This window comes from Protomyctophum bolini (genome assembly GCF_963924005.1).
Source record: "Protomyctophum bolini genome assembly, chromosome: 10".
NCBI lineage: Eukaryota > Metazoa > Chordata > Actinopteri > Myctophiformes > Myctophidae > Protomyctophum > Protomyctophum bolini.
The window spans coordinates 7,289,235-7,361,323 of NC_137871.1; the positions used below are offsets into that span (position 1 = coordinate 7,289,235).

The 72,089-nt window shown below is 43.2% G+C and overlaps 3 protein-coding genes across 4 annotated transcripts in view; all 3 read right to left on the reverse strand.

Moving 5' to 3' along the window:
• LOC308322131 (uncharacterized protein) overlaps positions 1–3,320 on the reverse strand; it is a gene marked incomplete at its 3' end in the record, with an annotated part of 567,861 nt that extends 564,541 nt beyond the window's left edge. Inside the window, exons 1-3 of the mRNA XM_080773325.1 lie at positions 3,257–3,320; positions 406–767; positions 99–212 (exon numbers count right to left, since the gene is read on the reverse strand). Coding sequence (XP_080629451.1) covers positions 99–212; positions 406–749 — 458 coding nt within the window. The 5' untranslated portion in view covers positions 750–767; positions 3,257–3,320. The remainder of the gene's footprint in view (positions 1–98; positions 213–405; positions 768–3,256) is intronic.
• Positions 3,321–9,991: 6,671 nt separating this feature from the next.
• On the reverse strand, positions 9,992–42,911 carry LOC308322027 (nitric oxide-associated protein 1-like). Of its 2 annotated transcripts, none has more exons than XM_080773207.1 (14): positions 42,247–42,911; positions 37,835–38,033; positions 36,717–36,874; positions 26,453–26,716; positions 25,188–25,426; positions 21,763–21,842; positions 21,290–21,425; positions 19,136–19,300; positions 18,251–18,358; positions 15,324–15,415; positions 14,986–15,117; positions 14,661–14,780; positions 12,866–12,983; positions 9,992–10,550 (listed from the first exon to the last, which is right to left on the reverse strand). In XM_080773207.1, the coding sequence occupies exons 1-14, from the start codon at positions 42,663–42,665 to the stop codon at positions 10,297–10,299; spliced, it is 2,484 nt and encodes an 827-aa protein (XP_080629333.1). In that variant the 5' UTR covers positions 42,666–42,911; the 3' UTR covers positions 9,992–10,296. The 2 variants fall into 2 exon arrangements, with proteins under 2 accessions (XP_080629333.1, XP_080629332.1); XM_080773206.1 differs by having other exon boundaries at positions 26,453–26,719.
• A 10,795-nt stretch (positions 42,912–53,706) lies between these two features.
• On the reverse strand, positions 53,707–65,384 carry LOC308322132 (kinesin-like protein KIF2C; the record flags this gene model as incomplete). The annotated part of the gene is made up of 22 exons (XM_080773326.1): positions 65,331–65,384; positions 64,615–64,709; positions 64,398–64,487; positions 63,757–63,805; positions 63,617–63,652; positions 62,678–62,782; positions 62,480–62,584; positions 62,228–62,325; positions 61,542–61,661; positions 61,145–61,199; positions 60,859–61,021; positions 60,360–60,450; positions 60,158–60,221; positions 59,495–59,586; positions 58,490–58,632; positions 57,842–58,055; positions 56,831–56,941; positions 56,090–56,157; positions 55,203–55,278; positions 55,051–55,119; positions 54,655–54,787; positions 53,707–53,789 (listed from the first exon to the last, which is right to left on the reverse strand). Exons 2-22 carry the CDS (start codon positions 64,654–64,656, stop codon positions 53,707–53,709), a joined length of 2,007 nt encoding a protein of 668 aa, XP_080629452.1. The 5' UTR covers positions 64,657–64,709; positions 65,331–65,384.
• Between the last annotated feature and the right edge of the window lie 6,705 nt (positions 65,385–72,089).

Sequence of the window (72,089 nt, forward strand, 5' to 3'; positions counted from 1 at the left end):
TTGAGGACCAAAGTGCTGGCCTGTGTCACATATATGTTGCATACTGTACACAAATACTGTACACGTATTATAGTGTATTTATAGGTGCATTCACATACTTAGCATCAGGAGGTCCAGGTTCATTACTGAAGTCAGGAGGTCGTCCTTTAGACCAGTCACTCTTCACAGACAGAAGGCTGGGAGTTGGAGACTCTGCTCTGAGGTACAGACGTCTGGAATAACATAAATGTTTGTGTGAATGAGGACCATAGTGTATATATTGTACAGTGTTATAGTGTATATTGTATAGTGTTATAGTGTATATTGTACAGTGTTATAGTGTATATTGTATAGTGTATATTGTACAGTGTTATAGTGTATATTGTATAGTGTTAGTGTATATATTGTACAGGAGGATTGACATACTTAGCATCAGGAGGTCCAGATCCATCACTGAAGTCAGGAGGTAGAGGTATAGACGAGTCACTCTTCATAGACATGTAGCTGGTTGTTGGAGACACTGGTCTGTGGACGAGATGTTTGTCAGCTCCCTCCTCCTCTCTCTCCTCACGGAGACTCATCTCTGCTCTGTGGACGAGATGTTTGTCAGCTCCCTCCTCCTCTCTCTCCTCACGGAGACTCTTCTCTGCTCTGTGGACGAGATGTTTGTCAGCTCCCTCCTCCTCTCTCTCCTCACGGAGACTCATCTCTGCTCTGTGGACGAGATGTTTGTCAGCTCCCTCCTCCTCTCTCTCCTCACGGAGACTCATCTCTGCTCTTCAGGAAACCTGCCATGACATTACAGACACAATACACCAGGACAAAACTGAGTCATTTAATGTGATCCCCCTGGAGAGTCTTATCCGTCATCTACCTCAGTGATTCTCATTTTTTTTCAGGCCGTGACTCCCCAAAAAAACATTCACATGTGAACTGGGGGGACCACCCAAAACATTCACATGTGAACTGGGGGGACCACACAAAACATTCACATGTGAACTGGGGGGACCACCCAAAACATTCACATGTGAACTGGGGGGACCACCCAAAACATTCACATGTGAACTGGGGGGACCACACAAAACATTCACATGTGAACTGGGGGGACCACCCAAAACATTCACATGTGAACTGTGGGGACCCCCACAAAGTACTTGGAATGTAAGAGTTCCAAGTGCTGTGAAAATAGCAGATCTACAAGCTCACAGATTTTTGCCCCTTTCTCATATTTAAGCCCATGTTTAAAACCCATTTTGGGCGGGAACCCCTTTTGGTGTTCGCATCATGTTATGCTTTAGCTATTGAAAAATAGCAGATCTACAAGCTCACAGCGCGCCACCGAGAGAACCACACCTTACAGGTGACTCATAACAATCATGCCACACAGCAACATGGAAGAGGAGAGATGATTGGTTAACATTCTTAGCCAAAGTCTCGGCCACTCCCTGACTCACGCCAGCATGGTGGTGTTACGGTGTAATCGGTGACCTGCTGGAATATGTGACAATCGTGTAGTAAGTAGACAATCACACAACACAATGTCAGTGTCCGAATGTAAATCGTTGCGGTTTGTTCATCGTCAGAGTTCAACCTATAGCTGGTGTTCTGGCCAACGTATTTAAAGACCTCCATGTATGTTAATGTTGTGTGAGGTCCACAAGATGGTCACGTGTTTCAGTAGGTCACCAATTTCACCGTAACACCATGCCGGAGTGATGGAGTGTGAGTGAACAAGTGGCTGAGATTTGGTGTATTGTAATTTGGTCGCGGAAATCTCCTTGGAATTGATTTGACATCAGTTAGGGCGGGTCTTGCCGCCACACACACACACACACACACACACACACACTGTCGCCTTCTGTCACTGAGGCATGTATCAGTGGTGAGGTGAACACAAAGCTGTCATGTGACAACATTTAACATGTCAACTGGTTGTAACATAACACCACCTCTCTCTCTCTCTCTGTGTGTGTGTGAATTAAGCCCCAAGAAGTGAACAGAGTTTTAGTCAAAACTAACTTAACTCTGTCTTTCTCTTTGGCCCTGGGCTAAGGAGTGGTCACTGTGTGTGTGTGTGTGTGTGTGTGTGTGTGTGCGCGCGCGCACGTGTACACATACTTAAGTGAGAGAGAGAGGGAGGGGAGAGAGAGGGAGGGAGGGAAAGAGAGAGAAGGGGGAGGAGGAGAGAGAGAGGGAGGGAGGGGAGAGGGAGGAGAGAGGGAGGGAGGGAAAGAGAGAGAAGGGGGAGGAGGAGAGAGAGAGGGAGGGAGGGGAGAGGGAGGAGAGAGGGAGGGAGGGAAAGAGAGAGAAGGGGGAGGAGGAGAGAGAGAGGGAGGGAGGGAAAGAGAGAGAAGGGGGAGGAGGAGAGAGAGAGGGAGGGAGGGGAGAGGGAGGAGAGAGGGAGGGAGGGAAAGAGAGAGAAGGGGGAGGAGAGAGAGAGGGAGGGAGGGGAGAGGGAGGAGAGAGGGAGGGAGGGAAAGAGAGAGAAGGGGGAGGAGGAGAGAGAGAGGGAGGGAGGGGAGAGGGAGGAGAGAGGGAGGGAGGGAAAGAGAGAGAAGGGGGAGGAGGAGAGAGAGAGGGAGGGAGGGGAGAGGGAGGAGAGAGGGAGGGAGGGAAAGAGAGAGAAGGGGGAGGAGGAGAGAGAGAGAGGAGGAGAGAGAGGAGAGAGAGAGGGAGGGGAGAGAGAGGGAGGGGAGAGAGAGGAGAGAGAGAGGGAGGGGAGAGAGAGGGAGGGAAAGAGAGAGAGGGAGGGAGGGACCCAATTAGGGTCCAGTTAGGTGTTAAAAAATGCATGCACAGCAAAATGGACACCAAAAAAAACATTTTGGTGTCAGCATCATGTTATGCTTTAGCTATTGAAAAATAGCAGATCTACAAGCTCGTGGCGCGCTACGAGCTTGTAGGTCTGCTATTTTTGAAAAAAATCGAAGAACGACATTTTTAGAATCTGATCTCAGGTCAAGAATGGGTTAATCAGACCAGTGTGTGTCCAGTGGAAACCTCGTATGAATCTGATCTCAGGTCAGAATGGGTTTTAATGACTCTTTAAAGTCAGTTCGACTCCCGATCCCCACGGCCTTTACTGCATGTCACACCCTACCCCCCCCCCCCCCCCCCCCCATCTCTCTCTCCTTTTCCTGTCAGCCTACTGACTGTCCCTCCATAAAAAAATAAAAAACAAAGGCAAAAGCCACAACAAAACATACAAAATATGTAAAAAGAACTGTATAATACCAGACTAGACATTAGTTCCAGTAAAGTGATTAAAAACACTTACCCGATATTAACCTTTAATCCAACATGGCAAAATGGAGTCCATGCAGTGTTCAGCTCTCTGTGTTGTCGATGGTTGTTGTGTCAAAATGGTCGACTGTGTTTTTAACACACACAAAGTAGGAAGTGTCTAGAGAGGAAACAGGTTTTTCCAGTTGTGGGGTGTCTCGCTATAGGCCAGTGTTTCCCAAACCTTTTTTGTCCCAGGGAACACTTTTCATAGCCTAAAAATCTCGGGGAACACCTAGGGGTGTGTATATATATATATATATATATATATATATATATATATATATATATATATATATATATAAAATATACATATATATTAACTATATATATATATATATATATTAAATATATAGTAAAACGTAAAAGTAAATATACTTTGAAAAACACACATGACAGCACTCATCAAATAACTTTAAAGAGAAAGAAAAGGACAGAGACAGAGCCTCAGTTTCAAATAAATTGCTCATAATGCAATGTGAAATGCCACCTAATCCTTTTCCTTGTCTTTATCATGGGCCAACTTGTGAACGCTGCATGCTTTTATTGTGAAGGGTCTCAGTTCTCACGCCTGCTTATTTCTACGTGCTGAAAATAGCTGATCGACAAGCTCACCGTCCGCAACGCGTTGTGAGCTTGTAGATCAGCCATTTTCAAGCATAACGCGTGTACGACGAAGAATAAATCAGGCATCACTGCGCTTCTGTGAAGGGAGGGAGATATATTTTTTTGGCCGAACGAGGCGATCATGTTTGGACATTCTATGGACAGCTATTTTTCGTGGCACATTATGTTTAATCACAACAACGTCACGTTTACTTTAGCTCCTCAGTGTTTGGGTCGGGACATGTAGGACTGTATGGGCCGTTTGCACCAAGAAGCATTAAGCCTTAATATGGTTTAAATCAAGGTTTATCTATTAATCCTGTTGCACCAAACTTTAAACCTAGTTTTCACTAATCCGGTTTAGTTTTAAACCAGTCTTTTAATCTTGGTTTTAATTTTCACAGTAAACCTGGATTAATGTCAATCCTGTTGCACCACAACTTTAAACTTTGATTTAAGTATCAATAAGGGATTCATTCTAAACCAGCAGGAGAGGAGGTTTAAATTAAAACAACCACCCTGGTGCCCAGAGGGCCATGCCAACCACCCTGGTGCCCAGAGGGCCATGCCAACCACCCTGGTGCCCAGAGGGCCATGCCAACCACCCTGGTGCCCAGAGGGCCATGCCAACCACCCTGGTGCCCAGAGGGCCATGCTAACCACCCTGTACTCACATCCCCATTCAAAAACCCTGGTGGAGCAAATGGAGAGCTGTTTCGCAACAGGAAGGGACACTTTTCTATTAATGTTCAGACTGCGTGTGACACAAATCAGCAACATTGTAGCTCGATGGCCAGGATCAACACATGACAGCCACCTCTGTGCTCTGCTTGAGAGTCAGGCCTTTCAAGGCCACCTCGTTGGTGACCTTGGATATATGCCTGCCGTGCCTAACCTGATGACCCCCATTTTGCACCCTCAAACACCAGCAGAGAGACGGCACAATACCAGCCACATTAAAGGAGAATTCCACACTAAAAGGCTTTCTTACCTTTCTTTGTAGTTGTTACGTCCCCACCAAAGAGGTCCAGGTGTTATTTTGTGCAAAAGCTCCTTATTGGCTGTTTCCCCTACCATAAGCCCTCAATGAATTGCATTGAATTGAATGGGAATTAAAGGGGGCTATGGGGTGTTGTGCTAATTCGCATATTTCCATCGCTCAAAATTATAATTTCTTTGTATATATCCTCTCTTCATAATGTAAATAATATCCCAAGCGGCACACTTTACTACTTCTTTCGATGGAAATAAGTGAACTAGCCCATTGCCCCATTCAATTCCCATTCAATGCAATGCAATTCATTGAGGGCTTATGGTAGGGGAAATAGCCAATAAGGAGTTTTTGCACAAAAAAACACCTGGACCTCTTTGGTGGGGACGTAACAACTACAAAGAAATGTAAGAAAGATAAGAAAGCATTCTAGCATGGAATTCTCCTTTAAAGCAAGAGGTCTTGTGGAGAGAGTGTTTGGAAAAGGAGGTTTCCTTGCTTGAAGGATGGGCTTCAAATGAAGCTAAAGACAACATTGACAGTCATTGTTGTGCAGTGGCAGTGTTGTACAACTTTGGGAAGAGATTATGGAGACGAGCTGCCAGAAGATGCTGAAGAGGGTTCTCATGACGACAGAGAAGATGACCAGGAGGAACACGCTGCTGAAGAGGGTCTCCATGACGACAGAGAAGATGACCAGGAGGAGGAACACGCTGCTGAAGAGGGTCTCCATGACGACAGAGAAGATGACCAGGAGGAACACGCTGCTGAAGAGGGTTCCCATGACGACAGAGAAGATGACCAGGAGGAGGAACACGCTGCTGAAGAGGGTTCCCATGACGACAGAGAAGATGACCAGGAGGAGGAACACGCTGCTGAAGAGGGTCTCCATGACGACAGAGAAGATGACCAGGAGGAGGAACACGCTGCTGAAGAGGGTCTCCATGACGACAGAGAAGATGACCAGGAGGAGGAACACGCTGCTGAAGAGGGTCTCCATGACGACGGAGAAGATGACCAGGAGGAGGAACACGATGCTGAAGAGGGTCTCCATGACGACAGAGAAGATGACCAGGAGGAGGAACACGCTGCTGAAGAGGGTTCCCATGACGACAGAGAAGATGACCAGGAGGAGGAACACGCTGCTGAAGAGGGTTCCCATGACGACAGAGAAGATGACCAGGAGGAGGAACACGCTGCTGAAGAGGGTCTCCATGACGACAGAGAAGATGACCAGGAGGAGGAACACGCTGCTGAAGAGGGTTCCCATGACGACAGAGAAGATGACCAGGAGGAACACGCTGCTGAAGAGGGTTCCCATGACGACAGAGAAGATGACCAGGAGGAGGAACACGCTGCTGAAGAGGGTCCCCATGACGACGGAGAAGATGACCAGGAGGAGGAACACGCTGCTGAAGAGGGTTCCCATGACGACAGAGAAGCTGACCAGGAGGAACACGCTGCTGAAGAGGGTTCCCATGACGACAGAGAAGATGACCAGGAGGAACACGCTGCTGAAGAGGGTCTCCATGACGACGGAGAAGATGACCAGGAGGAGGAACACGCTGCTGAAGAGGGTTCCCATGACGACAGAGAAGATGACAACCTAACACACACACACAAACACATGCCCATATTAACTGTATATGATGATTTCGTGTGTGCTAGTACAGTACAGTAGAGGGTACAGTAGAGGGACCGGCACACAGTAACTCTGTCATTTCTCAACCGTTTCGGACACGGGGCGGCAGTTCGGAACCGGCCCGGCACCCTGGGCGCGTTCCTGCCCGCCCCCCCCCCCCCCCCCCGGAAACCCCCACACAGAGTTGCACTCACTTTACACAGGTGTGATTTTTTTTTTTACTGTACCGAAACCGAACCGAAACCGTGGTCCCCATACCGAAGTACGAACCGAACCGAGGTGTAACTGAACCGTTGCACCCCTAGTGCCCAGAGTGCCATGCCAACCACCCTGGTGCCCAGAGGGCCATGCCAACCACCCTGGTGCCCAGAGGGCCATGCCAACCACCCTGGTGCCCAGAGGGCCATGCCAACCACACTGGTGCCCAGAGGGCCATGCCAACCACACTGGTGCCCAGAGGGCCATGCTAACCACACTGGTGCCCAGAGGGCCATGCCAACCACCCTGGTGCCCAGAGGGCCATGCCAACCACCCTGGTGCCCAGAGGGCCATGCCAACCACCCTGGTGCCCAGAGGGCCATGCTAACCACCCTGGTGCCCAGAGGGCCATGCTAACCACCCTGTACTCACATCCCCATTCAAAAACCCTGGTGGAGCAAAATGGAGAGCTGTTTCGCAACAGGAAGGGACACTTTTCTATTAATGTTCAGGCTGCGTGTGACACAAATCAGCAACATTGTAGCTCGATGGCCAGGATCAACACATGACAGCCACCTCTGTGCTCTGCTTGAGAGTCAGGCGTTTCAAGGCCACCTCGTTGGTGACCTTGGATATATGCCTGCCGTGCCTAACCTGATGACCCCCATTTTGCACCCTCAAACACCAACAGAGAGACGGCACAATACCAGCCACATTAAAGGAGAATTCCAGACTAAAAGGCTTTCTTACCTTTCTTTGTAGTTGTTACGTCCCCATCAAAGAGATCCAGGTGTTATTTTGTGCAAAAGCTCCTTATTGGCTGTTTCCCCTACCGTAAGCCCTCAATGAATTGCATTGAATTGAATGGGAATTAAAGGGGGCTATGGGGTGTTGTGCTAATTCGCATATTTCCATCGCTCAAAATTATAATTTCTTTGTATATATCCTCTCTTCATAATGTAAATAATATCCCAAGCGGCACACTTTACTACTTCTTTCGATGGAAATAAGCGAACTAGCCCATAGCCCCATTCAATTCCCATTCAATGCAATGCAATTCATTGAGGGCTTATGGTAGGGGAAATAGCCAATAAGGAGTTTTTGCACAAAAAAACACATGGACCTCTTTGGTGGGGACGTAACAACTACAAAGAAATGCAAGAAAGATAAGAAAGCATTCTAGCATGGAATTCTCCTTTAAAGCAAGAGGTCTTGTGGAGAGAGTGTTTGGAAAAGGAGGTTTCCTTGCTTGAAGGATGGGCTTCAAATGAAGCTAAAGACAACATTGACAGTCATTGTTGTGCAGTGGCAGTGTTGTGCAACTTTGGGAAGAGATTATGGAGACGAGCTGCCAGAAGATGCTGAAGAGGGTCCCCATGACGACAGAGAAGATGACCAGGAGGAGAAACACGCTGCTGAAGAGGGTCCCCATGACGACAGAGAAGATGACCAGGAGGAGGAACACGCTGCTGAAGAGGGTTCCCATGACGACAGAGAAGATGACCAGGAGGAACACGATGCTGAAGAGGGTCTCCATGACGACAGAGAAGATGACCAGGAGGAGGAACACGCTGCTGAAGAGGGTTCCCATGACGACAGAGAAGATGACCAGGAGGAGGAACACGCTGCTGAAGAGGGTCTCCATGACGACAGAGAAGATGACCAGGAGGAGGAACACGCTGCTGAAGAGGGTCTCCATGACGACAGAGAAGATGACCAGGAGGAGGAACACGCTGCTGAAGAGGGTTCCCATGACGACAGAGAAGATGACCAGAAGGAGGAACACGCTGCTGAAGAGGGTTCCCATGACGACAGAGAAGATGACCAGGAGGAGGAACACGCTGCTGAAGAGGGTTCCCATGACGACAGAGAAGATGACCAGGAGGAGGAACACGCTGCTGAAGAGGGTCTCCATGACGACAGAGAAGATGACCAGGAGGAACACGCTGCTGAAGAGGGTTCCCATGACGACAGAGAAGATGACCAGGAGGAGGAACACGCTGCTGAAGAGGGTTCCCATGACGACAGAGAAGATGACCAGGAGGAGGAACACGCTGCTGAAGAGGGTCTCCATGACGACAGAGAAGATGACCAGGAGGAGGAACACGCTGCTGAAGAGGGTCCCCATGACGACAGAGAAGATGACCAGGAGGAGGAACACGCTGCTGAAGAGGGTCCCCATGACGACAGAGAAGATGACCAGGAGGAACACGCTGCTGAAGAGGGTCTCCATGACGACAGAGAAGATGACCAGGAGGAGGAACACGCTGCTGAAGAGGGTTCCCATGACGACAGAGAAGATGACCAGGAGGAGGAACACGATGCTGAAGAGGGTCTCCATGACGACAGAGAAGATGACCAGGAGGAGGAACACGCTGCTGAAGAGGGTCTCCATGACGACAGAGAAGATGACCAGGAGGAGGAACACGCTGCTGAAGAGGGTTCCCATGACGACAGAGAAGATGACCAGGAGGAGAAGTTTTTATGTATTTATCGCAATTCAATTACATAATGTTAGGTATTTACATATTTTTTTCATGGCAGGAATCAATGAATATTAATAAAACATATGTTCGGACACAATTAATTAATGAATTATGTGCCTCACATGCATCATGTATTTAGCCGACGTTTGTGATAAAGAATCTCGCGAATATGTTCTACAGCAAGCAACTGATTCCTCTCCTAACGTCATGCACGGGGCCTGGGTGATGCAATGACTCAGATTAGTAATACTATTGCAAATGAGTAGATTTATTATAAATAAAATAAAACAATTTCAAATAAATGCACAGATCATTCATTTCGTCTCGAGAGATCTGTAGCTTCGAGATCCGCCAGGGAAGAAGAGAGAGGGGAAACAAACGGTTAATAAGTACATTTTGTGTAGATTTCTTTCCAAAAAGAGACACTGAAAGTACCGCCGCATTCTTCACTTGCTGTCGCCATTGTAGTTCTGTGGTTTATTGTAGTTCTGTGGTTTATTGTAGTTCTGTGGTTTATTGAAGTTCTGTGGTTTATTGTAGTTCTGTGGTTTGGTTTGGATTCATGGTATGCACAGCGCCACCTAGCTTCAGACCGGAGAGGGGAGTGTCCGCTCAGATTCTGAGCGCGACGTACTTCCCTCACAGCCTAGGGATACAGTCGTTTTTCTCGCCCCCCCCTAGTGGCGAGAAATAAAACTTCTGGGAACTCAGATTAGGGATAGATTCTTAGAGTATATGTACAATAGAGAAGGCACCCGGAGGAAACCCTGAGGCCAAATGGACATAGTGGCCCAATTTGTCATTGCAGCTCTAGCCAGCGCTGCTCCGTTGACTAGCATTGCGCAACGTTCATGTGTTTGAGGCCATGACACGTGAACGAATGTTTCATACGTGAACGCAGCACAAACGGCACAATGATAGTCAACAGCACAGCGCGTTCATGTGTTTGAGGCAAATCCATCCCAGAATGCACTCTGTTCCTATACCAGGAAGGAGGAGTGAAATCGCCTCATGCGCTTTTGAGCAACTTAATGCAAAGTGGATGGGAGGAGAACTCGGGTGCCTTCTCTATTCATATATAACTCTATGGATAGATTGGGTTGAGAACTGGCTCATTTCTTCTTCTCCTTCCTCTTCTTCTTCTTCCGGACGGTGAGCGTCGTCGCCCCCTTGTGGGACAGCGTGGTGTCCACCAGCGCGGGGGGTTTGGCGGTCTTGTAGGCCGCGGACCTCCTGAGGCGCTCGCCCTTCACGCCGACCACGTGGGGCAGCAGAGGAGGGGTCCTCAGGCCCAGGCCGGTCCCCCGGGGCGCGTGGGCCCTGAGCACCATCTGGGCCCCCTCCACCCCGGTCACCGCTACCCAGCCTGTCACACAGAGAACACACGGCACGTCACAAAGGACCAATACGGCAATATGGAAGTATTGTGTGGCAGTTAAAGCACCAATACGGTAATATGGAAGTATTGTGTGGCAGTTAAAGCACCAATACGGTAATATGGAAGTATTGTGTGGCAGTTAAAGCACCAATACGGTAATATGGAAGTATTGTGTGGCAGTCAAAGCACCAATACGGTAATATGGAAGTATTGTGTGACAGTCAAAGCACCAATACGGTAATATGGAAGTATTGTGTGGCAGTTAAAGCACCAATACGGTAATATGGAAGTATTGTGTGGCAGTTAAAGCACCAATACGGTAATATGGAAGTATTGTGTGGCAGTCAAAGCACCAATACGGTAATATGGAAGTATTGTGTGACAGTCAAAGCACCAATACGGTAATATGGAAGTATTGTGTGGCAGTTAAAGCACCAATACGGTAATATGGAAGTATTGTGTGGCAGTCAAAGCACCAATACGGTAATATGGAAGTATTGTGTGACAGTCAAAGCACCAATACGGTAATATGGAAGTATTGTGTGACAGTCAAAGCACCAATACGGTAATATGGAAGTATTGTGTGACAGTCAAAGCACCAATACGGCAATATGGAAGTATTGTGTGACAGTCAAAGCACCAATACAGTAATATGGAAGTATTGTGTGACAGTCAAAGCACAAATACGGTAATATGGAAGTATTGTGTGACAGTCAAAGCACTAATACGGTAATATGGAAGTATTGTGTGGCAGTTAAAGCACCAATACGGTAATATGGAAGTATTGTGTGGCAGTTAAAGCACAAATACAGTAATATGGAAGTATTGTGTGACAGTCAAAGCACAAATACAGTAATATGGAAGTATTGTGTGACAGTCAAAGCACTAATACGGTAATATGGAAGTATTGTGTGACAGTCAAAGCACAAATACAGTAATATGGAAGTATTGTGTGACAGTCAAAGCACCAATACGGTAATATGGAAGTATTGTGTGACAGTCAAAGCACTAATACGGTAATATGGAAGTATTGTGTGACAGTCAAAGCACAAATACAGTAATATGGAAGTATTGTGTGACAGTCAAAGCACAAATACGGTAATATGGAAGTATTGTGTGACAGTCAAAGCACAAATACAGTAATATGGAAGTATTGTGTGACAGTCAAAGCACAAATACAGTAATATGGAAGTATTGTGTGACAGTCAAAGCACAAATACAGTAATATGGAAGTATTGTGTGACAGTTAAAGCACCAATACGGTAATATGGAAGTATTGTGTGACAGTTAAAGCACCAATACGGTAATATGGAAGTATTGTGTGACAGTTAAAGCACCAATACGGTAATATGGAAGTATTGTGTGACAGTCAAAGCACAAATACGGTAATATGGAAGTATTGTGTGACAGTTAAAGCACCAATACGGTAATATGGAAGTATTGTGTGGCAGTTAAAGCACCAATACGGTAATATGGAAGTATTGTGTGACAGTCAAAGCACCAATACGGTAATATGGAAGTATTGTGTGACAGTCAAAGCACCAATACGGTAATATGGAAGTATTGTGTGACAGTCAAAGCACCAATACGGTAATATGGAAGTATTGTGTGACAGTCAAAGCACAAATACAGTAATATGGAAGTATTGTGTGACAGTCAAAGCACCAATACGGTAATATGGAAGTATTGTGTGACAGTCAAAGCACCAATACGGTAATATGGAAGTATTGTGTGGCAGTCAAAGCACCAATACGGTAATATGGAAGTATTGTGTGGCAGTCAAAGCACCAATACGGTAATATGGAAGTATTGTGTGACAGTCAAAGCACCAATACGGTAATATGGAAGTATTGTGTGGCAGTTAAAGCACCAATACGGTAATATGGAAGTATTGTGTGACAGTCAAAGCACAAATACAGTAATATGGAAGTATTGTGTGACAGTCAAAGCACCAATACGGTAATATGGAAGTATTGTGTGACAGTTAAAGCACCAATACGGTAATATGGAAGTATTGTGTGACAGTTAAAGCACCAATACGGTAATATGGAAGTATTGTGTGACAGTCAAAGCACCAATACGGTAATATGGAAGTATGAGTCAAACATCGACGGTGAATTTGTGTGTGTCGGTGAATGTGTGTGTGTGTGTGTGTGTGTGTGTGTGTCGGTGAATGTGTGTGTGTGTGTGTGTGTGTGTCGGTGAATGTTTGTGTGTGTGTGTCGGTGAATGTGTGTGTGTGTGTGTGTGTGTGTGTGTGTCGGTGAATGTGTGTGTGTGTGTGTGTGTGGCCTCTGACTGACCTGCGGAGGACATGGTGAGGTCAGCGCTGGCGGTCATGTGACCCTGTCCCTCCAGGGTAAACTCCTCCCACACCAGAGGAGGAAACGTCCTCATTCGCTGCTCGCCTCCCATCGGCACCTGACGACAACAACAACAACAACATAACTAAACAAAAAACAATAATTACAATTTCACAATGTAAAGGTCTGGCTGCGATTAACCCATTCTGACCTGAGATCAGATTCATACGAGGTTTCCACTGGACACACACACTGGTCTGATTATAACCCATTCTGACCTGAGATCAGATTCTAAAAATGTCAGTCGTTCTTCGATTTTTCAAAAAAAGCAGACCTACAAGCTCGTAGCGCGCGTGGAAGGAACACATTATTCCAACCAGTTCCTTTCCCCTCCATCAGGCGCCCCGGCTGGCCAGGGGGAGGCAGTTTAGAGACCAGGATTACTGCATGTTTTTGTGAGGGTACCTACCCTTGGGGACACGGGGAGAATATGTGAGGGTACCTACCCTAGGGGACACGGGGAGAACATGTGAGGGTACCTACCCTAGGGGACACGGGGAGAACATGTGAGGGTACCTACCCTAGGGGACACGGGGAGAACATGTGAGGGTACCTACCCTAGGGGACACGGGGAGAACATGTGAGGGTACCTACCCTATAGGGGACACGGGGAGAACATGTGAGGGTACCTACCCTAGGGGACAGGGGGAGAACATGTGAGGGTACCTACCCTAGGGGACACGGGGAGAACATGTGAGGGTACCTACCCTAGGGGACACGGGGAGAACATGTGAGGGTACCTACCCTAGGGGACACGGGGAGAACATGTGAGGGTACCTACCCTATAGGGGACACGGGGAGAACATGTGAGGGTACCTACCCTAGGGGACATGGGGAGAACATGTGAGGATACCTACCCTATAGGGGACACGGGGAGAACATGTGAGGGTACCTACCCTATAGGGGACACGGGGAGAACATGTGAGGGTACCTACCCTAGAGGACATGGGGAGAACATGTGAGGGTACCTACCCTATAGGGGACACGGGGAGAACATGTGAGGGTACCTACCCTAGGGGACACAGGGAGAACATGTGAGGGTACCTACCCTATAGGGGACACGGGGAGAACATGTGAGGGTACCTACCCTAGGGGACACAGGAAGAACATGTGAGGGTACCTACCCTAGGGGACATGGGGAGAACATGTGAGGGTACCTACCCTAGGGGACACAGGGAGAACATGTGAGGGTATCTACCCTAGGGGACACGGGGAGAACATGTGAGGGTACCTACCCTAGGGGACACGGGGAGAACATGTGAGGGTACCTACCCTAGGGGACACGGGGAGAACATGTGAGGGTACCTACCCTAGGGGACACGGGGAGAACATGTGAGGGTACCTACCCTAGGGGACACGGGGAGAACATGCAAACTCCACACAGAAAGACCCTTTCGCCATCAGTGCCCAACCCCGCCTCGGGTATGGGCACTGATGACGCGGAGGAGGGAACACGCCCCCAGCGGGAATCGAACCCAGGACCCTCTAGCTGTGAGGCGACGGCACTACCCACTGTAGTAGATTCACGTTTGAGCAAGAATCGTGCAGCACAATAATTAATAATTAATATTATTAATGGTGTCGGACAGGCTGTGTGTTCGTTCTCACGCCCAGCATAATAATAATATTGAATACTAATTATTCATATTAATAATGTGTGGTGGTTCTCACCCCCAGCATAATAATAATAATGAATACTAATTATTCATATTAATAAATGTGTGGTGGTTCTCACCCCCAGCAGGGCAGAGCGTCCTCCGTGCTTGGCGTAAACCTCGTCGGCGCGCTCCAGGGTGGTGACGTGAAGAGGGAGCAGGTTGGAGGCAACCACGCTCAGCCAGCAGGGATGTTCTCCCTGTTAGAGGAACAATGGGTCAGACAGGCAGGCAGACAGACAGACAGGCAGGCAGACAGACAGGCAGACAGACAGACAGACAGACAGACAGACAGACAGGCAGGCAGACAGACAGGCAGACAGACAGACAGGCAGGCAGACAGACAGACAGGCAGGCAGACAGACAGGCAGACAGACAGACAGACAGACAGGCAGGCAGACAGACCTGTATATAGTCCACCCGTCCCACTCCTCCCAGGAACAGCGTCATTCCAGGCTTCAGGACGAATGTTCTGGGAACGATGGCTCTGGTGGGAACGACCATCTTGACCTCCTCCTCCGTCAGCAGGCTGAGCAGCTGAGAGAGACAGACAGACAGACAGACAGACAGACAGACAGACAGACAGACAGACAGACAGACAGACAGACAGACAGACAGACAGACAGACAGACAGACTACAAATCAGAACTCACATCCTTCATTATTCAAATTAAATGAATTAATTATATGCATGATTCCGGGCGTGTCGTATTAAATTACATTAATGAATAGATTAAACTCACGTCGTTATCCTTCATGATTCCAGGTGTGTCGTACAGCCAGTGAGCGCCTTTCAGCTCGTTGTGAGTGAACTCAACCGCTGGCGCACTGGAACCTAGAACAATACATAGAACAATGAACACTGGAACCTAGAACAATACATAGAACAATACATAGAACAATAAACACTGGAACCTAGAACAATACATAGAACAATACATAGAACAATAAACACTGGAACCTAGAACAATACATAGAACAATACATAGAACAATAAACACTGGAACCTAGAACAATACATAGAACAATACATAGAACAATAAACACTGGAACCTAGAACAATACATAGAACAATAAACACTGGAACCTAGAACAATACATAGAACAATAAACACTGGAACCTAGAACAATACATAGAACAATGAACACTGGAACCTAGAACAATACATAGAACAATACATAGAACAATAAACACTGGAACCTAGAACAATACATAGAACAATACATAGAACAATAAACACTGGAACCTAGAACAATACATAGAACAATAAACACTGGAACCTAGAACAATACATAGAACAATAAACACTGGAACCTAGAACAATACATAGAACAATGAACACTGGAACCTAGAACAATACATAGAACAATACATAGAACAATAAACACTGGAACCTAGAACAATACATAGAACAATACATAGAACAATACATAGAACAATAAACACTGGAACCTAGAACAATACATAGAACAATAAACACTGGAACCTAGAACAATACATAGAACAATAAACACTGGAACCTAGAACAATACATAGAACAATAAACACTGGAACCTAGAACAATACATAGAACAATAAACACTGGAACCTAGAACAATACATAGAACAATAAACACTGGAACCTAGAACAATACATAGAACAATACATAGAACAATAAACACTGGAACCTAGAACAATACATAGAACAATAAACACTGGAACCTAGAACAATACATAGAACAATACATAGAACAATAAACACTGGAACCTAGAACAATACATAGAACAATAAACACTGGAACCTAGAACAATGCATAGAACAATAAACACTGGAACCTAGAACAATACATAGAACAATACATAGAACAATACATAGAACAATAAACACTGGAACCTAGAACAATACATAGAACAATAAACACTGGAACCTAGAACAATACATAGAACAATAAACACTGGAACCTAGCGCAAGTTTTCTTTTTTTTCCTATTTTTTCCATTTTTTTTCCTTTTTGTCGCGCTTTCTTAAAGTTTTTTCTTATTTTGTTTTTCTATTTTTTTTGGTTGTTGAGAAACGGCTCCTAAAACATTATTTGACACTTTTAGCTGTTGAAAAACAGCTTCTAACCATTATTTGACACTTTTGGCTGTTGAAATAAAGCATTTCTATCATAAATACAATACTAAACTACTGATACACGAGAACCTGACAATAGCAAAACGCTTAGTCCCAATACTTGACTCCGATTGGCTGGTTCCAGATCAGACCGCGTAGTAAATCTCGCGATAATCTACACACCATGAATCAGTTCATATCAATCCCAGGTTGCGTGACAGTGATCCTGCATCACTGAGGCTGAACTAGGGAAGGAGAGCGCTCGGTTTCCTTAAATGATGGAGTGCCACAATTTTTGTATTTTTCCAGTTTTTCATGTGTCTATGAGGTGACAGTACTTCATTAGACACCCTGGAGTTGTTTTTATGTGCAATGGTGTATTAACTTTGTATTTAGGGTTTCTTCCTGGAGGCTGAACCCTTGACAGTCAAACGGGGCCAATGAAGTAAACAGTAATATAGTGACACCACACTATCAGCCCCTCCCCTAACCCCTCCCCCTTTATCATACAACTACAGCTGTGGGTGCGGCTTCAGTTCAGGTGGATCACCACCCATCACCACCCACCAGGCAAACCAGGCATACTTAATGAACTGGTGGGCGTGTCCACATAAAAGCATGATTTTAACAAATACTGTACACTTTTTGTAAAAAGTTCTTCCGCCTTATATTGTAATAATACCTGATGATCAAGTTTTAGGGTGTAAGAAAATGGTGGCACTCCATCTTTAACCCATTCTGAACGGGAACCCATTTTGGTGTTAGCGTCATGTTATGCTTTAGCTATTGAAAAATAGCAGATCTACAAGCTCGTAGCGCTCCACTCGGTGGCGCGCTATGAGCTTGTAGATCTGCTATTTTTTGAAAAATCGATCTCAGGTCAGAATGGGTTAATCAGACCAGTGTGTGTGTCCAGTGGAAACCTCGTATGAATCTGATCTCAGGTCAGAATGGGTTAACAAACCCTGGCCACTGTGCTTTCTACCAAGCTTCTACAAAAATTGTGGAAATGTGCTAATCTTTGAATATATTGTATATTCTACCGGCACGGGTCGTTTCGAGGAAGCAATATGATTGGTTGAAACAGCCTTCTAGCCGGTGGTCAAACCAGCACCGTTCACCACCTATAATCAAAACAAAGAATTCAGCCGCTCTGTTCTCCCAGAGCGCTATAGCAAACTCGGTGGCTAGGCTAGCTAGTTTCTTGGGACATTTGTGGTCGTAGTGACTACACATCTGTCATTAAAAAATATATATTCTTTCAGCGATTGTCTTAGTTTTAAGGGTAACTGTGGTAGAACTGCAACTTCGTCTCGTTCCTGACCGCATCACTGTCGTGGCAATAAATCACGTTAACCCACACCCTCCTCGTGTGATATTGCTTAATTCTTCCACAGCGAACGTTTTAACTCAGATGGGGTGTAGGCAGGCCGAATACACAACATGATATTTGGGGTCCGTGACATGAACTGGTTTGAGCACCACTGACACAGAAACCTAGGTTTTAATCAGAAAGCCGTCAGCATTTAGATGACATTTGTATAATCTTGTCTTAATGCTTCAAGGTGACTGACCTGGTCTTCTGTGGTCTCCACTGTCCTCTTCACTGTAGGCCAGACTGTCTGGATCAAAGTCTATGACCTGTCTGCTGGGAGGGGCCACAAATGTCCTGCCTACACGACCTGCACACACACACACACACACACACACACACACACACACACACACACACACACACACACACACACACACACACAGTCTATGAGGTGACAGTACTTCATTAGAGCCCTTGGTGTGGTTATGTCATGTGTTTATGAGGTGACAGTACTTCATTAGAGCCCTTGTTATGTCATGTGTTTATGAGGTGACAGTACTTCATTAGAGCCCTTGGCGTGGTTGTTATGTCATGTACCCTGTTCCCTTTGATCTTACCCACTAGGTACCCTGTTCCCTTTGATCTTACACACTAGGTACCCTGTTCCCTTTGATCTTACCCACTAGGTACCCTGTTCCCTTTGATCTTACCCACTAGGTACCCTGTTCCCTTTGATCTTACACACTAGGTACCCTGTTCCCTTTGATCTTATCCACTAGGTACCCTGTTCCCTTTGATCTTACCCACTAGGTACCCTGTTCCCTTTGATCTTACACACTAGGTACCCTGTTCCCTTTGATCTTACCCACTAGGTACCCTGTTCCCTTTGATCTTACCCACTAGGTACCCTGTTCCCTTTGATCTTACACACTAGGTACCCTGTTCCCTTTGATCTTACCCACTAGGTACCCTGTTCCCTTTGATCTTACCCACTAGGTACCCTGTTCCCTTTGATCTTACCCACTAGGTACCCTGTTCCCTTTGATCTTACACACTAGGTACCCTGTTCCCTTTGATCTTATCCACTAGGTACCCTGTTCCCTTTGATCTTACCCACTAGGTACCCTGTTCCCTTTGATCTTACCCACTAGGTACCCCTGCTTGCTGAAGTGCTGCAGCCTCTTCAGCTCCTCGGGGGAGAGGTCGCCCTCTGTCTGCGTGGAGGCCGTCTGCAGCCTCTCGCGTCTCCTGAACATCCTGGCGGAAGTCGGGTTGATGATGGGGAACTTCAGCAGGTCCAGAGTGGTCCCTGAAGGGTTAACACAATGTTAAACTAACTTCAGCAGGTCCAGAGTGGTCCCTGAAGGGTTAACACAATGTTAAACTAACTTCAGCAGGTCCAGAGTGGTCCCTGAAGGGTTAACACAATGTTAAACTAACTTCAGCAGGTCCAGAGTGGTCCCTGAAGGGTTAACACAATGTTAAACTAACTTCAGCAGGTCCAGAGTGGTCCCTGAAGGGTTAGCACAATGTTAAACTAACTTCAGCAGGTCCAGAGTGGTCCCTGAAGGGTTAACACAATGTTAAATGGTGCATTTATATAGCGCCTATATGCAAGGTGTTTTACATTCACTACATTCACACACCGATGGCGGCGGAAACCATGCAAGGCACCAACCATGACCTTAGCCTTAACCCTTAACCTCCCACGGGGCAGCACACAATTTACAATTTTACAATGTAGGCGTTTAGCAGACGCTCTTGATCCAGAGCGACTTACATTTAAGCAAAAACAAAAGCATGTCATACATCACATATATATAAAAAGTTTAGTTATCATGAATCATGTATAAGCTAAGAACGTAACAGTGGAGTATCTATGTCAACTATACATACTATACTATATTATATATTATACAATAATACATGTGTACTATAAAGTGCTATATGACTACATAAAAAGCAATTATAGTGCCGTCTACGTAACGAGCTATAAGTCGGTCAAAAATACTATCTAAGTCGACATAAAATGCTATCTAAGGGGCTAGGCTAGGGAAAGTGCTACGGGCCATGGTGGAGTCTGAAGAGGTGGGTTTTCAGACTACGGCGGAAGATTGGGAGTGAGGCTGCAGTTCTGACTGTGATGGGAAGTGCATTCCATAGTTTTGGAGCCAGAAGGGAGAAGACTTTGGGACGTGTGGAGCGTTGTTGTCCTGGCGTTTTTAGTGAGGGTACCTCCAGCTTCCCTGCGTTGGCTGATCTGAGTGCGTGGGAGGGTTTGTAGGGTTCGATCATACTTGTGAGATGTGGGGGAGCCATGCCTTTGGTTGCTTTGAATGCCAGCATCAGAGTTTTGTATTCTGTGCGGGCAGCGACCGGGAGCCAGTGGAGGGAGCGGAGCAGGGGGGAGACGTGTGAGAATTTTGGCTGGTTGAAGACCAAGCGAGCTGCGGCATTTTTGGATCAGTTGGAGAGGCTTAAGTGCACATACCGGTAGGCCAGTAAGGAGGGAGTTAGCGTTGTCTACGGAGATAGTTAGCTCGGGCATGACTTAGCTGGGAAGAGGAGAAGCTCAGTCTTGTCTGGGTTCACCTAAACCTAACCTTAAAGGGTAAAACCACTTTTTTTGAGGTTTGGGTTGTGTAGTTACTTTGCCATGATGCAACTCCAAATGTGGACAAGAAATAAAAAATAACTGCTCCAGTGATTAGAAATTGATAATTCAAAATATGCTCCTCATTGACTTACGTTGTAGCTAAAACAGCTCTCAAAGTCACTCTTTTAGTACGTAAACAAACACAAACAATGTTGATTCAGACAATATAGAGCATCACCAAAACTCATGTGGTTTTATTTTTTCATAAAAATGTTAGATTCCTGTTGATTTTACTATTTGAAGATCTGGATCCGGATCCACGGATCCAGTCCGGGTTTTCTTCCCAATAAAATGGACAAATCAACAGGAAGATTTTTATGAAAAAATAAAACTACATGAGTTTTGGTGATGCTCTATATTGTCTGAATCAACATTGTTTGTGTTTGTTTATGTACTAAAAGAGTGACTTTGAGAGCTGTTTTAGCTACAATGTAAGTCAATGAGGAGCATATTTTGAATTATCAATCAAAAATCAATCACTGGAGCAGTTATTTTTTATTTCTTGTCCACATTTGGAGTTGCATCATGGCAAAGTAACTACACAACCCAAACCTCAAAAAACCCTTTAACCCTCTCCCAACTAGAAATACAGTAATGACATTTCACTCATAAGGTTAGGGTTAGGGTGCGTGCGTCTCTCACCAGGCCACGGGGAGATGGTGGCTTTATGGTGGGCTTGTAGATCTGGTCCTTTAGACTTGCAGTAGTCGGAGTCCAGCAGCATGTTGAACAACGTGGACTTCCCTGCGTTGGCCGTCCCCACCAGATACACGTCCCCCTGAAACCATGTATTAATTACTACAGTTCCGCCTGGAACCATTTACAATTTACTCATTATTATTTACCGTTTACACAATTTGCAATGTATAGACACTCTATACCAGACAGTGGCCATTGTGGTTAGAGTGTCCGCCCTGAGACTGGGAGGTTGGGAGTGTCACACGTGAGTCACTTGTGTTTGATTGCTTTGAGTGCTACGTCTACATAACATGCTGGTGATAAACTGTGAGTATACACTGCATAGTGATAGTATGTTTTCTCATGCCAATAAAGCCCTTTGAATTGAATTGAATTGAATTGACACGTCTACATAACATGCTGGTGATCTGAATTACCTTGTACTTCCAGGAGCGCTGCAGACTGGAGATCAGCTCCTCCACCCCGTAGCCTGTCTTGGCACTGATCAGATGGACGTCTTTATGGAAGACAGAGACAGAGATCATTACATTATTACATACAGACATGATCAGGTCTTTATGGAAGAGAGACAGACAATATTACATGATTACATACAGACATGATCAGGTCTTTATGGAAGAGAGACAGACAATATTACATTATTACATACAGACATGATCAGGTCTTTATGGAAGACAGAGACAGACAATATTACATTATTACATACAGTACATGATCAGATGGACGACTTTATGGAAAGAGATGGAATAATGATCAGGTCTTAATGTTAGAGGAGCAGACAGGACAAATAATGGAATATTAATAAGGTCTTTATGTTAGAGAGGAGCAGACAGGACAAATAATGGAATATTAATAAGGTCTTTATGTTAGAGAGGGGCAGACAGGACAAATAATGGAATATTAATAAGGTCTTTATGTTAGAGAGGAGCAGACAGGGCAAATAATGGAATATTAATAAGGTCTTTATGTTAGAGAGGGGCAGACAGGACAAATAATGGAATATTAATAAGGTCTTTATGTCAGAGAGGGGCAGACAGGGCAAATAATGGAATATTAATAAGGTCTTTATGTCAGAGAGGGGCAGACAGGGCAAATAATGGAATATTAATAAGGTCTTTATGTCAGAGAGGAGCAGACAGGGCAAATAATGGAATAATATGAATAAGGTCTTTATGTTAGAGAGGAGCAGACAGGGCAAATAATTGAATAATATTAATAAGGCTTTATGTTAGAGAGGAGCAGACAGGGCAAATAATGGAATATTAATAAGGTCTTTATGTCAGAGAGGGGCAGACAGGGCAAATAATGGAATATTAATAAGGTCTTTATGTCAGAGAGGGGCAGACAGGGCAAATAATGGAATATTAATAAGGTCTTTATGTTAGAGAGGAGCAGACAGGGCAAATAATGGAATATTAATAAGGTCTTTATGTTAGAGAGGAGCAGACAGGACAAATAATGGAATAATATTAATAAGGTCTTTATGTTAGAGAGGGGGAGACAGGGCAAATAATGGAATAATATTAATAAGGTCTTTATGTTAGAGAGGGGCAGACAGGGCAAATAATGGAATAATATTAATAAGGTCTTTATGTTAGAGAGGAGCAGACAGGACAAATAATGGAATATTAATAAGGTCTTTATGTTAGAGAGGAGCAGACAGGGCAAATAATGGAATAATATTAATAAGGTCTTTATGTTAGAGAGGAGCAGACAGGGCAAATAATGGAATATTAATAAGGTCTTTATGTTAGAGAGGGGCAGACAGGGCAAATAATGGAATATTAATAAGGTCTTTATGTTAGAGAGGAGCAGACAGGACAAATAATTGAATAATAATAATATGGTCTTTATGTTAGAGAGGAGCAGACAGGACAAATAATTGAATAATATTAACATGGTCTTTATGTTAGAGAGGAGCAGACAGGACAAATAATGGAATATTAATAAGGTCTTTATGTCAGAGAGGGGCAGACAGGGCAAATAATGGAATATTAATAAGGTCTTTATGTTAGAGAGGAGCAGACAGGACAAATAATGGAATATTAATAAGGTCTTTATGTTAGAGAGGGGCAGACAGGACAAATAATGGAATATTAATAAGGTCTTTATGTCAGAGAGGGGCAGACAGGGCAAATAATGGAATATTAATAAGGTCTTTATGTCAGAGAGGGGCAGACAGGGCAAATAATGGAATATTAATAAGGTCTTTATGTCAGAGAGGAGCAGACAGGGCAAATAATGGAATAATATGAATAAGGTCTTTATGTTAGAGAGGAGCAGACAGGGCAAATAATTGAATAATATTAATAAGGCTTTATGTTAGAGAGGAGCAGACAGGGCAAATAATGGAATATTAATAAGGTCTTTATGTCAGAGAGGGGCAGACAGGGCAAATAATGGAATATTAATAAGGTCTTTATGTCAGAGAGGGGCAGACAGGGCAAATAATGGAATATTAATAAGGTCTTTATGTTAGAGAGGAGCAGACAGGGCAAATAATGGAATATTAATAAGGTCTTTATGTTAGAGAGGAGCAGACAGGACAAATAATGGAATAATATTAATAAGGTCTTTATGTTAGAGAGGGGGAGACAGGGCAAATAATGGAATAATATTAATAAGGTCTTTATGTTAGAGAGGGGCAGACAGGGCAAATAATGGAATAATATTAATAAGGTCTTTGTGTTAGAGAGGAGCAGACAGGACAAATAATGGAATATTAATAAGGTCTTTATGTTAGAGAGGAGCAGACAGGGCAAATAATGGAATAATATTAATAAGGTCTTTATGTTAGAGAGGAGCAGACAGGGCAAATAATGGAATATTAATAAGGTCTTTATGTTAGAGAGGGGCAGACAGGGCAAATAATGGAATATTAATAAGGTCTTTATGTTAGAGAGGAGCAGACAGGACAAATAATTGAATAATAATAATATGGTCTTTATGTTAGAGAGGAGCAGACAGGACAAATAATTGAATAATATTAACATGGTCTTTATGTTAGAGAGGAGCAGACAGGGCAAATAATTGGAATATTAATAAGGTCTTTATGTCAGAGAGGGGCAGACAGGGCAAATAATGGAATATTAATAAGGTCTTTATGTCAGAGAGGGGCAGACAGGGCAAATAATGGAATAATATTAATAAGGTCTTTATGTCAGAGAGGGGCAGACAGGGCAAATAATGGAATATTAATAAGGTCTTTATGTTAGAGAGGAGCAGACAGGGCAAATAATGGAATATTAATAAGGTCTTTATGTCAGAGAGGGGGAGACAGGGCAAATAATGGAATATTAATAAGGTCTTAATGTTAGAGAGGAGCAGACAGGGCAAATAATGGAATATTAATAAGGTCTTAATGTTAGAGAGGAGCAGACAGGGCAAATAATGGAATATTAATAAGGTCTTTATGTTAGAGAGGGGCAGACAGGGCAAATAATCTAATCTAATCTAATAATGTCTCCCAGCCCCGCCTGGCTGCAGTATAGTGGCTGACCTAGGGTCAGATCTTACCTTTAACGTTGTCTCCCAGCCCCGCCAGGCTGCAGTATAGTGGCTGACCTGGGGTCAGATCTTACCTTTAACGTTGTCTCCCAGCCCCACCAGGCTGCAGTATAGTGGCTGACCTGGGGTCAGATCTTACCTTTAACGTTGTCTCCCAGCCCCGCCAGGCTGCAGTATAGTGGCTGACCTGGGGTCAGATCTTACCTTTAACGTTGTCTCCCAGCCCCGCCAAGCTGCAGTATAGTGGCTGACCTGGGGTCAGATCTTACCTTTAACGTTGTCTCCCAGCCCCGCCTGGCTGCAGTATAGTGGCTGACCTGGGGTCAGATCTTACCTTTAACGTTGTCTCCCAGCCCCGCCAGGCTGCAGTAGTGGCTGAGCTGTCGTCGGACGCGGGCCAGGTAGTTGGGGGCGTCGCCCGGCAGCAGGTCCACCTTGTTGCCCAGAACCACCACGCGTTTGTTCCGGCCCACCAGGCCCGGCAGGTCAGGGACCACGGAGTCCGGCAGGTCCAGCAGGTCCACGATCAGCAGGACCAGAGCCGTGTGGGCCTTGATGCCACTGACCACCTTCCTGTATTAACAGACGTTACAGTGTGTTGACCACCTTCCTACATTAACAGACGTTACAGTGTGTTGACCACCTTCCTGTATTAACAGACGTTACAGTGTGTTGACCACCTTCCTGTATTAACAGACGTTACAGTGTGTTGACCACCTTCCTGTATTAACAGACGTTACAGTGTGTTGACCACCTTCCTGTATTAACAGACGTTACAGTGTGTTGACCACCTTCCTGCATTAACAGATGTTACAGTGTTGACCAGCAGGAACAGAGCTGTATGAAGGTGGTCAGTGGCCTTGGTGCCACTGACCACCTTCATACAGTCGGGGTTTCCACACATTCTTCTCCAATGAAGTTACAAAAACGTTTCCAGAATATTTAACCCAATTCCAATGCCTACCGTATAGAACAATCACGCAGCTCAATAATTGAGTCTCTTACTCCAACACAACGACAGACCAATAATTGAGTCTCTTACTCCAACACAACGACAGACCAATAATTGAGTCTCTTACTCCAACACAACGACAGACAGTCTAAGCAACAACAAAGCATAGACTATAGAATGCTCTCATTCAATTTCCAAATCTCGTGCCAAATCTTTGCTGCTACACCACCTGTCGTAGGGCAAAGGATCAGTCACGCTTGCAGCACGCCGTGAGCTTATAGATCTGTTTTTTTTCGTCACGTCCTGTACACAATAAGCTAAAATCACACAGGCCGTTCGGCAAAAATCGACTCATTAACAAAATAAATAGCCAAAAACAATGCATAGCCACATATGTTTCCAGGACTCTTGAACAATTCCAAACCTTTTTCAAGGTTTGGGGAATTTCGTTTCTTTTTTTTTTTTCTTTCAAAAATAAAATATATATTTCCCAGGAATTGGACCGGGTCCGTGGGAACCACGACTTTAGGCGGAATATCGCCTAAAGCCTTTCCCGATACAAGCCGGCAACACAAGCCCACCACACACCGGTTGCGTCCGCCGCGCCGCCCCGCGCGGCGCCGCAGACGGTGTGCGATGGGCTTTACCTGTAGTCCTCCGCAGACATCTTGACGGAGAGCGCCCTCTGGTGGTGGGTGAGGAGGTAGCAGCGCTGGCACACGGCCTCCCGGAGGCCGTTCTGGCGGACCAAGGGCTTGAACTTCTCCGAGGGCATGAAGCCGGCCGTGTGGGCCTCGGTGCAGTGGAGCACAGCGCCGCAGCCCGAGCAGCAGGTGGCGCTGGCGGGCTCCGACACGTCAGCAGAGCCGAAGATCTTCTGCTCTCCTTTCAGGGCTTCGGGGTCCTTCCTCCTCCTGTTGACAACCAGCAGAGGTGCATTTTTAGCCCATTCTTCTGACCTGAGATCAGATTCATACGAGGTTTCCACTGGACACACACTGGTCTGATTAACCCATTCTGACCTGAGATCAGATTCATACGAGGTTTCCACTGGACACACACAACTGGGTCTGATTAACCCATTCTGACCTGAGATCAGATTCTCTAAAAAATGTCAGTCGTTCTTCGATTTTTCAAAGAAAAAAGCAGACCTACAAGCTCGTAGCGCGCCACTCGGTGGCGCGCTATGAGAATTTACAATTTACAATTTAGGCATTTAGCAGACGCTCTTAATCCAGAGCGACTTACATTAAGTAAGAACAAAAAAGCATGGGGAATACATCACATAAAAACATTTATCATGAAACATGCGTAAGCTAAGAACGTAACAGTGGAATATCTATAATGAAATAAGCTATACATCTATACTACTATGATATACATTATGTACTATGACGTGCTATGACTACATACAATGCACTTATGCTGTTTACATAACATGCTATAAGTCTGTATCAAATGCTATCTAAGTCTACAGAATTGCTATCTAAGGGGGTGATGGGGTAAGTGCTATGGGCCATGATGGAGTCTGAAAAGGTGGGTTTTCAGACTACGGCGGAAGATTGGGAGTGATGCTGCAGTTCTGACTGCAATGGGAAGTGCATTCCACAGTTTTGGAGCCAGAAGGGAGAAGAGTTTGGGACGTGTGGAGCGTTGTCCCGGCGTTTTTAGTGAGGGTACTTCCAGCTTCCCTGCGTTGGCTGATCTGAGTGAGCGGGAGGGTTTGTAGGGTTCGATCATACTTGCAAGATATGGGGGAGCCGTGCCTTTGGTTGCTTTGAATGCCAGCATCAGAGTTTTGTATTCTGTGCGGGCAGCGACCGGGAGCCAGTGGAGGGAGCGGAGCAGGGGGGAGACATGTGAGAATTTTGGCTGGTTGAAGACCAAGCGAGCTGCGGCATTTTGGATCAGCTGGAGAGGCTTAAGTGCACATGCTGGTAGGCCAGTAAGGAGTTACAATAGTCGAGTTTTGACAAGACTGTTGTCTGTAGATCTGCTATTTTTCAATAGCTAAAGCATGATATGATGCTAACACCAAAACGGGTTCCCGTTCAGAATGGGTTAGTTATGGGTGTCAAAAAAAATCGATTCGAATTGGAATCTCGATTCCCGTTATGAACGATTCAAAATTGATTCAGAATTTCCAAAAATCTAAAAAAAATATATATATATATATATATATATAATTTATTTGTTTTAGATTATTTTTTCTGCTTACAGTTACAGTTTTCACTACATGGTGTTTGTGATATTATGACATGTAAGCTTACTCTAATCACAGTAAACATCATGTCTTCATGAGTCATTTTCAAGTTACTGCAGTCAGTACTCGTCACTTCAGATCAGCACAGCTGTATTGTATTGTATACATATATTGTATTGTATTGTATTGTATTGTATTGTATTGTATTGTATTGTATTGCTTTTGGATTTTGAATCGAATCGAATCGTGACCCCAATAATTGGAATGGAATCTTATTTGTTTTGTCTTAGTCTGGAGAGTACAGACTGAAGCCTAGGCTTATTACGTCTACCCTTTTGTCATTTAACTTAAATAAATATGAATAAATATCTATACCCCTTTTTACAGGTTTTTAAACTAAAACACTCTCACGTCTCTTCTTTCTACTGAACAATGCAATATTCAAGTAAAGGAATACAATAAGAGTGCTTTCTTTTTTCTTTTTTTTTCTAAAAAACAAAACAAAGCAATATGTATATAAAATAATAATAGTCACAGTAGTAACATATTCACACAAAAAAGCAATAAAACAAATGGCACTTATAGCACTATGGCCAAAAAACGCAGTAACACTTGATTTGAACCTTTACTCTGTGTAGCTATTTTGCGTCCCAAAACGCAGTTTATAGTTAACCCATTCTGACCTGAGATCAGATTCATACGAGGTTTCCACTAGGACACACACTGGTCTGATGAACCCATTCTGACCTGAGATCAGATTCTAAAAATGTCAGTCGTTCTTCGATTTTTCAAAAAATAGCAGACCTACAAGCTCGTAGCGCGCCACTCGGTGGCGCGCTACGAGCTTGTAGATCTGCTATAGCTATTTAGCTATGCTTTATCTATTTCAATAGCTAAAGCATAACATGATGCTAGCACCAAAATGGGTTCCCGGTCAGAATGGGTTAAGGGACGCAATAAAACAACGACCTCTGCATCCACGGGATGCACTACTGTACTCAGCATGTACAGTAAAAAAAAATACATGTTAAATAGTTATAGTTATAAATAATAATCAATTATTCTGTTTTCTACATGAATATAACCACATTACAACCAAGAAATGGCAAAATATGACTCCTAACGTCGTTGAAGTGGGACTCATAAAATGTCTCTGGGACTCAGAGACATCCCTGCATCCTGGGACTCATTTCTAAAAGACCATCCCTGCATCCTGGGACTCATTTCTAAAAGACCACCCCTGCACCCTGGGACTCATCTCTAAAAGACCATCCCTGCATCCTGGGACTCATTTCTAAAAGACCATCCCCTGCATCCTGGGACTCATCTCTAAAAGACCATCCCTGCATCCTGGGACCCATTTCTAAAAGACCATCCCTGCATCCTGGGACTCATTTCTAAAAGACCATCCCTGCAACCTGGGACTCATTTCTAAAAGACCACCCCTGCACCCTGGGACTCATCTCTAAAAGACCATCCCTGCATCCTGGGACTCATTTCTAAAAGACCATCCCTGCATCCTGGGACTCATTTCTAAAAGACCATCCCCTGCATCCTGGGACTCATCTCTAAAAGACCATCCCTGCACCCTGGGACTCATTTCTAAAAGACCATCCCTGCATCCTGGGACTCATTTCTAAAAGACCATCCCTGCATCCTGGGACTCATTTCTAAAAGACCATCCCTGCATCCTGGGACTCATCTCTAAAAGACCATCCCTGCATCCTGGGACTCATCTCTAAAAGACCATCCCTGCATCCTGGGACTCAATACATTGAAAACATATTATTTACATCACTGCTGTTGACACCAGAGAAGATCAGATGAGATCTGTATTCCATTTAGAACAGACGTCGAAATTCAAAAAGATTCTTCTAAGACTAAATCCTGACAGTTTTCTGGAATGCCTCATGTTTCTATGTCAGTGGTGCTCAATATTTCATGTCAAGGACCCTCAAAAATTATATGTAGTTCCAGGGACCCCCCTCCTAGAAGCAAAGATTTGAGTTAAAAACGTTCGCTGTGAAAGAATATATGCCGTAATGACAGATTTCACACTTGCTGAAAATGCAAACTAAGTGTAAAATGACTTATACTGGATCTCTTGTCCACTAGTCCCTTCCTAACATTTTAGTCTAGTTTTTATTTGTTGACGAAAGTGTCAATATATTTAGTTTTAGTCATCATAGCTTAGTTTTTATTTAGTTTTTAACTTTTTTCTAAAAATGTCAGTCGTTCTTCGATTTTTCAAAAAATAGCAGACCTACAAGCTCGTAGCGCGCCACTCGGTGGCGCGCTACGAGCTTGTAGATCTGCTATAGCTATTTAGCTATGCTTTATCTATTTCAATAGCTAAAGCATAACATGATGCTAGCACCAAAATGGGTTCCCGGTCAGAATGGGTTAAGGGACGCAATAAAACAACGACCTCTGCATCCACGGGATGCACTACTGTACTCAGCATGTACAGTAAAAAAAAATACATGTTAAATAGTTATAGTTATAAATAATAATCAATTATTCTGTTTTCTACATGAATATAACCACATTACAACCAAGAAATGGCAAAATATGACTCCTAACGTCGTTGAAGTGGGACTCATAAAATGTCTCTGGGACTCAGAGACATCCCTGCATCCTGGGACTCATTTCTAAAAGACCATCCCTGCATCCTGGGACTCATTTCTAAAAGACCACCCCTGCACCCTGGGACTCATCTCTAAAAGACCATCCCTGCATCCTGGGACTCATTTCTAAAAGACCATCCCCTGCATCCTGGGACTCATCTCTAAAAGACCATCCCTGCATCCTGGGACCCATTTCTAAAAGACCATCCCTGCATCCTGGGACTCATTTCTAAAAGACCATCCCTGCAACCTGGGACTCATTTCTAAAAGACCACCCCTGCACCCTGGGACTCATCTCTAAAAGACCATCCCTGCATCCTGGGACTCATTTCTAAAAGACCATCCCTGCATCCTGGGACTCATTTCTAAAAGACCATCCCCTGCATCCTGGGACTCATCTCTAAAAGACCATCCCTGCACCCTGGGACTCATTTCTAAAAGACCATCCCTGCATCCTGGGACTCATTTCTAAAAGACCATCCCTGCATCCTGGGACTCATTTCTAAAAGACCATCCCTGCATCCTGGGACTCATCTCTAAAAGACCATCCCTGCATCCTGGGACTCATCTCTAAAAGACCATCCCTGCATCCTGGGACTCAATACATTGAAAACATATTATTAGTGTGGTTGCCCAACAGGGCAACCAGACTCTTGTAATTGTAACACTTTATTATTCATTCCACTTATTAGTGTGGTTGCCTCTGGAGAGGCAACCAGACTCTTGTAATTGTAACACTTTATTATTATTATTCCACACCTGGAGTAAGACAAAGTTTGCCGCCCTACAACAACAAGAAGTTTTGACTGTACGCACTTGAGCCATATGTCAAATTGACCGGAAAAATCGGGAATCGTGTGCTTGTACTTTGCTAAGAGAAATGTTGTATATTTTATTTGATATGAATTTATTAGTGAATTAAATTTCCCCATTGACATGAATGGGGAAATGCAAAAAAACACATTCAAGTATTTTTCCCTCTGAGACTGTAAGCACTATAGTTACAAAACTTTCAGGGATATTTCCTAATTATCACTAAAATTAATTAAAAATATAATTTTTTAGGTCGGCCTCATGGTGGCGCTATAACATCCCACTTTACCTTTTGGCTCATAACTCTTGAACCGTAGGTCGTAACATCAAAATTATTTTCCCCCTGGATTCCTTGGGTCATGACGCGTCTCCCCATATAGGCCACGCCCTTTTCCGCCATGATGGATTTTCCGCCATTTTGAATTTTGTCCAAAACACACTTTTTGCTTTTCCCCCTACAGATTTTGTACAAATGTCACAGAAATCGGCACACGTGACCTCTGGACCCATCCGATTAAAAAACCGACTTCAGAATTTCGATAGTGCGTGTCGTTCGGCCGTAACCGTCGTCCGAAGTCAGTAGGAGGGGCCTATATCACGAAAAACGCCATAAATCACGAACGGAATGTCCAATCCATCCGAAATTCGAATCGCACGTCCGGGGTGGTTCGTTCGACCGAGTTCCGAAAGCAATTCCATTTTCATCCACAGGGGGCGCCGCAAACGCAATAAATGTAACCGTCTGTCGGGAAAACATGAATTTCGGGGGTCGAATCCCCTCCGAATGACTTACACGCGACCTGAGACGTGACTCGAAACCGTAGCAGGCCGGCAATATCAGCGGGAGGGGTATCTTTGCTAAGAGAAATGTTGTATATTTTATTTGATATGAATTTATTAGTGAAGGGGTATATATGTGAGCCGCCGCGGCAACCACACTCTGCAATTTTTCAAAATTGCGACCTTTCTAGTTCCATAGTTTATTCCACTAGTCTTTATTTTGACGCACTACCCCTCCCTCAGTTTTGACTGTACGCACTTGAGCCATATGTCAAATTGACCGGAAAAATCGGGAATCGATGGCGTGTACTTTGCTAAGAGAAATGTTGTATAGTTTAATTGATATGAATTTATTAGTGAATTAAATTATCCCATTGACTTCAATGGAAAAATGCAAAAAATCACATTCAAGTATTTTTCCCTCTGAGACTGTAAGCACTATAGTTACAAAACTTGGAGGAATATTTCCTAATTATCACTAAAATTAATTAAAAATATATTTTTTTAGGTCGGCCTCATGGTGGCGCTATAACAGCCCACTTTACCTTTTGGCTCATAACTCTTGAACCGTATGTCGTAAAATCAAAATTATTTTTTCCCTGGATTCCTTGGGTCATGACGCATCTCCCCATATAGGCCACGCCCATTTCCGCCATGATGGATTTTCCGCCATTTTGAATTTTGTCCAAAACACACTTTTTGCTTTTCCTCCTACAGATTTTGTCCAAATCTCACAAAAATCTGTACACGTGATCTCTGGACCCATCCGATTAAAACAGAAACGCAGATTTTCGGTAGTGCGTATCGTTCGGCCGTAATCGTCTTCCGAAGTCAGTAGGAGGGGCCTATATCACGAAAAATGCCATAAATCACGAACGGAATGTCCAATCCATCCCAAATTTGAATCACATGTCCGGGGTGGTTCGTTCAACCGAGTTCCAAAAGCAATTCCATTTTCATCCATAGGGGGCGCCGCAAACGCGATAAATGTAACCGTTTGTCGGAAAACCAGAATTTCGGGGGTTAAATCCCCTCCGAATTACTTACACACGATCTAAGGTGTGACTTGAAACTGTAACAGGCTGGCAATATCAGTGGGAGGGGTATATATATGTAAGCCACTGCGGCAACCACACTCTGCAATTTTTTAAAATTGCGACCTCTCCGAGGTTGTCTAGTTTACATCACTGCTGTTGACACCAGAGAAGATCAGATGAGATCTGTATTCCATTTAGAACAGACGTCGAAATTCAAAAAGATTCTTCTAAGACTAAATCCTGACAGTTTTCTGGAATGCCTCATGTTTCTATGTCAGTGGTGCTCAATATTTCATGTCAAGGACCCTCAAAAATTATATGTAGTTCCAGGGACCCCCCTCCTAGAAGCAAAGATTTGAGTTAAAAACGTTCGCTGTGAAAGAATATATGCCGTAATGACAGATTTCACACTTGCTGAAAATGCAAACTAAGTGTAAAATGACTTATACTGGATCTCTTGTCCACTAGTCCCTTCCTAACATTTTAGTCTAGTTTTTATTTGTTGACGAAAGTGTCAATATATTTAGTTTTAGTCATCATAGCTTAGTTTTTATTTAGTTTTTAACTTTTTTATTTTTTTATATCCCACGATTTTGTAACCCATTTTTCACCCCTGTGTCAATCATCTACTGTGATCCTGGCTCTACACACCCTCCACCAACCTATAGTCCCCCATATATGGGGGACAAGGGGAGACCAACCTAGTCCCCATATATGGGGGACAAGGGGAGAGCAACCTAGTCCCCATATATGGGGGACAAGGGGAGAGCAACCTAGTCCCCATATATGGGGGACAAGGGGAGACCAACCTAGTCCCCATATATGGGGGACAAGGGGAGAGCAACGGACTTGAACTCATGCTTCCTTCATGCCTGAGTGTCCAAGTTGCTCCTTTACAACCTGACAGGGGGGAGTTTCCCTGGTTGGACGTAGCGCGTGGAAGGAACACGTTATTTTTTAGCTTGTAGTTTGTCAGTGAAAAAAGGTAGTCGACGAACATTGTTCGTCTTATATAGTATTAGTGGAGGAAAACAACAGTGACGACGTGTTGCTCTGTGGTGAATCAACACTGAGTTCAGATCTCACTGTATGTGTTGTTGTTTTACTTTTATATTCATTCATTCTCAATGAGAATTGATCAGTGCCCATACCCGAAGGCGGGGTTGGCGAAAGGGCCTTTCTGTGTGGAGTTTGCATGTTCTCCCCGTGTCCCCTAGGGTAGGTAGTGGTACCCTCACAAAAAACATGCAGTAATCCTGGTCTCTAAACTGCCTCCCCCTGGCCAGCCGGGGCGCCTGATGGAGGGGAAAGGAACTGGTTGGAATAACGTGTTCCTTCCACGCGCTACGTCCAACCAGGGAAACTCCCCCCTGTCAGGTGTAAAGGAGCAACTTGGACACTCAGGCATGAAGGAAGCATGAGTTAAGTCCGTTGCTCTCCCCATGTGCCCCATATATGGGGACTAGGTTGGTCTCCCCTTGTCCCCCATATATGGGGACTAGGTTGCTCTCCCCTTGTCCCCCATATATGGGGACTAGGTTGGTCTCCCCTTGTCCCCCATATATGGGGACTAGGTTGGTCTCCCCTTGTCCCCCATATATGGGGACTAGGTTGGCGGAGGGTGTGTAGAGCCCAGGATCACATTAGATGATTCACAGGGGTGAAAAATGGGTTACAAAATCGTGGGATAAAAATATATATATATTAAAAAAGAGAATTGATTTGCTTTTTCTTCTTTCCAGTCCAGTCCAGTTTGTGTCCCTTTCACATTTGTGGTCTTTGGCGCCACCCTGTGGCCATGTTCTGTGTACCCTTGTTAACCCATTCTGACCGGGCACCCATTTTGGTGTTAGCATCATGTTACGCTTTATGTATTGAAAAATAGCAGATCTACAAGCTCATATCGCGCCACCGAGTGGCGCGATACGAGCTTGTAGGTCTGCTATTTTTGAAAAATTCGAAGAACGACTGACATTTTTAGAATCTGATCTCAGGTCAGAATGGGTTAATCAGACCAGTGTGTGTCCCAGTGGAAACCTCGTATGAATCTGATCTCAGGTCAGAATGGGTTAATGTTCTATAGAGGCAGCTATTTCATTGTTCTGTGTTTGTAAGGAGGTGTTTTGGGGCATCTTTTAATTTAAGTCTTGTTTCTTTTACCTGTAAGCCCGAGTTATGGTCAGTTGTAACTATGTTTTATCCTTTGCTATTTTACATCAGCCATTTCTGTACATTTCCGTTCCTTTTTTTGCACTCTTGACAGCATTACAGGCCTGACATCGAAATAAAAAAAATGTCTTCTAAATCCTGACAGTTTTCTGAAATACCTCATGTTTCTATATCAGTGGTCCTCAATATTTCATGTCAGGGACCCCAAAGATTATATGTAATTGGCCGCCGACCCCCCCCATCTGAAAATATGTTATTTCAGGGACCTCTCAGAAGCAAAGACTTGAGTTAAAAACGTTCACTCTGAAAGAATATATTATATATTCAAAGATGTGTGCCGCATTTTCACGATTTTTCTGAAATATCAGACCTTTTCAATAGCTAAAGAATAACATAATGCTTAAAACACCAGAATGTTTTTCAAGTCAGAGGCAGGCTTATGGTTGGTTGGACCAAGTCCACCAGTCCTGTTTTGGCTCTAAAGCAGGGGTGGGAAACTGGCGACCCGGGGGCCACATGCCACATCATTTATAAGACGAAAAAAGAAAAAATAGTGTTCTCCTGACTTTTTTTTCTTCTTTCTAATGATTTGATCGGCCCCAAAACATTGTGTTCATTGTCATGATTCGTCACGATCCGAGTTGGCTTTGTCCGCGGCGTAACCGTCTTTAAATAAATTATATTAGAAGTGCCGATGGGAGAATGCATTGGGGTTTCATTTCCTGGGCCACTCGCTTTTCTGAAAGGGGGAGGGACTGCGGCGCTCTATAGGACAGCTTCCTACTTCCTAATGTTTCAGTGGGTGTTGTCCAATAGGACAGCTTCCTACTTCCTAATGTTTCAGTGGGTGTTGTCCAATAGGACAGCTTCCTACTTCCTAATGTTTCAGTGGGTGTTGTCCAATAGGACAGCTTCCTACTTCCTAATGTTTCAGTAGGTGTTGTCCAATAGGACAGCTTCCTACTTCCTAATGTTTCAGTGGGTGTTGTCCAATAGGACATCTTCCTACTGACCTAATGTTTCAGTGGGTGTTGACCAATAGGACAGCTTCCTACTTCCTAATGTTTCAGTGGGTGTTGTCCAATAGGACAGCTTCCTACTGACCTAATGTTTCATTGGGTGTTGTCCAATAGGACAGCTTCCTACTTCCTAATGTTTCAGTGGGTGTTGTCCAATAGGACAGCTTCCTACTTCCTAATGTTTCAGTGGGTGTTGTCCAATAGGACAGCTTCGTACTGACCTAATGTTTCAGTGGGTGTTGACCAATAGGACGGCTTCGTACCTCTTCTTGGCGGTCTTCAGCAGGTCTTGGTCCAGAGGGAAGTCTGTGTCTGTGAAGTGGACGGAGGAAGGGTGGGGTTCCTCCGGAGCTTCCGTCTGCACCCTGAGAGACCTGAGCTGCTCCTGAAGGTTTCTGTGATGCTTCTCTGATAATGTTCCCTGAGGAGAGAGAGAGAGAGAGAGAGAGAGAGAGAGAGAGAAATGTCGGCTTGTCAATTGGATATTGATTTTTTTTATATCGGTATCGATGCCGTGAATGAAGCCCACCACACACCGTCTGCGGCGCGGCGCGTTGCCGCGCGGCGCCGCCTGGAAAATAGAACTGTGTTCTATCGGCGCGCCGCGGCGGACGCAGCCGGTGTGTGGTGGGCTTAATACCGCGATAATCGGTATAATCTGCCTTTTTCATTTGGCTGGAACCCGAAATGCTGCCAAACAGCGGTATTTCCAGATGTTTTTTTACGAACCAACTTGCTAGGACTTGTTACTCTCACCGGCGCCATGTTTTGTTTGCTTTCCTGGGCGGAGGCGGTCCGACAACGCTGCTGTCGCCTCGTCAATACTACAACATGACGTAACCATATCATCCTGATGACTAGAAAACAATACTACAACATGACGTAACCATATCATCCTGATGACTACAAAACAATACTACAACATGACGTAACCATATCATCCTGATGACTACAAAACAATACTACAACATGACGTAACGATATCATCCTGATGACTACAAAACAATACTACAACATGACGTAACGATATCATCCTGATGACTACAAAACAATACTACAACATGACGTAACCATATCATCCTGATGACTACAAAACAATACTACAACATGACGTAACGATATAATCCTGATGACTACAAAACAATACTACAACATGACGTAACGAGAGGCGAGGTTACGTCCCCAAGACGAAAAATTATAAGCAATAACTATTTTTTATATTTACATAATATTCACATTGTGAGCCTGTAGATTGGCTATTTTAATTTGTTTTAGTTTTGGCTACGTCTAGCTACTTCCAAGAATGGCGCACCAGCCGGTGGTCCACTGGTTGAAAACCACTGTGCTATACAGATAGAAGATGATTTGACCACTTCCCCACCTGTCCTGGTAGGCCATGCGTCAGGGAGGTGGTGCTGGTTGTGTTGGGTCCGTCCGTCAGGGGGCTGGTGGACAGGACGGCAGGGGGGTAGGGGCTGGTTGTGTTGGGTCCAGGCAGATGGTCATCCTCCTCCACATGGTCCAGGAACACGAACGTCTCCTCCCTGTCCGGGTCCACCATGGAGGTGTAGCTGTCGGTTCTGGACCGAGTACATAGATAGAGTTTTTATTAAAGTGTCCTACACATCAGGGGTGTATACTTATTATCTTACACACATCATAGGATGCCCCGCCCACCGGGCTCACAAGGCACTCACAGAACGTTACACAGACAGTGATATATCACACTCACAGAACGTTACACAGACAGTGATATAACACACTCACAGAACGTTACACAGACAGTGATATATCACACTCACAGAATGTTACACAGACAGTGATATAACACACTCACAGAACGTTACACAGACAGTGATATAACACACTCACAGAACGTTACACAGACAGTGATATATCACACTCACAGAACGTTACACAGACAGTGATATATCACACTCACAGAACGTTACACAGACAGTGATACATCACACTCACAGAACGTTACACAGACAGTGATATATCACACTCACAGAACGTTACACAGACAGTGATATAACACACTCACAGAACGTTACACAGACAGTGATATAACACACTCACAGAACGTTACACAGACAGTGATACATCACACTCACAGAACGTTACACAGACAGTGATATATCACACTCACAGAACGTTACACAGACAGTGATATATCACACTCACAGAACGTTACACAGACAGTGATACATCACACTCACAGAACGTTACACAGACAGTGATATATCACACTCACAGAACGTTACACAGACAGTGATATATCACACTCACAGAACGTTACACAGACAGTGATATATCACACTCACAGAACGTTACACAGACAGTGATATAACACACTCACAGAACGTTACACAGACAGTGATATAACACACTCACAGAACGTTACACAGACAGTGATATATCACACTCACAGAACGTTACACAGACAGTGATATATCACACTCACAGAACGTTACACAGACAGTGATATATCACACTCACAGAACGTTACACAGACAGTGATATAACACCATAAACACAACACACTCACAGAACGTTACACAGACAGTGATATAACACCATAAACACAACACACTCACAGAACGTTACACAGACAGTGATATAACACCATAAACACAACACACTCACAGAACGTTACACAGACAGTGATATATCACACTCACAGAACGTTACACAGACAGTGATATAACACCATAAACACAACACACTTATGGATACTTTCTCCAACGTAACTGACTTCTCTATGAATTTTCCTAAAACAAAAACTTCACTGCTGAACAACCAATTATTTAACATAAAACATTCAGACGTCCAAAAAACAAATCTTTGTTCTTATCCTGATTTTTTTTCCCCCTTCAAATAAAGAGTTTCTTAAATCATGGTCTATAGTGGACAGTATAGAAAACACAATGAAACTCATCCTCTACACACAGAACTACAACTCCCAGGTCACACAAAACTACAACTCCCAGGTCACAAAGAACACACAGTCGCTGCTCCCCCACCTCGACTGCCAGAGGTGAAGCACCGGATCTTAACTGTCCTCTTTTTAAATTAAATTCATAAGGTTCAGTCATGTATTATGTATATTACCATGTATACAAGTATTATATAGTAGTTATTATAGTAGTAAGAAGTGGTAAAACTACCTGAAAATACACGTTAAAATAAATCCAACACAAAACGTAATCTGCAGCGCAATTCATTACGATGTATATAATAATGTAGTGCCTCATCTGTCTCTCAGCTAAGCCCTAACCCTGAGCGAACCCTAGCCCTGGTCCAATGCTTACAGCGAGTGTCTCTCTCTGACCCCTAACCCTGAGCGAACCCTAGCCCTGGTCCAATGCTTACAGCGAGTGTCTCTCTCTGACCCCTAACCCTGAGCGAACCCTAGCCCTGGTCCAATGCTTACAGCGAGTGTCTCTCTCTGACCCCTAACCCTGAGCGAACCCTAGCCCTGGTCCAATGCTTACAGCGAGTGTCTCTCTCTGACCCCTAACCCTGAGCGAACCCTAGCCCTGGTCCAATGCTTACAGCGAGTGTCTCTCTCTGACCCCTAACCCTGAGCGAACCCTAGCCCTGGTCCAATGCTTACAGCGAGTGTCTCTCTCTGACCCCTAACCCTGAGCGAACCCTAGCCCTGGTCCAATGCTTACAGCGAGTGTCTCTCTCTGACCCCTAACCCTGAGCGAACCCTAGCCCTGGTCCAATGCTTACAGCGAGTGTCTCTCTCTGACCCCTAACCCTGAGCGAACCCTAGCCCTGGTCCAATGCTTACAGCGAGTGTCTCTCTCTGACGCCTTGTGGAAGTACCTTCCACAGCCCTCTGGTCATATTTCCACTCCCGTGCGCTGTTTTTCTAATACCCGCAAATAAACAAAACGACGTAACCACTCACCGAAATAAAGCCTGCTAGACCTTAAGGTAAAAGTCTATTCTCGAAGCTGGGAAGCGTCTCAGGTCCCCAGTGTCTCTCTAAAATGCACTTTGTGTCATTTTAATAACGCAATGTACCCTGAATTTACCGGGCAGAGTCATTTCTTCTACTGTGGAATTTCCGGGTTTTACCCGCGCCGATCTGGCTGGATTCATTTTATTTAATGTTTAAAATAGTGCATTTTAGAGAGAAACTGGGTACCTGAGACACTTCCCAGGTTCGAGAATAGACTTTTACCTTAAGGTCTAGCAGGCTTTATTTCGGTAAGTGGTTACGTCGTTTTGTTTATTTGCTGGTATTAAAAAAACAGCGCACGGGAGTGGAAATATGACCAGTGGGCTGTGGAAGGTACTTCCACAAGGCGTCAGAGAGACACTCGCTGTAAGCATTGGACCAGGGCTAAGCGAACCCTACAAAGCCTCCCGCAAACTGACTCAGATCAGCCAACGCAGCTGAAGCTGGAAGTAGCCTCACTAAAAACTCTCCACACGTCCCAAACTCTTCTCCCTTCTGGCTCCAAAACTATATGGAATGCACTTCCCATTACAGAACTACAGACTCACTCCCAATATAAACTATGGAATGCACTTTCCATTACAGAACTACAGACTCACTCCCAATATAAACTATGGAATGCACTTTCCATTACAGTCAGAACTACAGACTCACTCCCAATCTAAACTATGGAATGCACTTTCCATTACAGTCAGAACTACAGACTCACTCCCAATCTAAACTATGGAATGCACTTCGCATTACAGTCAGAACTACAGACTCACTCCCAATCTAAACTATGGAATGCACTTCGCATTACAGTCAGAACTACAGACTCACTCCCAATCTAAACTATGGAATGAACTTCCCATTACAATCAGAACTACAGACTCACTCCCAATCTAAACTATGGAATGAACTTCCCATTGCAGTCAGAACTACAGACTCACTCCCAATCTAAACTATGGAATGAACTTCCCATTACAGTCAGAACTACAGACTCACTCCCAATCTAAACTATGGAATGAACTTCCCATTGCAGTCAGAACTACAGACTCACTCCCAATCTAAACTATGGAATGAACTTCCTATTACAGTCAGAACTACAGACTCACTCCCAATCTAAACTATGGAATGAACTTCCCATTGCAGTCAGAACTACAGACTCACTCCCAATCTTCCGCCGTAGTCTGAAAACCCACCTTTTCAGACTCCATCATGGCCCCTAGGATAGCACTTTATGTACACTTAGATAGCATTTTATACAGACTTTTTTATACAGTTATAGCATGTTACGTAGACAGCTCTAGAATTGCATTGTATGTAGTCATAGCACGTCATAGTATATATGTATGGTATAGCATAGTATAGTATATATGTATAGTTTCATTATATAGATATTCCCACTGTTATGTTCTTAGCTTACGCATGTTTCATGATAACTACTTTTTATGTATGTGATGTATTGACATGCTTTTTGTTCTTGCTTAATGTAAATCGCTCTGGATTAAGAGCGTCTGATAAATGCCTACATTGTAAATTGCTTCATCTCGCTCAGCTAAGGGGGTCCCTGCTTCATCTCTCTCTCAGCTAATGGGGTCCCTGCTTCACCTGTCTCTCAGCTAAGGGGGTCCCTGCTTCACCTGTCTCTCAGCTAAGGGGGTCCCTGCTTCACCTGTCTCTCAGCTAAGGGGGTCCCTGCTTCACCTCTCTCACACAAAAAAGCAACATTGTTGCGGCTAGTTCTAAATATGAGTTTTAATATAATGTTAATTGCCCACCCAGCCAGCCAGCCAGCCGCCCATCTCTCCCTCCCTCCTTCCCCTAGACCCAGGTACCTCCTGTCCGTGTCCACAGCATCCCTTCTGACGGTGGTGTAGCGCCTACTGCTGAAGCCCACAACCCCGGTCCTCCAGCCTCCAACACCGGCCTCAGTGCGGCCAGTCAGCCCGGTCCTCCAGCCTCCAACACCGGCCTCAGTGCGGCCAGTCAGCCCGGTCCTCCAGCCTCCAACACCGGCCTCAGTGCGGCCAGTCAGCCCGGTCCTCCAGCCTCCAACACCGGCCTCACTGCGGCCAGTCAGCCCGGTCCTCCAACCTCCCACAGAGGGCTCACTGCGGTCAGCGTGGCCGAGAACAGAGACTCCTCGCCGGGGAGGCGTCCAGCCAGCCTCCCGGTGCCTCCAGACAGACGCACCACAACAAACACAGCCTCTGAGGGAGACCAGCTCCCGCAGCGGAGCTCTCAGAGTCAACATCACCTCCTATACAGTCAGAGATAAATAATAATAACAATAATAATAATAATCACTCTTTATATGGGGCTTATCAAGACGTCATATATCCATATATAGAGTTATCTGTTGACCGGACGTCAGCGGTAGATGTCTGTAGTTTAATACATCGCGCTGCGTCCATAAAGCGACTCTTTAAAGGTTAAACATTAACATTATTAATTATAACATTGAGACTGAACAAACACAAACACACGCCGCTGCTGGGCGCCGCCATCTTGGTTCCTACTTCCTGCCTGGGCGGAGATGACGTAATGACAACGTTATAATTATTATTATTTTATCAGAACGTTTATTTTATGTATGTATTTGATTAATCCATAACTCATAGAATGCTGAAAGCGTTTTTAAACGTTTTATTATAGCCAAGCGCAAGAAGCGCATAACGTTTTTATACGTTTTATGGTCCAAAAAACGTTATTTTATTGATTACTATAGTTCAACTATATTTGCGCCCGGACAACTCATAATGTAACACCGATCGGCTCTAAAAAGAGTTAAAACCCCCCCCTGCTGAAAAGAGGTGTTGGTCTGAGAAGCGTCTGGCACCGCCTATTGGTTGGTCTATGCGAGGACGTACGACGTATTGGAGACGGCCGTCCGGCATAGACCAACGCAGATGTCAGGGGATCTAAAATGGATGGGACAATGCTCTTGTTTGTGTGAATACACTCGATTCCCCCTCCCCTCCTGTTTCTACATGGTTTCTCCCGAGGGAGAATGGTGGGGGGGGGGGGGGTCTCTTCCTCTTGGATCGCATTGGCAGTTCCCCCCCCACTCCCGAGTCCCCACTGCTTTCAACTGCAAGGCTTGCACTCACTCTCATTCTCGGAACAAGATACAACGCGATTTGCTCTCTGCCCGTATATAAACCTGCAACGATCGGCATTTGATTTCATAACGTAACGTTTGCCAGACACATGTGGAGTTAGTCATGGACAGATTGCACATCATTATCGAGGGCCCGCCATGATACGTTGGTCGCTGATCGCAAGCCGTACTGCTGCTGCGCTGCTCGCATCCACCATCCAATCCACCCCCCTTTCTCGTTACAACAGGCTATTATAAACTCACCGTCGAGCAGCCTGCCCTGCACCTAATGTGATAAAATGAACGGCAGGACAAAATCGGATCGATTATTATCTGTCTATCAGCAACATACGGGTGTTTGTCTTGCAACGACAGGTGGTGCTTTCTCGTTTTTTTTCTTCCAAATACGTTGACGTGCTGCTTCTGCTGCCGCATCCATCTCGTTGTTTTTCTTGTTTTTTTTCCCAAACATGTCCAGACACAATCCGATCCAGTCTCGCGTCTCACCTTATAGATACGCGAGACTGGATCGATGAGGTTAGTGGTATGTCTGGACATGTTTGGAGCGGCACACGACAATCGACAATAATGTTGATTATGCAAGATCATTTCCTCAAAGCCTAGTTGCCCCCCCCCGTTACTGCGATTGTTTGTAGCTCGAATCACAGAATGAGTTCAATGAGCGTAGGGAGAGGGCACATATGGGGCTACGATTGAAGAAAGTTTCCAAGTCCGTTTTATGATCAGATAATGTGCATCAAGACTCTCTGCTTTCATAAGAAAAAAACTAATACTGTAATTGCGAATGCAATGAGCACTTACTATGAGACCTAGCAGATCACGTCTGTCTGTCTGTCTGTCTGTCTGTCTGTCTGTCTGTCTGTGTGTGTGTGTGTGTGTGTGTGTGTGTGTGTGTCTGTCTGTCCCGCTTACTGTATATGTGGACCTGGCCCTTTTGTGCCCATATATGGAGCTGAGTGATTTGTGAGTCATGGTGACATGAGTGTGATGGCGTGGTCCTGCTTTGGGGACTCCTTATATGGTTATGGCTGAGTCATGGTGACATGAGTGTGATGGCGTCTTTTGTGACCATATATGGAGCTGGCGTGGTCCAAGCACTAACTATGACACCCTGCAGATCATGTCTGTAATTTATTCTAATTGTTATTGCAATTTACGATCTGCGTTCGCCTTCCGCGTTCGCGCGTCTTACTCGTAATAATAAAAATCACACCCCTGTGAAGTGAGCAGTGCAATGTTGTGAAGTGAGCAGTGCAACATTGCACTGCTCACTTCACTGGGGTGTGATTTCTATTATTATTACAGTATTAGTATTTTTCTTATGAAAGCAGAGAGTATTCTGTTTCATACGGTATATAGTATGTACATGTCGCTATAGGCCTTATTTTGTGAATATTTAGTTGTTAGGTCCATGCTCTCTAAAATTATCTTTTTCAGAGAACTTTAGAGATGGCATGGGCCTGAATAACTATTATTCACAAAATAAGGCCTATAGCGACATGTACATACTATATACCGTATGAAACAGTCGACTCTCTGCTTTCATAAGAAAAATACTAATACTGTAATAATAATAAAAATCACACCCCTGTGAAGTGAGCAGTGCAATTGCACTGCTCACTTCACAGGGGTGTGATTTTTCTGGGTGGTATTTTTCTTATGAAAGCAGAGAGTCTACTGTTTCATACGGTATATAGTATGTACATGTCGCTATAGGCCTTATTTTGTGAATAATAGTTCTTCGGGTCCATGCCTTCTCTAAAGTTCTCTGGTGGGCGCAAGCTGCATTCAATAGCCAATTAGTGACAAACTGTATATGTGTACAATGTGTACTGTTTTCCTCCTAAAAGTAGACATTCAGGGCTTTCATTCGGTATATGGTTTGTATAGGATATTATTTGTGCTCAATTTTATATCGGTCTTTTGAACTAAAAAAACTGAACTGAAATGTCTGTCAACTTCAGGCCTCCATATCTCTGTTGTTTTTTTTCACAAGCAGCGTGCAGGCAAAAGCAGGTGTTAGAAAAAGGTCAATATCTCCAGAATGGAAGATGGTAGAATCATAATTTTTTTTTTAAATTGAAGTGGACAAGTTGGGCTTTCTTTTTATTTATGCGATTGTGATTCTCGCTATAAGAGGCCCCTCGCTGTGGGCCCCCCAAAAAGTTCAAAAAGCCCATGTTAAGCCTTCAGCACCAGTAAGCCAGGGTCCGCTAGAACCTGTAGCAGTCTATGTGTCTATTGAGAGAAATTTGTAAATTTATGGAAAATGAAATACAAAGTTTCTGTCCAACAGCAACAACATCTGGGCTAAAATGAATAGCCTTTACAAACATCGACAGCAATAAGTCTCTCATAGTTGAGAATTAGAATAAGATTTTCAAATCAATACAAAATTCTATCTTGTATTTAGTTGCAATTGTTGTAAACATATACAGTACGTTTCACTTGTCAAAATTATGTTGATTTCAGTTTTTTATCCACTGCGAGGAATATCTTATTCACACTGAAAATTGACGGGAATAGAAATAAAGTGATGATGAAAAGTACCACCCAGGTGGCCAGCCAGAACAAACATGCTTATTTAGTTAGATCTTTTATAAGTTACTGATGTATTCACAGGCCATAGGAGGTGGAAATGTAGGGATAAACATCTAATAATACTCCAAGTTACGGTTTGGTGCTGTTCGGCTGTTTGTTCCCATTTGGTGAATGCCTTGAGGCTATATGTTGGGGGTTGTTTTGTGGGAGTGAGCCACGGTCTTTCCTCAAACGAAAACTGAACCAAGCACGACAAACAGCTATCAATTGGAAATCACAGCCCAAACCCGTCCTTAATGGGATTTGATTGCACATAAAATGCGTTCAAAACGTCATAACTGATAGTCCAATCATGTGCTTGTTGGATATTTGACAATAATACTTGATGATTTAGATTCCTATACCAATACAAGTAAAATTATTAAGTACATAAAAATATTCAACTACAATGACATAATGTTAAGCAAACATTAAGCAGTGCAATTTCTATCATTTTACTAATATAAGCTGCATTATGAGAAACATTGAAACATAAACCACAAGATGGCAGTAACACAAAGGTAGAGGGGCCTGTAGTCTGTAGCCATTAAACCAGTGTGTCCCTGTCAAAACCTTTATCCATCAGTGTATTATAGGAAACTCTAATGAACACTAAGCCTTCTAGTTAACACATTGTGTTCTACATTCACTCTCTCTCTCTCTCTCTCTCTCTCTCTCTCTCTCTCTCTCTCTCTCTCTGGGACTTTCTCCTCATCACGGTCACCAAATGCTTGCTCAGGGGGTAAATGTCATCTCCCTGCTCTACTCTACAGACAATGTGTCTTGTGATATGGCATAGGACTATTCAATTTAATGCACTGAAAGTATGAATGAACAATTTCATAATCATACATTAAAGAGTAAACAAATCACAATACCGACAAACTGGTCAGGCTCCTACTTGGCCTCACCCCCACGAACCCACCTCACCCCTGCCCACTTTGACAGGCTGGAATGGCTTAGGGTCGACGGCAGAGCACAGCATCTTGTACTGGGTCTGGTCCACAAGATTCGATACACCACTAAGATACCCCTGTACCTGTCTAGATACTTCCTTTAATGTAAACGAAGTCCACACCCACAACACCAGAGGGAGTGCAACGAACCATGTACAGCCCAGATTCGGCACAAACAAGGGACTAAATTATTTTCGCTCCTATGCCACCAAAATGTGGAACGCCCTACCAACAGTCATTAAGACATGCGAATCCCTTGACTCCTTCAAAACCGCCCTCAAAGGGCACCTACGGACGGCTGCAATTCGAAACTGGCCACCGTAAAATCTGAATCCCCCCCCACCACCCCCCCCCCACCTTTTCCCCTCACTGTATATGTTTCTTTTCCCTTTTTCCCTCCTTTATGATGAATTCCTGTTCTGTTCTTGGTCTATATAGAAGTGATTTGTACGTCTCTAAATGTTTTCATGAATTGAAAATGGTGGACCCTCTTGTAAACAAGTGTACTGCTTAATTGGGTCGTCCACTCACAGTTAACAGTCTTTGTATTGAGTTTGTGCTTGAAATGTACTGTCATTCTGCAAACTGTTAATAAATATTTCAATCAATTGTTTACGTAACCAACAACAGCCACTTAGCTACGACAAACGCTATGCAAAGCTCGGCCAATCACAGCAGAAGTTAGTTAGGTTACTCCAGAATAGTGTGACAATAACTATAGTGAACTATTAGTGAACCACACTAATAAAAGACAGGGAAGCAAACAACATGATATGAGATGTCTTGTGCCTTTCGACCATTAGGCCTAGACTCTGCAACCATATTAATTTATGTCACAAAATAAAATATGACAATTATAGACCAACATCCACTACTGTACCTTACAGTAAGTGGCACAAAATCAAACTGTGGCTTCTTTGTGATATCATCCGGAAACATTGAAGCCATCATTATAGAACACAATTAGTTACACAACACCGTCACAGTTAGATCAAGTGGCAACACTAACCTGCAACCCAGCAAAATAGAATAGAATTTACTCACAATTAGCAGAACAGAATCTGGATGGCTGGATATCCATGAATCAGGGAATGATGTAGAGCAGGGAGACGAGCAGGGAGATGATTTCCCCTTGAAGTGATGATAATCTTTTTGGGGCACTTGGAGATATTAAAACAGTATCCCTATAAAGCAGAGTAAAAAAGAAAGAAAAGTATTATTAATGACGAAAAAAAACCATTTATTCTCAACCGATAGGCCCATAGTTTCGTCTTTTTTTCAAATCCTCGTTTTTCATCATTTTTGACCATGGGCTATAGCCCATATCGAACGGGGCATACTATAGCACCGTTTATCTACATTTTTGAGGATTTGAAAAAAAGACGAATATCAACAGTAGTAGACTAACAAAAGCCTTGCGCGGAATATTATTGAGAAGACCCATTTTATCTGCAAAAAACAGCGCTCTCTGCTGTTTGTTTCCTGTTCTGTTGCCTTGAGAGATTATTCTATTCTACACTTAAACGGCATAATTTCACATTTCCTCCAAACAGACAGACAAGGGCAGTTTCCTCTACTGATTTATTTGAAGGCTTGTGTATCCTCCAAATTCACCATGAAAACTATAAACAATACAATAAAGCAAGCACGTTACAATTAACATAAAATGACATGCACAGCATGTATGCAAACAGTTTTACACAAGTAAAATAGTAAACAGACATAAAACAAACAACAAATACCTCGTTGGCCGCGTGCAAAACAAGAAGGGAATCTCTTCAGGTCCTTATAACCTTTAATTAATGACAGTATAGTCTCTTGTGAACTTTCTTATAACTTTAAAGTCTCTTTGTGTGACCGTGTGTGTGTGTAAACCGAAGCTGCTGCATAAATGCATAGCTTAGCTTCTTGTGGCTTGATTGCTTACACAAACTCCTGTGTACCGATAGCGAGATTACTTTCCCTATGATTCTTCGGGGATTCGAGCACTGTGATTGGTTGTCAGTGGAGTAGGAAGCGCTGGGCTGTGTTTTGGACCGCACACAAGTGTTTATGCCTACTAGTACTCTAACTCTAACTCTAACCCTAACCCTAACCCTAACCTAACTCTAACCCTAACCCTAACCCTAACCTAACTCTAACCCTAACCTAACTCTAACCCTAACCTAACCCTAACCCTAACCTTAACCTAACCCTAACCCTAACCTTAACCTAACCCTAACCCTAACCTAACCCTAACCCTAACCTAACTCTAACCCTAACCCTAACCTAACCCTAACCCTAACCTAACTCTAACCCTAACCCTAATAATAAACTCTAACCCTAACCCTAATCCAAAAACTATTAAAAAGTCTGCGGTTGTAAAACATTGGCGGCAGTGGGGCGCGAACCAGCGAAGCATATATTACAAGTCGGCGTAGTAGTCCACTAGGCTAGCGAGGCAGCTGGCAGAATGGGGTTTGTGTTTATATTAGAAGGTGAAGTTGCGCCCGCGCGGGTGGCGCTTTCCTTGACTACTAGTAGTAGGGCGGGGCTTCGCCCCGCCCTACTACTACTAGCCGGTGTGGTAAAACAAGCGCTCCTTCCCCGAAGAATCATAGGGAAAGTAATCTCGCGTACCGCGAAGCCCTATTCACGGCTCCGTCTTATGAGCTAATTTAGAATTTCCTGTCTGAGAGCTAGCTAATTTAAGACATCCGGTTGCCTTCAGAATAAAATAAGGATATTTAATTCGTTATTTAAATAATTATTACATTACATTATTAGTATTATTATTACATTACAGTTATTGTAAAGACACACATTATGTTTCTGTGTAAAAATAAGTAATTAAATAACAAAAAGGTTATCTAAATGGATAAATGCTATTCACTGGAGTGCATGGACTTTATAAAGTGGACACTGGACAAAAGACGGCTCCGCGAGGCAACTATCTGGACATACCCACGCGTTCGGGAAGATGTCCTCTACCACCCCACAGTCTCCGCTAAGCGGGAGAGGTGTAGAATTCACAGCAGCAGAGCTTCTACTGGGGTCAATGCAAAAAAATGTACCGTTTCCGGACCCAGAATGGACACTGGACAAAGAGGCCTCCGCGAGGCAACTATCTGGACATACCCACGCGTCCGGGGAGATGTCCTCTACCACCCCACAGTCTCCGCTAAGCGGGAGAGGTGTAAAATTCAGAGCAGCAGACCTTCTATTGGGGTCAACACTCAAAAAAGTGCCGTTTCCAGACCCAGAATGGACACTGGACAAAGAGGCCTCCGCGAGGCAACTATCTGGACATACCCACGCGTCCGGGGAGATGTCCTCTACCACCCCACAGTCTCCGCTAAGCGGGAGAGGTGTAAAATTCAGAGCAGCAGAGCTTCTAATGGGGTCAATGCAAAAAAATGTACCGTTTCCAGACCCAGAATGGACACTGGACAAAGAGGCCTCCGCGAGGCAACTATCTGGACATACCCACGCGTCCGGGGAGATGTCCTCTACCACACCCCACTCTCCGTCTACTCCGTATACTACTATAATTCACTCAATGTCTGTCTGTCTGTCTGAATGAATGTCTGTTTGTCTAGTTGTTAGTGCATTAAAATTACCCATCCACTTACATGGGAAGTATTTTTCTCTCAGAAACCATCAGCGCTACAGTTACAAGACTTGGAGGGGAGGTTCATACTAATTATTAAAATGAATGTAATAAATAATTACATTAGTCTCCTGGTGGCGCTATAACAGCCCCCCTTACATTTCGCCTTATAACTCTTGAACCGTAGGTCGTAAAATTTGACGCATGACGCATCTCCCGTCAGGATAGATTTTCCGCCATTTTGACTTTTCTTCAAAACACACTTTTTGCTCTTCCACCTACAGCTTCTGTGCAAATCTCACCAAAAACGGTACACATGATCTCTGGCCCTATCCGATTAAAACACCACAAGCAGAATTTTATATAGTTTTATATAGTCCGTATCGTTCAGCTGTAATCAGTGTCCAAAGTTAGTGGGAGGGGCCTGACACAAATCACCAACGGAATCCAATCCACTCCAAATTTCATTCACATGTTGAGGGTGATAAATCCGCTATGTTTGCCATAGCGGAGTCTTCCCTCCCAATCAGTAATGTGATCTATTACATCGCATTACCCACACTGTACATCATTATTTGGTGTTCATATATTCAGAACCGTAAGGTCTAGTCAGTATAATTACATCAGGACATCTGGACAGTGTCAGTAGATGCAGCCTCAGTGACATGGAGCCTTACTGTCTCCCTTCATAGATCCACAGGTGAACCTGGGAGCATGTTGTATTGAATATTGTATATAAATTGTATTGAGATATGGATATGAATTTGGCATTTGTTAGTGGATATCAACTGTGTAGCATTTAGTGCCAACGTAAGTGACCAAAAAGTACCAGGACTAATACATGAAAGAAAAGAGCTATGGGGAACATAGACTATGATACTTAAACAAACATAAATACATATCATTCATATCATCATGCATGTATTCTTGCTGTCGGGCAGAAACCTTGTATTTCTATCTATTTTAGCTTGAAAGTTAAAGTATAGAAAAGACAGCAAGCGTTTGTAACTAAATTGGATCCACAGGAACACCATTTATTTTTCTTTCCTTCTCCTATTTCCTAACAAGTAACAATTTAAAGGTTTCCACCTGACAGGGACAATATATAAAACAGACAAATAGAAAGAGATGCAAGATGGAAATCCAGGCCTCTTCGTCTCTTCCACTGCTGTCACATAGAGGGCCCAACTCCGGTTCCTGCTGAACTGAGCCAGTGCTTGTTTTATATCAAACTGTTATCAGCTCAGTAGGCACAGGAGGTTGAGCCCAGAATACCAGTACTGTCTTGCTCTCACCACAAGGGGAAGCATGCAGTCAGCGGCTGCCCACAATGGCATTAGAACAAATCCACAGAGGGGTGCCCAGAGCGCAGCCATTACTGGGGTGTACCATAGCTCAGCTGATTAGCTAGGTGTAGCTAATCAGTTTAATGGTACACCCCAGTAATGGCTGCACCCAGGGCACCCCTCTGTGGATTTGTCTATAGATGCTGATGTGAGTCTCCCACTGTGCTCTTCAGTATATAGTACCACCATTCTCTTACGCTATAGTTTCCATTTATTCAGGTACAAAACAGCATGTAAATATGAAGATAGGACAGGAAATACATACTGTATTATCACGTTCAAAGGAAACAAAATGCATAAAGTACTTAACACAGAGCAAGTCACCATTTTTCTCACGCACGCACAGTGCATGCGTGTGCACACACACACACAGTGGCACACACGCACACTCGCTCCGTAATGCCTAATTTATGCTTTGTCGTAAGACGGTATATCACATGCCAAAAGTAGCCAATCTGCATGCTCACAATGAGCTTGTAAAATGAACAACAAATGTGTATTTACTATTTACCTGTTCGGTTAGGTCCATTATGTAATATATGATTAGGGTTTTTGCTTGCTAAATTACTGAAATGCGAACGTTTAGTTTAACTCATAGGTAGGTTTATCTGCACTGCAGTGTGTCGGTCGGTGACTCGGGTCGAGCATAGCACGAGCAGTTCTCGAGGTTGTACCGGCGTTGTTGTTACATCGATAATGTTCCCACCCCTGCTGGTCGTTACCCTTTATGGTTCTGCGCAACCTCGCGTCACCCAGCCGCAGTAGTAGTACTTGTGGACACTTAAAGCCTCCTGTTACTTAATATTCACCATAAATTATCCAAATCCAATAATAAACTTTCCCATTTTATGCTCCTCAGATCATAGAACTAAGAAAAATTAAAAACTGAAACACTTTACATAATGCATGCCTATTGCCTTTGCCTGATGTTTGTCAGTTATGGGATGCCATTGTACACAATACATTTGAGAGTTACTCTCAAATCATAGTCTCAAATCTACAGGCCATTTGAAATTGTCATCTCTCAATTTTTAAACAGGTGCCATCTACCTACAGCCCACCTACTACAAAACCGTATCCATAATATAGTACACACGATTCAGCTGGTTCTATAGTATGGAGTCTGTGCCATCACTGCCATGACAGACACATCGGCCAAGTGGGCCAAGCTGCAGATCACTAGTATCCCATGTAAGTAAGCCCATACAGGGCAGGAGCCCATCTCCTGTTTCTGTAGCATGAGGCAGCTTAATAAACAGAATTAGTTTGGTGTGACCATACCCTACCAAGTTCACAATCAAATCGGCAGTGAGGGACAAAGTAGTCAACCCCAGTCCAATATTTACACAAGTACACTTTTCCTACACATCAGTTGCCATGTCAAGTGGTCAAATGTGTGCAGTTTCATAGCATATCAAGCAAGACTCATTAGAATTAATACAACACTTTAACCAATCTGTAAAATGACAGCCTCATCCTTAGATTAGGGGAAATGAGCCCATAGGCAACTAGGAGCTACTGTACCAGCATCTTGGCAAAATATCGTTAGGAATCATTTCACAGACATGGGAAGACTCCAAAGATAAAGACAAAATTACCCAAGTAGTATGACAAATTACTTTATTACAAAACACATTTAAAACCTCAACAGAACAAAACACATTTAAAACCTCAACAGAACAACTCCAGTTCTCCAGGGCTGCTCAGCGGCGGCGGGAGCCTGATGGTTTAGGCAGACGTGACACTCGCTCCTCCTCCACAGCAGCCTGCAGAGCCTCCACAGCAGCTACATGGTGACAGAGGAAAACACAATTATAAATCATAATCATACCTTGATCAACTTTACTACAGCATCAAAAGTAGCAGATCTGCAAGCTCGAAACGCAGCACAGACGTGTTGCGTGCCGATCTACTACTTTGCCATGTTTTTACAATTTAATCTTGAAACTGTTGACACATTAGGGGTGCGTTCGGAAATAACGCACCGGAGTGCACTCGCCTATTAGTTTGCATTGCACAGTGCGCCATTTCTGAACGTGCCCCAGGTTTCCACCCGACAGACACATGTCAGTTTGCTAAAAAATAAAGACTAAACACAAAAAGGTCAAGGCTGAAGGCACAGAAAAATTCAAAGACGAGAAACGATAGCATTCAGTTGATCTTCATGTTGATATGGTGTGATAAAGTTGCTACACCTTCAGTCATGTTGTTGGGCAGAAACTAGACTAGTTTAAGACCTAAAATAAAGCCACTGAGTGTTGCGTTACACAAGGCCTTACTAAATGGCCAAACATGTTACCTTCAGGACAAGGTATAAAAAATAAAATAAACTGTTCCAAGGAGCCAATATAGGTCACAAGCTCTACTTTTTATAAGACCAACTGACAAAAACAAGCTTATTGAAATGACACGATCACAATGCTATACATACTTTGCTACTTTTGCATGTTCTATGACCAGGCATCAATTCCCCCTCCACCCCAATAAAACAGAAGTTGAAATATGGATACAAGGTTTCCAGACAGCAACGATATGCCCTCACTAGCCTATTCATTAAAATGGCAGTCACCATGGCTTGCTTATGCAATGCTTTTGGTCACAGTCAAGAAGTATCATGACACTCAATCTAAAGAGTAATAAATAACTCCAACCTTGCAGACTGCTGGAATATTCGTGCACACGTCTCGAGTAGTCCAGCAGATCAGGGAGGGCAACCGCCACGTCATATGCGATGTGCTTCATTGGTTCAAGAACCTCACTGGCTCTCTGAGACACTTGGAATCTCTGGAAAACAATCAAATCAAGATGCAATTTTATGAACCATATGCATCCCTCTCCTGGACATTGATAACACTGGCAAAAATTGCGTTACGAGAATTGGTAATGGAAAAGAGGGGGCAAAGTATACCCAGGTCACCTAACATAAGTATATAGAATTTAAGTGGCCAAATTCCAATAACGCAGCTATGACTTGAAGCGTCAAACACCAAGCCAGAAACTGTCTCAAAAAGTAACAAGGACATGTTATTAGTCAAGGGAAATTCTACCTCTATCTCGCCCTGGACCTTGTCCTCTAGCTCAGTCACCAGGGCGTAGGGGTCAGATTGGATCGAGTCCTGCAGAGGAAAATAATCAATGTCAGAGACTAGTATGACTTAATATTTCAGTCAGGATATTTGGGAGCCGTGTCCAATCTGACCTCCGATGAGCTGCTGTCTAAGGGTTTTGCTGCCTTGGCGGGTCGCGGGGCCTTGGGACCGTTCAACTCCTTCACCCTAATAGAAATGACAAGAAAACCCAATCAAGCGGTGAATTGTATCTGTATGCATGGCCATTCTGTGTATATGCATGGTAAGGGTCAGGTGTAACGATACATGGTTGATGACAATTTAAAATCCACAGTAACAAAGAAATTAAATCCGTGTGAAACGTGTGGATAGTGCAGTTTTCTTTTAACCCATTTAGCTCCCGGATTCAAAGGTACCAGGCACCAGGTCTAAATGGGTTAAGGGAAACATTATGGATATACATAAGTAAACAGTGGTTCTCTGGCATACATGGACATTGTATTTGAAGTAACTAACATATGGACCAACCCACACCTTGACATGAACAAATACACATTTATCGATAGACAAGTGTAGCGATATTGAAAAGTAACCTTTTCTTAAAATGTCTAAATACAATGCACACGTACTTACACGTATTTTGATCAATAATTGATTTATTTGCATTGCAAAATGATTTGATACAAAGTTAAACGATATTTACAATCACATTTGTTGATTGAGAGAATTCTTCAGTGTAAATACCATTTTCTAATTTTACAGAGTCGATTCTATACACTGTACAGAGTAGATTCTATACACAGTAAATACTAAGTGGTAAGTGGAAGAAATGATCTGGAGAATAGTTAACATTATAGAGTTTGCGGTGTACCAATTTCCAGTCGCACTCCGAGTGGACAGAAACTCAAGGTCCAGGGACCCTCAGGGTTTCTAGAAAGGTTCCAAACAGGTCCAGAACCAACTCTGTTAAGTGTACAAATGGGGACCACAGGTGTAGTTTCATGACATAAATGTCTACCTGTCCGCATAGCGCAGCGTATTCATGGTGTAGTCACATGAAGCCATGCCTGGAGCGCACAGTGCGATCTGGCGAGAAGGAGGAAAGGTGCATGTACGTTAATATTCATGGTTAACCAACTGAGCACCAGTCATTTGCATGGTTTTAAAGCATTTTTCATCCGTCAGGTCTTTTTACTCTTCTTCAATCTGTTGGCAGCAAAAATACTCAAATACCAGTGTATATGTAATTTTGTAGGTTGTGGGCACTTCCAAGTAGAGAAGTCCTAGGCCAACAGAATTGCTAGCCTATGGTGCTTTATAGAGCCTATACAAAACTTCTAGTCAGGAGACCGGAGTAATTTCTAGCATACATTTTATTGCCGATACTAATCGACAGTCATTTGCAAAAACAAAGTGGCCCAGATTCCTTTTTGTCTGCGTATAATACAAATAAGTCTGTTTTTGCAAATGGATTTCCAATTTCTATAAACAACAAAGTAGGAACTAACAAAGTGACCGATTAATTTTTTTCCGAGTAAACTGCAGTATGAGAAATGGTGCATCAGTCATGACTTTTGCACAATTATTTATTTAACACTTGTCACATGTTGTAGTCGTGCATGTTATTACTGAAGGAAGGTTGCCTTTTGATTGATATGCACCTAAATATTTAAAACGCATTGCTTTTATTAAATGTATTTATTCCGAAACACGCTGGATGCCAGTAGGCATTTTAATGGTTCCATGTTTGTATACATACCATGCAGGTCCTGGACTTCTCACCGATGAAGGAGTCTCTGAGTACCTTGGTCAAGGTGCTCAGTCTGAACGGCACATGGTCCCCGTTCCTCCCCAAGGAGCGAATGCATTCCTGTGGGAGTGAGAGAAACACTTTATTCATTAAAAGCCCAGACTACAAATTACTGGAGAAACATTTTGAAGTGCATTTTAGAATTCAGTCCATTTTGCAGCTCATGGATTTGTGTAATATCCAATCACTGCCTCTAGATGTCACTAAAGGACCTCTGAGATGTCAGCTTAGATGTCAATAAAGGACCTGAGATATGTCAGCTTAGATGTCACTAAAGGACCTCTGACATATGTCAGCTTTAACTCAGCATCTAAAACAGTAAGGTGGCAAGAAAGAACTTCTGGGAACTCAGAGTGCATTTTTGATGCCATACCTTCGTACCGAAGTAAAATAGGGTTGGCTAGTTAGATTATAAATAACATTCATGTTAACTAAAGCAGATTAATAGAGTAGAAGTAAAATATTCATATCATTTCCAGCATTCAAACTCTGTAACAAAGCAGCAGATCTACACACTTGCAATGTGGTTTAGATGCTTGTGTGATGTTGTAGTCGAGCGTTTAAATAAAATGTTAAAATATAGAGATAAGGTTTCTGCCCTTTCCTTCCCCACTGCGACTTCAGAGACAGTGTGCAGCCAGTCTTAATACCATAGACATAAAAGGTAGACGCCCCTTTCCGGCTCTGGAGCGCATGTGCTCAAGGGAGGGCAAAACTTTCCCAAGATTCCTTGCGAAGCATGAGCATGCGTCACAGAGCGCATGTTCGGGTCTGATAAGGCCAGGAAAAAATGCGCTGTGATTGGATAGAATGTGTGGTAGTGTGACGCAACGTGCCTTCCACACTACCGTGTACTTCCTGCCCCAGTGTAAATTCTTCCGCCCCTCCTTCAAAACACATCGCTCCAACGAACTGCAGCGGCCAATGAGGCATAATTATTTTTATATCTATGGTTAATACCTTCAGGGCCAGCAGGCTGCGGTTGATCTCATTGGTTTCCACCATTGTGGCACGGTCGTTGCTGCTGACGTCTGAGCCCCGCTCGTTCCCAGCCAGGTCGATCAGAGAGAACTTTCCGTGCAAGGTCCTGGCGCGGTTGTTGCATCGCAGGACAATCTGGAGGATGGCGTGGGAGCGGGACGAGTTGGCATTCGCAGACGTCTGGCCAGACGTCCTATAGGAGTGACAGAAGAGAACAGTCAGTAGAACAGAGAGTGTGTCGGCTTAGCTTTTAACCATTATTTTTGTAACTTTAGTGGTTGAGAAATGGCTATTTTGGAGAAGAAAAAATAATAAAATGTGCTAATATTCTGGGGGGAAAAGAATAATCACAGTGAATATTGTTAACTCAAATATTTGCTTCTGGGGTGACTGGAACAACATATTTTCAGATGGGGGTCTGCAGATAATTCTGTTGGTCCTTGACATGAAAAGGTTTGAGCATCAGTGCACCACCTATCCGGTCAGGATTTGAAAGACATTTTGTAGAATCTGGTCTCAGGTCTTCATGGGTTAAAAATGGAAGTAGATTGGCTTGTAGATCTGCCATTTTTGAAAACGAAGACTTCACAAACATTGGTGACATTGTTCAGCATTAATATACTGTACCTGCAAGCACTGCCAACTTCTATGATCGTGATGACGTCCTCCGCTGCAGAGACACCCACTTCCTGCAGGCCGACCACCTGAACCTGCTGCCGATCATCCTCCAGAACACGCAGTTTGGTCTTGTCGTTCAATAAATCATAGACCTGAAATGACAAAACACTTTGTCATGTTGGTTCATTTGGTCCACACAGCCCACCAATGGCTTTGTTGAATGCTTTATTCCGATTGGTCAATCGGTGAATTCAGCGGTCTGTTATTTCTGATAACATACTCTAATACAGACCGATGCCTAATCAAACCCTCGGAGCACCAGCTGCGCCCTGCTGATTTACTGCCGTTTCCAACATGACAGCCATGTAAATGCACACAATGTCATTTGCAGCTAAACATTGCTCTCAAAAATGTCTGAAAATATTCGAGCGAGAAATAGACGAAGCAGTAGCGAAAATAGATTGCATTTGATCAACTCACTTCCTCGTTTTCCGACAGGGCTCCAGCCCTGCAGCTGGGCAGGGAGTTCCAGCCAGATATTAACGCTTAGCCACTTCAATCTGCTATGTCATTATAGACACTATTCAAGTGTTTTTAATACAACTTTTCTAAAAACAGATAACTGTACAAGCCAAGGGGTATCGACTATTTTCCCCCCTCCACACAAGTCCATAATGATGTAGGACTTCAGGACCATTCCAGCCATGTTCCATCCCTCTTTATAATTAGGGGTGCACGATTATGAAAGATATGATCCAATCTTGATTTGCAGGGTCATATCTGCCGATATTATACAGAGGAACACAATGGAAACAAACCTAGGCCCTAGGGGGCTTGGCCCAAAGACTATCCGTTTTCACAACTGAATGAATTTTTACTTAGATTTTACATCAAATTTGGTTAGGCTTTTGTTCTAGACTAGAGATACTAGAAACCAGATACGAAGATTCGGTTGAAAATGTAAGTTATCGCTACACATTTGGGTACAACAGCACATGTTTATTAGATTCATACCTTGCCATTGTAGATCTCAAAGAAGGAGACGTATGGACAGAGAGCCAAGTGGGCATACCTCCGGCTGGTAATTAGGCTGAACACATCGTGGGCTGTGTAAGGGACAAAAAAGAATTGCAAGTTGACCCATTTCTGCCCCATATAGCAGATCTATAAGCTCACAGCGCAATGTGAACGGTCAGCGATCTTCAGCTAAGATAATCAGATTTTCAGTGAAGCTAGGGAACCCCGTAATATACAGGATTAAGTGGTTTAACTAGCCTAGTGGGGGGTCACATGAATGAAAGCAATAATAAAATCTAATTACTGAAAGATGTTGCTAGGTCCAAGTCCTAGTGTGATTGGTTTGTGAATTAGCAAAGTTTCATAAACAATTAGCATAATTATGTTTTGTTAGCCTGCCATAGCCAACCAGTTTAAGAAATCGGAGATTGAGGCTTTAACCTTTGCTTACATATCTGAGCTCAATAGGATTTTCTGGAACATTAACGTTGCATTTATTGCAAGTTTTAATCCAAAATAATTAATACCAGCAATGAGCCATCTACAAGCATACAATGTGTGGTGCCGCAATGCATTTTATGCTTGCCTGAGACCTTTAATCCATGAGGTAGCCATTTTTAAGACAGTTTTTGGTATGGAAATTGTATGAGTATGGCTTACCTGCCAAGGCATAGATCCCTTTAGTGCTGTTCTGGCGCTTCCCAGAGAAGTCACCTCCCATGGTCTGGAAATAAGTAAAGTGCCATACCATAAGCACATGGTACATTTTAACTACTGCATTAGTAGGCTCAAAGATTCAACCCATAGTGCATAAAATGTGGATCATGTGCTCTCCGGCACTATGAAAAGACTGCACACTTACATGGGTCTTTCCACTGCCCGTTTGTCCATACGCAAAGCAAGTTGCCATGGCACCATCAAAGATCGACTGGACCAGGGGTTTGGCTGTGAACCTATGGGGGGGGGGGGGGGGGGGGGGGATAATTAATCCTGTCCTTTTAACCACTTCTGCTGAATGTTGGCCCAGAACAGGGATGCCATGTTTCCAGTGGTTAATTGCAATCTAAAAACCAATGACGTGTAGGGAAATGGGTCCTACAAAGTCACAATACCAGAGCATAGAGATGGGAACTGCTAAGATCTAAAGGCCTCGTCTGGTGTTCTAAACAGTGGCATTTCAAACTGAGAGGTAATTCAGACCAATGAAAGTTATCTGCAACATTCTGCTCAAAAACATATGCCGTCATATGGAGCATGAGTTGGTCTTTTGTTTAAAAATAAATAATTTGGACCCGTCCGTGGCTGTATAGCACGTTGGGGTTTGAGAAGCACTGGAGTAAAGAAATAGGCCACATGATTACCTGTAGACCATGTCATTGGTGGCGTTCTCATCGAAGGAGTAATCAAAGTGAAACTCCTGATTCTCCAGGTACTTTGTGAGGTCCACCTTGGTCTTGGGTTGGTGGACCAGCACAGTTCCATTGCCGGGCACAAACACTACATCAATCTCCCTTCGAGCCAGTTCTGGGAACATGACAGATCAGGGAAAATAAATAAAGCCGTCTACTAAATGTAATTCCATGTAAAACTGATTACAGGTTTTGATAACACGTTTCTTCTTTAAACATTGTTGAATGGACCGCTTACCTTTATTGTTAAACGGCCGCTTGCGGATGCACACGCATAACTTTTGATCTTCTACCTGTACAAAGAAATAAAGATCAGAATTGAGAAACTGAGATCAGCGATAAGCCATCAAATATGTGCCAAGCTGACATACTAGGTCGTACTGTAGGTAGGGCTACAAAATAATCCATTACAATTCAGGTTATGTTTTTCTCTTCTTTTAGACCCAGTCACGCAGTCACGCACCTGAGTTCCATGTGAGCAGCAAACCGGATCATATCATCACAATATTCAATACAGTTAATGCACGCTTCCCAATATCTTGCAGCCCTAATAAGTACAGCTCCCATTAGTGATTCTGGGTGAATGCTACAATCACCCATATACACGTTACAAAATAATAAAGTTAAAATCTTACTTCGCATGCACCATTTACTTCATCCATAGGTTTGGGAGGGTTCATGTCCAGGGTCTCTCTGAACTCCTCGATCATTTCATAAAACCTCTGGTGGGGCCGGGACTGGAAGACCTCTCCAAACTGCAGGAAACAAATGGGAATTAAACCAAAGGACAAATGGAGTCTACCAGCACGCCTCAGCCTAAATCTGCCAGTCCAGTGAGTGACAATAGCAGGGACAACAGTTGCAGAAGGCATAGACACTGGACCAGCTACTTTCACCTGCAACTACTGTGGTTAAATAAAAATATACAAAACAGTTGACTGCAACCATGTCTACATAATATACAAACTAACTTCCATAATTGTTTGCCTTTGCATACGCCTGTAAGGCCATTATGGCTAGGGCAAGTGCATGAACATAGTTGACGTAATTATTTATTTTGCTACTGAATGGCTGGACAATGGAAATTAAGAGTTTACAATACATAGTACGCAGTCGCACAGTACACACATAATTTATTTATGATGTATCTATCTTCTCTATTATTAAGGTTATTGTAGTGGTCAATTTGAATTGGGGTGGGGAGGGGGTCATGAGACATGCCGAAGCATTTCCGGGGGTCCCCGGGACAAAACGTTGAGAACCCCTGCCTTAGACGAATAACTGGATTCCCTTGACACAATTACTAGGCAATTTGTCTCACCTTCCCCCTCTTCATTTGAGCATCAGGGGGCTTCGCAACACCAGACATCCTTTTATTGGGCTTGATTTTATCCTTTGGAGCCATGGATGGTCTTGGGCCTGTATACAGAATATGCAACATTACGGTCAGTAAAAGAAAACAAAAAACAAGTCTAGTCCTTTGCTAAGAAACATTTTCTTGTAACACATGGTTCATTGTCAGTTGTAGTTCAGCTAGTTGACAGAGAATATGATTCCACCACCCAATCCTGACCTTTGACCATGTTGTTTACAATGTCCTGGGCCTCGTCGTTCTCCTTTGCCTCCTCGCGGGGACGATTATAGCCACCGGCATCCTTCCTCACCTTTTTGGTGGCCACTAAGGAGAGAGAGATAAGAGTCAGTTATAAATATACAGATGCATGCAAGTTAGTCTTATGTAGCCAGATCAGGGGCTGAAGTGAATACCAACCAGTTCCAGTTGAGGGGAGGGCAGAGTTTAGAGGAGTTGGCTCTACGAATGTGGGTTGAAGTGGAGCCACAAACATGCACGTTTGCCTTGTCGAAGCCCTGGGAACTAAAGAAGTGAAATGTAAGTCAAACAGCAACCCGAGTTGTGATAGTAATGATTGAACTTTACTTTTACACAATGTGGAAAAGGAGATTATTTCAAAGTAAACTAAAGCATGCACTTGGGGAGAGAAACAAAGACTTGGGGTTTCTGAGCCACACAGCAAAAGCAGTTTGCAAAAGACAACTGCAAAGGTGCTGGAACAGCAGTCATCAGAATTTCAGAGCAACATCACAGATTTAACAGTCTGGTTAAATCGGCAGGGCTGCCCTTAAAGACTGACATGCACCCCCACCGAAAAGTGAAAGGCTATGCTCAGCAGGTATTAAAATCATCTACAAGACTGAAACGAAAAGCATATTAAATCCCATTTGGTGATTATTACTTTATCAATTGAATGAAGCATTTCATGGGGTTGCCTATAAGGGAACATGCATAAAGTCATTGCATAGTCAGATGTGATTAACTGTTTTCACATTAAATTTAAAACATCTAAACAAAATGTATTAAAATTAGCTTATGGCCAACTCTGGCTAATTTACATTTGCAAAATGACATGTTGATTAATGTGCATTGTCATTGTTAAATAATTTAAAAATCTACACATGTCCCATGTGATGGTACAATACACTCCTTTCCTAATAGGCTTGCATAAAACCATTAAATTACGATTTCATTTCACCCCCTTAACCTGTAACGATTAAACTGTTCAGATATGATCATCAGCTACACAATGACTTTACAGGCAATATAATCCCAAAACACCCGTTCATGACCTTATGGAGAATAAGTGATTGTGATTATCAGCTTTACAAAGAGAAACATGTATAGCATGCCAACCTGTCTGTTCAGCCACAACGGCTGCTGGAACAGTGGCTTTCGTTTTAAAAAAGAAAGAAATTGTTGGGAGAAAACAGTCAATATATACAAATGCCAAAATGGATGTGAATCAGAAGTGTAGTGAAAACCAATTTACATACCAGTTGGAGGAGCAGGAATTCTGGACGAGCGCAGGCGGCTAAGGTATTTCTGCAAATGGAAAGAAAAGAGACAGGTGTACAGTTATCATGACAGACATGACACTGAGCTCATGCAACAAGCCATATCACTCATGGACAACTTCATCCATATAGTGGTCCTCATTAATGCTCATGATAAGTTTCTACTCTGCGTTTCATAGGAGCGATTTACCAGACCACCATTAGGCAGTTTTTTCCCCCAGCAAACAATTTCAATGTTTTAGATTAAGTACAATGGATTCCATTACAGCATGCCAACTTTCCAGTAATGGAAAGCATGGAGTTCCTATTAGATTAGATTAATCATCGATTATGTCACTGGTAAGCAGGTTTTTTACGTGTCTAGTCCTCCGAGACACAAAATGATTATGAACATTAGCAAGGCCCAATTATAATGAAGCTCACACCCATGCATGCAGTTTCATCTCCGGTTACAGACTCACTATGTGGATATTCCAAAAGGGGGAGAACAAAACAAAAAGTACATCAGTACAAACAAGGCTAGGGGAAATCTCCACTCTCCAGTGCAGGCCACCAATCGGTTTCACTTTAAGGGAAAAGCCAAATAAGCTTGATTGCATGGAAACCTTGTTCACACTTGCCTTGTCCATGCATGGAGCCTCTTTCACAACCAAAGAGGTGAGGTGAAGCAGCAGCTCCTTGTTGTGGGCGTTCAGGTCTTCAAAATCCACCTGTACACCACAGATGAACATGGGTAGAGGTTAGGCAGGGTTTCTGTGAAACATTTGTCAACCAAGGGTGAATACTTGTTGACCTGGCCGACTTAAAGAATCCATAAACACCAGCTTTGACACTTGCCTCCTTCCTTTTGATTGCATTCCTCTCTGTCCACTCAACCATAACCGCACCTTTGGCTTCGTCCACGGACTTCACCACTGAAGAATGAACTCGGCCTAGTTGCATATAGATTCATGAAATGGGTATGACAATTCATTTCATACATTTGTTTTAAAGAAAATGTATCAGAGAACTGGATCGCTCACTACAACATAGGGTTATCATGGCAATGATATTACAGTAGACCCAAAATCAGGGATATGTTCTTTATGTCATGTCATATTCAATCATTGTTGGCCATGTCTTCAGTCCTTTTGTCCCTGGCTTATGCAAGTCTGTCATATACCCAAAGCCCTTTCAATAAACTCATACAAATCATGCCCCTATTAAAAATACACAGCTCAACCAGGGCATACTTGGACCATTACTAAAAAAATGTCTGAATTATGCTCTTACAATTTATATGCACACAGAAATAGTCATACAGCAAGTAAGCTCTGGCTAAGATACAAGTGCTTCAGGTGTGAGACGTACTTGGGAAAGGGCTGAATACAAATAGCCGCTACAGAGGAAGGCATCGCTGAAACATTTGCTGAGTGAACAGTTGAAGTCAAGTTGAAAATAGGATAAATACTTATCCCATTTTAAAAAACTTTCCCACAATTACACAAAAAGACTAGTTAGCATTAACTGCAATGATTATGGGAATATAGAGCAAAGAAATGACATGGACTGACCATCGCTCCTGCTTATGTTCACAGCCTGGCCGAGCAGACTCCCAATAATATGTGCCTCCATTTCTTCGAGGTAAGTGGTTATGCCTGCGCCGAAAACACTGTAAAGTAACAAACAGTCGTTAGCCGAACATGACTTTTTGCGAAATTTCAATTAACACTTTAGCCATTTAGCAGGGCCTTTATCCCGATCGACTTATCGGAATAAGCATGAACTCCTGCCAAAGTTCTCCACGTCGCAGTGGAGTGCCGAGAGAACAAAATCTAGTGGTGCCTCGAATAAACTATACACCGCAGGCAAAATATTGCATTTGTCTAAACAACTGGCCATCTAAATAACATTAACATATGGTCAAGAAATAACAACAGCATTGGATTACCGTACTTACCACTAAAAAGAAGACTAATCGAGCGAACGCAGAGTATTTTATTTTGCAACAAAAACACTGATTGAGAACGGCTGATGATTGGCTGCGTTCTTCTTCTTTGGCATTTTATCATAATTTGGAACACGTGATTGGCATAGAGTATTAGTGATTGGTCGAATGACAGGAAGTTGTCATGATCAGACTGATGACGATAAGCCCTATTCACGATGACGTTCCACAACTTCCGGTTCACGTCCGGGTTTGGCTTTGAAGGGGAGCGGCCATAGAGTTATTATATACTCTAAGATAGGGATACATGCAATTTTACAGACTTAAAGAGGACAATATCGTTTCATTCCAAAAGGTAAAGTTAACATTAATACTGTTTTCAGTTTTACCATCTTTTTGTCTTGATAATGGTATCCGTCTTTTATACTTTACCATTTTTGAATTGCCTTAAATGTCTTGTTTGGATGTGCGTGTAACTTGTAAGTATCAATGCTAATGCTACTGCGGCTGCTGTTTGCCTTTGTTTATCTGATTTCTTTTTTTAAATAAACGGCAGGGAGTCCGTTTTGTTTTATAACTAGATCCTTTAACGGTTGAATTTAATTGTAACCCCACATGATGCAAACTAATCATTGGTGTTTATTTAGCCCTCAGGACTTTTTGTGTTATCATTTTATGTGACTGCACCTCGATCGTGCTGTTTACATTTCTGCTTAATACAGTATTAAATAAATCTATCATCCATTCAGTCAGTGTGTATCCAACTCTGTATGTACATACTATAACCAAAATTAGCCTTACATTTTTAACAGAGGTTAGGGCACATAATCTGTTTCATATAGATAGACAAGTAGGCTATGATGTTTTTCATTTTAGGTCTGCAAGCTTACGTATACTTTATTAGCGATTTATTATTTTGTAGTGAAAATACAATTGTATTTATTTTATATATCAATTATTTGATAGACATCAATCCTCAGTGGATATCCATCATTATACTAAGTTACTGACTTGATCAAAGCTCTTAATTTAAACCATTTCCATGTATATCATTATTAATTTCAGGGTATGGAATTCACAAAATCCCTTGCCCACCTGCCGCAAATGCGGTTCAATGATGTTGAAAGGCTTGCTGCTCAGTTTTCAGACACACCATCTTCCAAACGGGAAAAGGGGTACAAGTTCTTCATTGAACAGTATCTGTTTGATTATGAAGGTAAAGTGCTTTTGTCTTTGTTAGTAAAACAGGACCCCACTTTGAGAAGTACATAATTTCATTCTGTATCATGAAATATAATAATTAATTAATATGCATTGTTAATCTTGCACACTTCGCATAGTCCAATTAATCTAGAGAGAACGGGTGTTCCATTGGTCAGTCTTCCATTCAAACTGTCTTAGAAAAATAATAGATTATGTCATAAAATTATCAATAATGTGATAAAATCACATTGGGGCAAAAAAATGTGAATTATGCTTGCAATACACTTATACTGAAATTATTTGTATTTGTTTATCATTTTGTGTGTGTTAAAAGGTTACATCGTCCAGCACCTCCCTGACAGTACGGTCATGGTGGAATCTATAGTCCTCAAAGTGTCATCTTCAGCTGAAGACACCAACACAAAGGTTCTCCTGGAGTTATCAGGTAATTCTAAGCACATTTGGCTGAAATAGTTTTTTCTGATATCTGGCGTGATCATTTAAATCTAAGCTATTAAGGGTTGGTTTTTCCACACTGTTAAATCACTCTGGATTTTACTTTGTAATACTGAATTTTTAACCACTTGGTGTCAAATTTGTAATTACCTTTTTTTCTTTTCTTTTGGTATTCAGACAGCCAGCAATGAGTAATTACATTTTTTTTAAATACTGAAAGAATATTGCTTATAGCAGCTTTAAACCCTATATATTTTGTGGACTGCGGTCCCCCAGGGGTCTGTACTTGGTGCTCTCCTTTTTGTCCCTGTACACCAAATGTCTTCGCTGACAATAGCTGATCTGAAAGTTCACATCAGCTAATCTGAGCTTGTAGATCACCTATTTCAGCCAAATATTTGCCTACATGCCTAAAATAAGGATTAATGATGCTTGTGGGGGTCATGTGGTTAAAAACCTAAGGGCTGAAAGCAGAGAGACTTTATTTTAATTATTTTCTAGTAAGTGACATTGGTGGGCTCTGTGTGCTTGTGCCATCTTCCCAGAGTGCTGAATAAGCAGTAATGCATATTACAGTATGCATGGTACAGTATCTGACACCAAAACGTGTTGCAATGTTTCCTCGTGATTTCAGGTTAAGAGTACTAATCACTACTTACACTTACAGTATCTATAACCACAGTGTTATATATAATACCAAAGTGTTATTGTTTACAATTTTGTGGCAACAAAATTGGAAGCACACCGTTGTCTATAGAATGTAATTGTAGCTGATATTTTCCATTCACTGAAACAAAGGACACTAATTCGAAACACTAAAGTAGAATAGCTGTTACGGTTTCACCATTCGATAGGGTGTGTGTTCTGACTTTTTAATCACATAGTGTATTTTTACATTTGTTATAACCTCAAGTTATTAACGCATGAATCATCATACTGATGATTTGTTCTAAACCGGAAAAAAGTTTAAAAGGCGAATCAAATAAATTCTCCTACAGTGCTTATTATTAACTTCCTGTTCTGCTGTACTTTGTCAGGATGAAGACCTGGGGAGCTTCCTTTCTACTCTCCTGAAAAAAGGGATTCCTTCTGGATTGTGCTGAAATATCACAAACCAAAGATCGATGATCAAACATCAAACTGCATCGTCAGTGATGAAGGTCATCCAGTGTAGGCACATTAACTGAGCCAAGATGGACTGTATAGTAGATCTACAAGCTTGTGTTCTGAACTTGTACATCAGTGATTGTCACCAAGAGATTTGGTGTTTGGAGGGGGGAAAAAAGCAGACGAAGACGAGTACAGCACCAACTCGGGTCAAGTTTCTTAAGTGGAGAGTCTTCAAGGGGCTAAATGTTCCCTGACATTATGTACATTTTATTCACTGTTGTTAATTTAGATGTACCTGCCAAGGGCCTAGAAATAAAACATGTAAATTATTTTTTTGCTTTGGATATTGTACAAATGCCAAATTCACTAAACCTATATTAACCCATTCTGACCGGGCACCCATTTTGGTGTTGGCATCATGTTATGCTTTAGCTATTGAAAAATAGTGGCGCGATACGAGCTTGTAGGTCTGCTATTTTTGATAAATCGAAGAACGACTGACATTTTTTAGAATCTGATCTCGGGTCAGAATGGGTTCATCAGACCAGTGTGTGTCCAGTGGAAACCTCGCATGAATCTGATCTCGGGTCAGAATGGGTTAAAAAAGACAGTTTAGAAATACTTCCATTTTTGTGTGTGTTATCTTTATACATGCTAGATGATACGTATGAGTATATTACATTTGATTATACAGGAACAGACATCAAAGCTATCAAATAGGACAAAACAATTACAGCTGAAATCAATAATATATCAGTATTCTGATATTAACCTGTGGGCCACATGAAGTGTAGGTGGGGGCGTCGTGTGTGGCCGCCAGTTGCCCATGTATGCTGTAGACTATACTGTATACTTATTGATGAATTAACAAATTGTGGTAACAATTTAATTCCACTGGCATGGTGTATACTGTAGTGTAGGCCTACATTCTTTCCCCTCTGTACCTGTTGAAGTTCTCTTAATAGATGTATGCACTAGAAAGCAATTGATGTTTGTATTTTATGGCTAGTTTTGTTTTGATCTGCTACTTTTAATGCTTTTAGAATACGGATAGGAGATTTCTGACCCAGGCAACAATACTGTCACTGAATATGCTAAGGCCCTGCCCAGACTGGCATCCCAAATCTGATTTGTGGGCTATCCAGATTAGAGTCGCATTGTTTTTATGCAGTCTGAACAGCAAAAACAGATTTTAATCACATTCCTCAGCCACTCCATTTCAATCCACTAAGTAGTAATTAACCAATCATTAAGCCATATTTCAAATATAGTGGAAATAAGATCTACAGTACAAGCTCACAATGTGTTGCGATGCATTTGTGAGCTTGTAGATCAGAAATATTTTAAGTCAAAATTGTAAAACAGCAATGTATTGATAATAAACTAAAATTTTACTTTGTAATTTGTGCTGTTAAATTCTTACCGTTTAAACATTTGCTCCAGTACTCAAGTAGGCCTACACATTTGTTTGACAAACAACTTTCACTTGTAGTAGTCAAATTTAACCAGGAGTAATATTTTGACTGTACTGCCGTTGAGAACTTTGTCCAACGCTGGTTATACTGCCAAGAAACATTGTGAAATAATCTACCAAACACAAATGTCATTTTTTTTTAGATTAATACACACTATTTATTTGACTAGAAACAGAATTGTACTAGAAACATGTGATTGACTCAAAGTAAGAAAAATAATACACACTTTATTTACACTATACAATAATAATAAAATGAATATAGGCTATTATAAAGACACTATTTACAATGATAATTGATCGAGTGGGAATTTTGGGAAAACAGCACTTCTAGATGCTCCATGTCCAGCTCCAACCCAGGTCTGCTGACTGCACAGCTCTCACCTCCTAGTTCTGGAAGGAAGGGAAAACATGTCAGCTAAAAACAAAGGACTCCACAATTGTACTTTGAAGTGCAATACTTATCGACCTACTGTAATCTTTCTATTAATTTACCAATCTGTGTGTGTGTGTGTGTGTGTGTGTGTGTGTGTGGTTGCAAGATGGCGGCAGGAGTGAACGCTGGTTCACCAGCCAAAATGCACTAATTCCACACTAAAGCACACCCGTCGTAACTACCGTCGTCAATGTAGGGAAGAAAGGTTATTATTATTATGGATATAACCAGATTGCTGCTCGCGATGTGCCTCATTGCGGTGATAAAGTCGGCCTTTAAAGCCGCTTTACCAACCGGTAGAATATATCAACAAAGGTGGAGGGTGTTCGACCCCACGCCAACAGCGGGGAGTCCAAGCACCTGGACAACATTTTCAGACTATGTCCGTCCACTTACACCAGAGGAGTGGATCCTCTTTCAAAACGAGGAAAGAAACTTCAGAAAAACTCTGGATACAAAGCGACTCGAGGAGCGGCGAAACTTTGCCTTCTCAGGTGGAACGCCTGTCAAATGGACTAAACTCATCAGCATTCTTAATGGATTGTACTACAAGAACGGGACTTTCACCACTCGCCATAAGAACGGAAGACCATTTGGACTACCGCTACTTAAGTACACACTGCGAGTATTAAAAAAGTTTCCGCTCTTCAGTCCGACCCTCCCACAAGAACTGTCTCGGGAGCCCCTGGGGGAATGGATCGAAGCGCAACTGGGCTACGTGAGAGACGTCATCCAGCCAGCGCTCGGGAGAACCAGCGAACATCAAAGGAGACCGAGAGAGGTGGGCAGAGATAAATTGGCTTACCTATGGCAACATAGGAGAACGAAAGCAACAGAAATCATATTGAATAACAGCACATATCCAAACCCCCCGCCCTCTGTTAATACTGTGGACCTTGTGCAGAATTACTACTCAGCCAAATGCAAACCAACTAATCACGCCCCTTTAGGTGACGCACCATGGCTACAAACGCTTGCACTCGACCCCCCGCAATATAGCCCAGAGACCCGTAACTTTACAGCCAGTGAGGTGGAAGATGTGATCAATATCCTGCCAAACAACAAGGCCAGTGGCGCTGACGGGGTCACATATGAAAATCTAAAAGCCACTAACTCATCTCAAACTCTGGTAAATATATTCAACACTTGCCTGCTGAATAGAAAAGTGCCGGACTCATGGGCAGGTGCATTAATACACAGAATCCCTAAAAAAGGCAATATTCCTGACGACCCTTCTACGTGGAGGGACATTTCACTTTTACCGACAATATATAAAGTATTCATGAAATGCATATTGGCCCGTATTCTGCCCTGGCTCACAGACACTGGCATTCTGTCATCTGAACAAAAGGCGTATATTGCCCGTCAAGGAATGAATGAGCATGTTTTCTGTCTGAAGACAGGGATCGACAACTTTAAACATGACTCTGCAAAGTTCTATTCTGTTTTCTTAGATTTCCGTGATGCATTCGGCACATTGCCTCATAATGTTATGATTTATGCTCTTAGTGAAATCCAGCTGCCACAACTGTACATAGATATAGTGACGAATGTCTATGAAAAATCCTACATTCAGGTTATATGTGGGAATACTCTGACTGATCCAATCAAGCTTGGTATAGGTATTAAAACAGGGTGTCCCTGGAGTGCGGTGAATTTTATTCTTTCAATTAACCACTGGCTCAAATGGATGCGCCAGTGCGCAC

Bases quoted from the DNA above. Each gene is read 5' to 3' on its own strand.
- LOC308322027 (XM_080773206.1), bottom strand. From the start codon at position 42,665: ATGTTGACTCTGAGAGCTCCGCTGCGGGAGCTGGTCTCCCTCAGAGGC. The intron at 26,720-36,716 runs GTACGAAGCCGT...GGTTGTCAACAG, and splicing joins CTGAAGACCGCCAAGAAGAG to GAGGAGGAAGGACCCCGAAG. The intron at 14,781-14,985 runs GTCTGTCTGCCT...TTCCTCTAACAG, and splicing joins GACGGGTGGACTATATACAG to GGAGAACATCCCTGCTGGCT.